Here is a 71,743-nt window from a genome sequence, read left to right as displayed (position 1 = left end):
ACCAAAGATTAATATAAGATAACTTGAGGAGAGACTTCTGAATATCAAATGAGACAGAAAGTCCATCTTGGTAGGATCTTAGTTGAGTCTTTAAGGAAATTAAGAATTATTCTAAGAGGTAGAGATAAGAAGGGAATGCTTTCTAGGCATGTAAGATGTTTGGTGTTAGTTGACACTTGGAAAGTGGGAATGTCAGATGTAAGACAGCTTATAGATTGGTTAGAAGAGTTCATGAAAGAGGACATAAGGTTATGTCTAGAAGAGTATGCTGGAGTCACACCAGACAGGGTTTTAAATGTCAGTTTGATAAATTCATATTTTGTTATAGAAGGAATAGGGAGATACTGAAAATTTTTTAGCAGATGGCTTACATGGTCAGACTTGAGCCTTAGGAATTTTAATTTGGCAGCTGTGCAGAGGATAGATTGTAGAGACTGGAAGCAGAACAACTAATTAAGACCCTATTGCAAAAGGATAGATGGGGCAAGCCAATGGAGGCCTGAACTAGGGTAGTAGCCATATAAATAGAGAAAAGAAGGAAAGATGCAAGAGATGTCTGGAGGTAAAATGGAAGGGACTTGGCAACTCATATAGAGGTGTGTTATAGAGAAAGAAGAGTCAAGAATGACTGAATTTGCAAATATGGATGACCTTTGACCACCTTTAGTGGCAAGTTTAGTGGAAAGGCCACTGGATTTGTAGTCAAGATTAAGATTCATGCCCTTGCTTTGCTACTAATTAAATAACTTTTCTAAAGTTACTTGAAATCTTTAGAATTTAGGTTATATCCAGTCCTTGCCTGTTCTAAATCCTATGACCAAATCAAGGAGTTGGGAATGTTTAGCCAAGAGAAGAGATTATTTGAGGAGGAGAGCATAACAGCTACATTCTTCCAGTTTTGAAGAATTATCATATGGGAGGAAGATTAAACTTGATTTGCTTGGCTCCAGAAAGCAGAACCAGAATAAGGAGTGGAAGTTAGAGAGGGGAAGATTTTTGCTAAATATGAAGCAAAATTTCCTAATAACTAGAGTTTCCTAAGATCTGCCTTGAGAAATCCTCATCAATTGTAGTCTTCAAGAGAAAGCTGGGTAATCCTTTTTTCTGGGATATTGTGGTGCTATTAAGTATAAAAGAAATGAGATGAAACATGTAGGTGACATAGTAAATAGAATACTGGACTCAGAATCAAGAACTGAGTTCAAATCCTGCTATGGGTATTTAACTAGCTATATGATCTTGGAAAAGTTACTTAGTCACTGTCAGCATCAGTTTCCTGAACAGGGATAATAATAACACTTACTTGAGGGCAGGGATTGTCTATCTTTTATATTTGGATCTCCAGTACAAGAGGTAGGAATGAGATTTGGAATGCATCTTTTGCTCCTTTCTTCTCAATTGACTGCCCTCCCTTCATTAATTCCTTTCTCTTTACTCAAGTGATCTTTTTCTTTGAAGGTTTTACTTATGTAGCTTTCCTTGTGATGACCAGGTTGATGGGATAAAAGCCATTTTTTGTTGTTGTTGTTGCTGTTGTTATGAATTGATAGCATCTAGCAGGAGACATTCCCCAACTCTACTTCAAAATCCCTTAGTTCCCAAAGAGATGGCATAGCAGCTGAGCTCAAGGGCCAAAAAGCTGCAAAGGTAACTTTGGGTTCTGGTATCTAAGGAAGGAAATGAAAACACTGTTTTTTTCCTGACTTTCCCTGAATCAGGGAAAGATGGCCACAACAGATTTGTGGTTTCCCTTTTCAAGGTCAGTTGAAGGTCACTATGTTTTCAGAGACTCAGAAAAATCTTGAAAGTCAGAGAGCCCCTTTTATGACATCCCGGACAAGAAGTTATTAATCCTCCAAAAAGACTACCAATTACTTTAAACTGTATTCAATTCTTTTGAATCTTTTGCATCAACTCCCTCCCATTTTGCACAGTCCTAACCAATAGAAGAACAAGTAAGTGGTGCTTTGGATAGAATGCCAAGTATGGAATCAGGAAAATTCATCTTTCTGCTTTAAATCCAGCCTTAGACACTTATTAGCTATGTGACCCTGGGCAAGCCACTTACCCTGTTTGCTTTAGTTTCCTTATGTGTAAATGAACTGAAGAAGGAAAGGTCAAATTCTTCCAATATCTTTGGGAAAAAAAAAAAATCCAAAAAACCCAAATGGGGTCACAAAGGTTTTTTTTTATTTTGTTTTGTTTTGTTTTTGCATATTGTCACCTTATTTATTTAACATATTAACAATACATGATATAAAATAAATCAAAAACTAGAATCAATTATGTGAGGAAAAATATCAAATAGTCTTAGACATATAGATGTACTCTGATGGCAGAAAGTGAAAGGGAATTAAGAAGCCTCTTGATAAGGTGAAAGAGGAGAGTGTAACAGCTTGCTTGAAGTTTAACATTAAAAATTGCTTCCTTATTATCGTCTTTTTTATTGAAGTAAGCTTATTTATTTCTAAATAAACATTGCTTTATGAATCATGTTAGGAGATAAAAATCAGGGGAAAATCATGGGAGAGATAAAAAGTCAGAAAAAAGAAATGAACAAGGCACATGTTGATTTACATTCAGTCTCCTTAGATCTTTTTCTGGATGCAGATGGCATTTTCTGTCCAAAGGCTATTGGGATTGCTTCCCCAGCAAAAGAAGTATGAGACTGTGTCTCTTGTGCCTTAGAAGCACAGCTGAACTTTAAAAAATGAGCAAAAAAAGCTACCATGGCAACAGGCAAGACCAAAACACAAACCAGAAGAGGACAGCAATGACAAAATGCCTATATGTGACGTCTCAGAGGGGGTTATAAATTGCTTAAGCTCAAAAGGTTCCCCTAGAAGACCTCAAAAAAGATTTTTAAAGTCAAGTAAGAAAAATAGAAGAAAAATGGGGGGGGGGAGGGAATGAGAGTTATGCAGGAGAATTATGAAAAAATATCAACAGCTTAAAAAAAGAAGCAAAAAAAGTGATTGAAGAAAACAACTCCTTAAAAAATAATTTGATGAAATGGGGGGGAAAAATATGGATAAAATAACTTCTTTAAAAGTAGAATTGCTCAAATGGAAAAGGAAGCAAAAAAGCTAACTGAAGAAAATAATTCATTAAAAATTATAAAAGGACAAGTGGAAACTAATGACTCAATGAGACATCAAGAAATAGTAAACCAAAATTTTAAAAAATTAAAAAAAAATAGAAGCAAATGTAAAATGCTTCAACTTACCTGGAAAATAAATCTAGGAGAGATAATTTAAGAATTATTGGACCACCTGAAAATCAAGATCAGAAAAAAAGCATGGATAACCTTTTTCAAGAAATCATCAAGGAAACTGCCCTGATATTCTCAAGTAGTCATTGAAAGAATCCACTGATTAACTCTTGAAAGAGACCCCAAAATGAAAACTCCAAAAAATACTGTAGTTAAATTCCAGAATTATCAGGTCAAGGAGAAAGTATTGCAAGCAGCCAAAAACATTTCAAATATCAAGGAGTCACAGTCAGGATTATTGAGAACTTAGCAGCTTCCACATTAAAAGATCAGAAGTCTGGAATGTGATGTTCCGGAAAGCAAAGGAAGTTGGATTACAGCCACGATTCAACTACCCAGCAAAACTGCATATAATCTCTCAGGGGAAAAGACAGACGTTCAATGAAATAAGGGACTCAATCATTTCTGAGGAAAAGAATAGAACTAAACAGAAAATTGATCTTCTAATACAAGACTCAGAAGAATCATAAAAAGGTAAACAGGAAAGGAAAAAAAAATTATTTAAAAGTTAAATTGTATATACATCTCTTAATGGAAAGAGGATACTTGTAACTCTTGAGAACTATATCTTTTTTTTTTTTTTTTTTTTTTTTTTTTTTTTGAGGCAATTGGAGGTTAGTGACTTGCCCAGGTTCACACAGCTAGGACATATTAAGTGTCTGAGGTCAAATTTGAAATCAGGTCCTCCTGACTTCAGGGCTGGTGCTCTACCCACTGTACCACCTAGCTGCCCCAAGGATTATACTGAAGATGAAAGGGGAGATAAAATGGAGTAAATTAGATCACATGAAAAGGCACAATTGCAGTAGAGGGAAAAAAAGAGGGGGATGAGCATTTTGTGAATCTTAATTTAGTAAAAATGGGGACATAATCTTCCACAAACATATATACAACATTGACAGAAAGAATGGGTGTGAATAAAACTGTCTCTTGTGCCTCAGAAGCACAGCTGAACTTTTAAAAATGAGCAAAAAAGCACACACATGCATGGTGGGGCAACTTGTACCTCTGACACAAGATCACTATTGTTTTCTAGTAATCTTGTGTCAATGTATAAAAATGTATCCCTGACAGCCATCACATCTATATTGTTCTCCAATAGGTATTGCATATATGGAACCCCACCATAGGGGTCCCCGCTAAGATGTTATCTCTTCCCCATTAGACAAAAAACTACCTGTCATTTTTTTTTAAGTTTATAGTCTAAACACTAAGTTTCAACTCCTCTATGAAGAAAGGTCTTCATATATCCAGAGAAGAAAATATACACAAATATATGTATATGTGTATGAATATATACAAATATAGTCCAGAGGTTGAGTTTTACTTTTTTACTGAAGGAAGGTCTACATATACCTAGCCGCTTTCTCTCCATAAGAGTCTTTACTGTAGGAGCTAAAGTCTTTTGAAACATTGATCACTAAGCTATTCAATCAGAACCCATAGACATTTAATCTGCCTTACTTCCTTCATATGGTGAGAATGAAGTACAGCACTCAAGCCTCCATCTGGTTTCTATTGAGGAAGTTCCTTCAAATAGTCAGTTCCTAATTTTTAATACTCATTTCCATCCCCTCCAGCCATTTTGGGTGCCACATTCCAACTCACTGTAAAGACCTATGTAGATCTGAAGCCTCTGAAATGCTTTTTGATCCTGTCATGCAAATGAGCACATACTAAAATTTAAGAGTTTATGAGAAACCTTAGAAACAGTCCTATGCCCTATCAATTAGACCATGTGACCTCAGAGTAAAATCTTCCACCTCAAACTCTTTATTTTAAGTCCTTGTCTTTCACAGGCAAACAAATCTATCAACCTTTGAGATTTCTTTGCATATTATCTTAAGAGATTTGCCCCACTTTAGTCTCTCTTTTCCCCTCTAAGTTCTATTCTTTCTATAGCTGCCAAAGACTTCTGAATGAATAGATCTAATTAAGTCATTCCCCATGTAAAAGCCTTCAGTTCTGCTCTATGCTGCACTATTGCAGCATATTGTAGTGGAAAGACTGCACCTGAAATTAAAGAGTCTGGTTTTTAATCCTGGCTGTATTTGTTAGACAATGGTTTGAGCTCCTTGGAGATCCCAGGGTTCCTCAACTTTGCTCTTCTAAATTATAAACTCCTTTCAGGGAAAAATCTGGATTGTTTATTGTTTTGTTTATTTATTTGTGTTAGTTCCTATGTAGCACATAGGTATATGTGCTCACTCTTCTACCTCATACTTAAATGGCAGTTTGAATCCTAAATAGAGCTATCACTCTCCCTCTCAGGGCTCAAGGAAGTAATTATGAAGGATTTGGGGATCTGTCTCATACTATTGCTCATGAGCCATCATCTACTCTGTTCCATTCAGTATCAATTTCCATTTAATGTATCCCCAATATAAATATAACTATTTGCTCTTTCCTCAATATCAATTAGTATTTATAAAGAGAAATTTACCAAGACATAAAAGGAACCTAAGTACCAGTTCATAAACTGGGAATTCATAACCACTTTAGTCTCTGTGGAGAATGGATTCAAACATAAATTGTTACAGTCATTCTTCCTACCAAGTTCTCATTGGGCAGCTTATTTTCTTGCTTGAAGGACAAGGTATTTCTGCTGCCAGGTCAACCTCCTGCAAGACTGAGTTAATCAGGTCATTCCTCAAAGCTGGTTCATTTGTTCTGTTATAACTACCATCAAACTAACATGGACTTCAGTTGTTGAGCCTGTATTAGCTTTTCCAATCTTTTGAAGCTCAAAATCAAAATCAGAATCATCTCCAATGTCACTCACCAAAGATTAGGAAATAATAAATATAACAAGTATTGGGAAAACAACAGAAACATACCTTCATGGTGTCTGGGTAAGTAGGAGTACCCAAGGATCTTCCTTTTCTAGAAGCTCATTGAAGCTCTTCTCTCTCCCTTCCACTTATGGAAATTTCAAATTTAAAGGAAATTTCATCCTTTCAAATTTTATATATGTTCTCTCAGTTCTGGCTCAGCAGCCGATTAAAAAGGATTTTCATCAACACCACACAAGCTAGCAGGAAACAGTCAGGAAACATACATATACTCTGAATCAGGGAGAGAAAGATCTTTCCCATACCCCTCCCCATCAACACATTTCCAGAAGCAAGCTCACCAAAAGTCCATGTGGATTGGCAATAGATAGAACATATGGCAGCAGTTAGGTGGTACAGTAGATAAATTGCTAATTCTGGAGTCAGGAAGACACCTGAGATCAAATATTACCTCAGAAATCACTACCACAGAACATATTGTATATCCTCAACAGACTGGGTCCTCATTAGCCTGTCTTCTCTACTACATCTGTATCTCCAATAATTTACATGTTTTATATCTGATTAGGTAATCTTGCATATAGTCTTTAATGAATGAATGGTTGTTTACTTGTTTAAAGAAGTTCTTCCTGGAATCAACCTGAATTCTTTTCTCTATTCTGGGCCCTCTTATTCCAGAAGGGGTCTTAACCTGGGATCCTTGAATTTGTTTTTAAGATAGTTTGATGATTGTGGTTTAATATAATTTGCTTCCTTTGTAATCTTATGCATTTAAAACATAATTCTGAAAAGGGGTCCATAAGCTTTATCAGACTGCCAGAGGGGTTCACGACACAAAAATGATTAAAAACCCTTGCTCATGTACTTGCAGTTTTTGGTGATCTCATCTGCTCCCATTAATTCAATGATCATAACAATTCAAATGATTCTCAAATATTTAGCCCTAACCTTCTTTGTGTACTCTAGTATCCTCTTGCCAATAGCCTGTTGAATATTTCCACACTGATGATCCATCAACATCAATGTGCTTCAAATAGAACTGTCTCCTCCAAACCTACCACTTGTCCAAATTTTCTTATATCTGTTGAGAGCACTACTATCCTTCTGGGGAGTTACCCACATTCTCAGTTTGAGTCATCTTTGACTTTCCCCTTTCTCTCACACTGATACATTGCTGACTCTTACCCATCCTCCCACCACATTTCTCCCATCTGTCCCCTCTCTTCATTCACAGTGCCACTACCCCTGTTCAAGCCCTCATCACCCTCTCTTTTGAACTGTTGAGGCAGCAACTTAACCACAATATTTGGTATGCCGTAAATTCTTTAAAAATGCTCATTGATGAATGGGTCTTACTGCTTGCAGCCGTCTTTCTCTCCAAACCAATCCTCCACACCAATATGAGAGGCATTGTGGAATATAACTGTCTTCAGAGTCAGGAAGTCCTGCTCCTGATGCACATTGGTTGTGTTAGCCTCCTGGACACGTCTCTTAACTACTCAGTTGCTCCAAGCAATTCAGCTTCTCAGTTGACCCAAGGAACTCTATGTTCCTCATAATAGTTAGCTATAAAAATACTATGTTATGATCCACATTCAGTCCCCACAGTCCTGTTTCTGGATGCAGATGGCTCTCTCCAACATGTCTGTTGGAACTGGTCTGAATCACCTTAATGTTGGAAAGAGACACATCTACCAGAATTGATCATCTCATAATCTTGTTGCTGTGTATAATTTTCTTGGTTCTATTCTTTTCACTCAGCATTAGTTCATGTAAGTCTCTCTGAAATCATCCTGCTGATCATTTCTTATAGAACAACAATATTCCATAACATTCATATGCCATAACTTAATTCAGCCTTTCTCCAAATGATGGGCATCCACTCAGTTTCTAGAGAGCTGCCACAAACATTTTGGCACATACAGGTCCCTTTTCCTCTTTTATGATCTCTTTAGGATACAAATCCAGTAGAGATACTGCTGAATCAAAGTGTGTGCATAATTTGCTAGTCCTTTGGGCATAGTTTCATATTGTTATCCAGAATGGTTGTAACAATTCACAACTCCCCCAACAATGTATTAGTGTCCCAGTTTTCCCACATCCCTTCCAACATTTATCATTTATCTTTCTTTTCCTGTTATTTTAGCCAATCTGAGAGGTATATGTAGTGGTACCTCAGAGTTGTTTTAAGTGTGTATACACATACATCATCATCCTCATCTTTTCTGATAGTGACCCACAATGTAACCAAAATAAAAGGTGTTTTATAAATGGATTATTGCCCTAGGCTTCATGGAATCATAGATTTAGCTCTAGTCCAACCTCCACATCATACAGATAAGAAAATTAAGGTGCAGGGAGGTTGTGCCTTGCCCAAAGTCAAACAAATAGTAAATATAAAAGGTAACATTTGAACCCAGCTCCTTTCACTCCAAAGTCAATTGCTTTTTCTGCTAGGCTTTTTAAACATTCAATCAATTAATAACCATTAATTAAGCACTTATTATGTGCTAAGCACTAAGCTCAAAGATAGGGGGTTCAAAAAAAGGGGCAAACGACAGTCCCTTTCTTCAATAAACAATATGCAAACAAATATCTATCCTATGACACAGGATAAATAGGAAGCAATTACAGGAAAGGCACTAGAATAAAGAGAGATTGAAAAAGGCTTCCTGTAAAAGGTGGGATTTTATTTGGGATTTAAAGGAAGCCAGATTGTTCAGTAGTCAGAGTAGAGCAGGAAGAATGTTCCAAAAATGGGGGCTGGGAGATGATGTGTCTTATTCGTTTCAAAGTCCCTAAAACAGGGCAGCTAGGTGGTGCAGTGGATAGAACACCAGACCTGAAGCCAGGAGGACCTGAATTCAAATTTGACCTCAGACATTTAACACTTGACCCTGGGCAAGTTACTTAACCCCAATTGCCTCAGCAATTAAAAAAATAAAGAAAGAAAGAAAAGAAAAGTCATGAATACATAAGAGAGTAAGGTATAAGGTATAAGACCCCAAAGGGAGCTAGGTTATGAAGAGCTCTGAATGCTAAACAGAACATTTTGTATTTGCTCAGTGGTTTAAGTTCTTAAGTTTTGAGATTCATGAAATTCTGAGAATTCTTATTATTTTTCTCTCATATAGGCAACTGGAGTTCCATGGAGATTTATTTCACCAGGAATCATTTGAGATGTCTGCCTTCAATCTCTGCACACAGCCCCCCAGCCTTTATTATATTCTTTAGGAACTCTGCTTTCTGTTTTGGTGATAGTGATAAAATTTAATTCCTCCCAATGGAACAAGGACCTTTCTAAAACAAGCAAGTTAAGATTATGGGAATGGAAAAAATTTGATTGTGCTTCCTGCACAATTTGCTACTCCTGTGCTATCTGCTAGTGATTTAGAAGAGGCAAATCAGAGAATCATTCCCAAATTCGACTCAGTGGTGGCTCATGTCACAGAACTGTCTGGCACCACAAGCAGAAGTGATGAAACACTTCAGCAAATTACAGCTGCACCCTCCCCCACCTCATCTACTAAATCCTCTCAATCATTTTCTCTACTCATTTGAACTTCTTGCTTGTGAAAGGGCTATAAAGATGGATTTTAAAGATTCCTCACTTTAAAGACTATTATTTCTCTTTTGGATGTCATACCAGTGGCTTTTCGGATGTGTTGGACACAATTGTGGGGACGCACACCCTCCGGATGGTTTAACAGGAAAACTGGGCCCTATTATAGCTTCGCCGGAAATAGGTAGCATTTTATAGTTAGTGGTGCATGAGGCCATCTTCTGGCTGGGAGCTGGAAACTGAGCGAAAAGTGAAGTATAGATTTAACCAATAATCCAGTTTTGTAGATCAAAGAGACCACTCCCTGGACATGGCCTCCTTTCTATCTTCCCTGCATTATCAAAGACAAGAGCTTATTAAAGATAGTGCTGCTTTTGAGTCACAGTTTAGGCATTTAAGAAAAGTCTATTTAACTGAACTGGTATTTTGTTTTGTCTTTGATCACAGAATACTAGGAACTCCCAGATCAGTTTGAAGTGGTTTCAATTTGGTTGCCTCTCCCTAAGGGAGGAGTAGGACAGATTGATGATAACTAATGTTTTTTGATAAAGGAGGCCCAGATAATTTTGTTAGGTTGCTTGTCCCCAGGTCCAGGATCCTCAGACACAAAATTCAATGAGTACTTTTTAATTGATAGTACTTTATACATAAGATAGATAAAAACTAGACAAAAACAAAAACAAAAACCCTGGAGAAGTCAGGAGTTTACATTCTTTCTCTTTATCTGCAAAATCAGATAAACTTTATTGGAGGGAACCTGGCTGAGATGGCAATGGACATAGGAAAGACAAAAAGCCCAAAGAGGTGTCAGTAGGTGAGGTAGTTTTTTTATTTTATTTTATTTTTATTCTTTTGTTTTGTTTTGTTTTGTAGAAGATAAATCAAAGAAAATAAATACTTGCCATAGACACTCTTCTGAATCATCCTTCTAGGGATCCTGGCCCTGCCTATTTCTTAGGTTATACAAGTCCTGGAGCATTTTCAAGTCCTCTCTGGAAGCTATTTGGAAAAACAATTTTGGAATAAAGTGATCAAAACTGAATGGTGGTTGAGAGGTGCAGAATGATTGTGATGTGTGTAAACATATACATATATATATATAGATGTCCCTTCCCAATGACCCAACCCTCTTCTTTAATAAGGAAGTTTATTAAATAAAAGGAAATAATATCATTGGACCTATGTATGTGTGTATGTATTATGTGTATGTTTGTGTATGTATATACATACATACATACATATGTGTATATGTATGTATGTATGTATGTATATACACACTCAATGCTTTAAAAAAGCATCAATAAAATATTTTTGTGTAGAGGAGACTTTTTATGGACTTTTATTCTTTTTTAATTAATTGTTTTATTTTTTTCTTTTTAACCATGTATATTAACTTTTTAAATACACATTTCTTCATGAATTATGTTGGGAGCGAAAAATCAGAACAAAAAGGAAAAAACACAAGAGGAAAAAAAAGTGAACATTGACTTTTATTCTGTGAAGGAAAGATCAAAACCCTCATATACTGCTTGTGCAGAACAATCAATCAAATATGAATTTGTTAAGCATTGTGCACTGAGTCAGACAATTTATATAGCAGGGATACAGACAAAAACAAAATAGGTCCCTGCCTTTAGTGAGGTTACATTCTACCATTGGAGGAGACATTTCTTTTTGATGTAGCTTATCTCAGGTCCAACTCTTTTTGACCCCATTTGGGTTTTTTTTTTGGCAAAGATCCTAGAATGGTTTGTCATTCCTTTTCCAGCTCATTTTACAGAAGAGGAAATAGATTTGCCCAGGATCACACAGCTAGTAAATGCCATAATGGGGGAGGTACCTGGATGGGGATGACCTAATGGGGGGAGGCACCTAGGATGACATAATGAGAGTTACTGGAGAGGCTCCTGATAGTCTAATGATCCCTGAAATGAATAAAAACCTTTATTCCATCAAACATTAAGAGGGAATGGTTATAACCTGAGGCAGAATAACTGAATAGGACAATTAGGGAAACTGGGTCTGGACATTTAAAAGAGAACTGTGGCACAACAAAAGGATCTACAAGCCTGCTGATCTCTTTTGTTTATCTTTTGTTTCCCAATGATGAGGTTAGTGTCAGTACATGGAGTAGAGGTTGGAGAAGCCCCTTCTGGTCAGCACAGGTCCTTCATGAAAGAATTCAAGAACCTGAAATATTAGACTGGTAAAAAAGGAAGTTTATTGGGCCTGCAAAGGTCAGCTTTGCTAGGAAACTGACTTCCTCAGTGGCAGAGAAATAATAAAAGGTTTTTCCCTGAGAAGAGAATGTCTTCACAGCAGGCAGGGGTCCTGATAGGCAGCTATATCAAAGGAGGAGGCATACTCCTGCTTTGGACATTCTGCAAAGATCAAGAGTTTAGAAATATACTTTATGGAAATCTGAGGCTCAGGTTTCAGGTTGAAAAGAAAGCTAATGCCCCCAGGCCTAGATACTTCAATATCAGGTCCAGATCTCCCAAATGAATAAAGGATTTTTCAGCCTGAATGGGGGATCTATGCCTCTTCTAGATGAATCTCCCTTCTTTTACAGATTAAAGGGAACACAGTTTCATACCCTGTTACCTCCTGGTCCCCTATCGACCCCACAGGAAAAAAACAAAAGCCAAAACTGAAAAACTATGACCATGGCCTTGGCCATAATTTCTTCAAGTATAGGGATGAGCAGGGATGTAGTGCCTTCTCTGTCACTGTCTACAGTTGCTGGACTTAATTGAAACTTTGGATGGATCTGTTTTCTTTATCCTCCTATTCTTGGATGATCATTTCCCACTAAGGCCAAGGAAGAGATATGGATCTTTGTCTCCTGCAGTTAACACAACTGAGGGAGGTTTTTCCCTTAATTTATAAAATAGAATGCAACACAATTTGGCAGTCCAAGAGTACTGTTTGGACCAAGGATGGTTTCAAGAAGAATGTGTGGAACTGCCCTAGATGGATAGGTTGATTAATTATTCTGAATTGCTTTTCTCCCCAACCTTTTAAAAATCTTGTTATAAAGGATTGTTCTCTAGGAAGGGGAGGATGCAGAGATACCGTGATAAATGAAAGTTATGTAAAAGTAAAATATGTAAAAATAAAATACGTAAATAAATTAAGTGAGGTAGTGCCTGGAACTTTGTTATTCCATGTTGTCTTGCTCTTTGTGATCCTGTGGACCACATTGTCCATGGGGTTTTCTTAACAAAGATACTAGAGTCCTTTGCCATTTCCTTGTCTTGTGAATTAAAGCAAAAAGCCCAGGCTCACACAACCCAGCTAGTAAGAATTTGAGATCACATTGGAAGTCAAGTCTCCATTTCCTTGTCTTGTGGATTAAAGCAAAAAGCCCAGGCTCACACAACCCAGCTAGTAGGAATTTGAGATCACATTGGAAGTCAAGTCTCCATTTCCTTGTCTTGTGGATTAAAGCAAAAAGCCCAGGCTCACATAACCCAGCTAGTAAGAATTTGAGATCACATTGGAATTCAAGTCTCCATTTCCTTGTCTTGTGGATTAAAGCAAAAAGCCCAGGCTCACATAACCCAGCTAGTAAGAATTTGAGATCACATTGGAAGTCAAGTCTTTGAATCCAGGTTTCGTGCTCTCTGGCTCTGAGGCACCTAGCTGACTCCAAATATTCCTTCCACATAGTAGGCATTGTGTTTATTTACTGTTACCTCCCTCACACTGCTATGAAATATCTGGGGTAGGATTGAAATCAGGTCTTTTGGACTTCCTTCGCAGATTCTAGGCTACCTCAGTGTCTCTTTAGAGTTGGAAGGATCCTCAGATATGATCTAGTCCACCCTCAATTCACAAATTTTGTTTCAGGCTAGATAATTTGCCCTGTGTCAGCACAACCTGCAGTTGGGGTTGAGAGGAAACCATCTGGTAGATTATGTAGCATTAGGGAAATTTAAGTTATTGGGCATGGAGGGAGGGGCACTACAATTCCTGGAGCAGGGACAAAGCCAGAGGGGGCATGAGAGTTGCTTGACGGAGACAGCCTGATGTATTAAAAAGATGAGATTTGGAGTCACAAAATCTTGGCACATTAGGGACATCACCATCCCCAAACTACTTCCCTCCCCTTCAGTTTTCTCAAGTGTAAAGTGAGGGGCTTGGACTAACAGCAGTTTTAACTTGGGGTCCTTTAAATTTATTTTTAAAAATATTGTCGATTGTGTCAATATAAACGATTTCCTTTATAATCTTATGTGTTTTATTTTGTGCATTCAGAAAAGAGGTCGACGGGTTGCACCAAGCAGGGGTCCAATATTCTCCCGGATCTCAGCGCTAAACCCCAGTATCCCAAGGGAGGCAGCTCCAAAGCTAGACTCTGTCCCAGGGCTTTAAGAAGACAAAGTCTGAATTCCTTGCGGTCCTTAGACCAGTCTGGAGTTCGGGCGTGGCCCCGGCTGGGAAGGGGACGGGGTCGGGTGGGAGGGGAAAAAGAGGAGGATGCTGAGTCAGCATCCATTGCAACGTGACCTGATAGTCATATGACTTAAGCTCAGCAGGAGGAGTTGCACACGCCGAGTCTCCGCCGTAGCAGGAGTCCAGGAGCTGGGACGAGTAAGTGCGGCGCGCGGCGCGTGCGGGGTCCGGGGGAGGCGCGGGCGTGCGCAGCCCGGCCGAGAGTGCGCGCTGCAGCCAGCCCCGGGCTCTGCGGCGGGGGCGCGGGCCATGAAGCCCCAGTCTCTGCCCGGGAGCGGTGGGGAGTCGCAGACCGGACTGAGCTTTTGAGGGTCTTCTTGCCCTCTCTCAGACCCCAGGGACGGAAACTCCTTAGAAGCTAATCTAGGGCCCCGGAGACTTGGGAAACTGAGACCCAAGAAGAACTGGGTGCTGGGCTTTACATTTATTTCATCCCCAGAGTGAAAGAGAAACTGGAGGGGCGATGGAGACCCCGGAAGGAAGCAGCCCTGTTCTCCTATGTGTGCACTTTTAGCGGTCCCTTTAGAGTCAGGTCTACAAGCACTTACTATGCGTCTGCCATGTTCCAGGTGGGATGCTAGGTGGAAAAGTGCAGAGTGTCCGGCCTGGAGTTCAGATTTAGTCTCAGGCCAGCAATGGGACCTTAGGCAGGCCCTTAAAGCCCGTTTGCCTCAGTTTCCTGTTCTGTAAAATGAGCCGGGGCAGGAAATGACAAGCCACTTCAGACTCTTTGCCTAGAAAACTCCAAATGAGCATCATGGAGGTTCGGACGGGACTTGTGCTAAGGGAGGGAGATTAAAAAAAGAAAAAGGCATTGCCCATTGTTCCCATTTATTTAGTCTGTTGGTTTCACAGAAATTGCTCTATATGACTCATGCATGTGATGGACAAATGTTATAACCTTTTGTACCTTGAGCCACATAGTCATCCCTTTGAGTTATTACAGAACCAGGCTTGAGTCTTAGGTCATCTTACCCAGTCTTCTCATTTAACAGGTAAAGGACAACCGAGAGGGAGTCTGCACCAGGTCACAAAGGTTTGTAAAGAACAGTTTTTGTTGGGGTCCAGTCCTGCCTTACTCTTTGACTCTATTTGGGATTTTCTTGGTCAAGATTCTAAAATAGTTGCCTTTTTCTTTCTCCAGGTCATCTTACAGATGAGGAAACAGGCAGTTTTAAGTGACTTGCCCAGTCACACAACTAATCTTTGAAGTCAGATTTGAATTCAGCTAGATGAATCTTATCTTATCTGAGCCAGATTTTAACTTCATTTGTTCCAACTCCAAATTCTAAACTCCACACCCCCTTCTCTAAAATCAGAACTGTGTTTCCAGCCCAATCCCTTGAAAATCTCTTACAAATGAGTTTGGAATAGGCTGCTGGATTTAGAAAGGAGACCAGAGTTTGAATGCCAGGGCCCTTGCCAATGTAGAGTAGAGGAAGTTAGAGTATATACTACCTACTTGAGGAGGTGACCTCAGTGAAATCATATTTCCTAGATAGGGACTTTTGAGAGTTAGAATCTTGGAATTTGTAAAGGCTTTTAGGGTACCCTACTTCCAGATGCATGCGTATTTTCCATAACAAACTGGACAAGATAAGGTCCATGAGGCCAAGAGCATTGTGCCCCAACATCGAAGCACAGACTAAGTATTAGTAATGCTTGTTGGTTAATTAACCTCTGCTTTGATATCTAGGAACTTACTACTTAAAGAAACAAGCTGTTGCAACTTTTAATTGTTGGAAAGTTTTTCCCCATGAAGGCATTTGTTGCTTCATTCATTGTAAGGATGAGTGGAAATGCTATTTATATTTGAGCCATTATTTTTTAGGATATTTTACCTTCAGTAGTTGTCTCTAGGGTCTTTCGTTCCCATTCTTGGCAAGTAATGAGGAATGGTGGGATGGGCCTGTTAGATGTGTGGGTGGCATCAGGATGAGAGAATTGTAGTAGATTATATATCAGCAGTTCAGAACTCCCTGGGACTTCCTTGCTGGTTTTCTAAGGGAGAAATGTTTGTTTCAGCTGTCTAATTTTTTTTTTCAATTTTTTTTTTTGGGGGGGAAATCCCCATACAGGACACCATGAAACTCATTATCCTAGAAAATTACCTTCAGGCCAGTGAATGGGCTGCTAAATACATTAGAAACCGAATCATCCAGTTTCATCCAGGACCTGATAGGTATTTCACCTTGGGGCTTCCTACAGGTAAGTCACAAGGTCCTTTTGAGAGCTGTGATGGGATAGTTTAAGGGGGTAGGATGAGATATATCTAGAAGTCCAGGGAGTTTTGTTCAGGCAGCAAAAAGGTTTGGGATTCCTTGTGCAGTGTGCCTTACTCTGTAGAAGTTCTTAAAACACTAAAGTTTATGGGGAGGACTGCAAGGAACTTTCAGAGCTCATTAAACTTTATCTGTGCCTCCAGACACGACATCCTAACTCATTCCAGAATAATAATTGTCTACATTTTGATTGAGCTTGTATAGTTATACTAACTTATAACTGAAAAGTTATAAGAAAGTTGCAAATTATAAGGGTTAGCTTCCCTTAGGAATATAAAAGCTCATGTTCAAAATGCATCCCTTTGTCCTCCTAGCCATGTGGTGCTTCTTTGTCCCCCACCAAATACTGCTCAAATTATGGTCCAGATTAAATAGTGAAATGCTATTTTATGGGCAAAGATATAAAAGTTTACTGGGGCGGAGCATGGTAGGGAAAACTTGGATTTTATCTAAGAGCTTCACTGTGCTTACAAAACAATTTTTAAAAAAAGTGAGTTACTTTAGGCAACCACTTTGTCAAGAAATAAGAGGGAAACATCTTATTGGAAATCAGACTAGGTTGGTACAGGATTAAAGTTTTATAGCTTCATTTTAGCTGCAACATCTTTACAACTAGATACATAACTAGCTGAATGATTGGGTAAGTTAGGCTCTGAGCTTTATCTGAAAAATGTGGATCATATTAGCACCTATCTCAAGGGTTGTGTGAGGGAGAACAAAATGGGCAAAGTGCTTGGCAAACCTTTCAAAATGGATTCTAAGAATATTGATTTACCAGACATAAGGTTTGTATGCTGAATTACTTTTACAGTGAGGATTGATACTCAGCCATTTTTACTCCCTTCCCTGGTTTCCCTCACCTCTATTTGTGAGACAAGAACTTTCCTTGATCTCAAGGACATCTCTCAGAAATCTCAGTGTTATTAGAGCTAATGGATAAAAGCTATAGAGTTTGAGCAGCTATTCTCTTAAGGAACAAGGGCAGTGGGAAGGTCTGGGTCTTACTGGGGATCACTTGAGCCCAAAATAACTATACAAAGCATTCTTTCCTTATGCCTAATATGTGACTGGACAGCTCTGTACTGTGGAAAATATAAGAGAAAGCAGACACTATCTGCCTACGAGGGGAAAGAGACTTGTGGGAGTTGGTGGGGAGGGGGACAGTATGCTACATAAAATTGTGTTAAATTGTGTAATACACAATCACATGAAAAACTAGAATTGAGCTGAATTTGAACTTCAACTAGAGATTGCCTAGTAGTGAAGACAAAGGTGTTGAGAATTTCCTCCAATCAGATTCTGGAAAAATAAAGAGGTATTTGGTTGGAAAGAGAAGAGTAGGGCTTCTGATTTGACCTAGGATGGATTTGTTCCCAAGAAAAGGTTTTTTCAAGTTGCTATTTTGGCTTCTGGACAATGCTAACAAACCCATAGACCTAGAAGGATCACTCACTGACTTACCTTTCTTCTAGGGAGCACCCCACTTGAGTGCTACAAAAAGCTGATTGAGTATTATAAGAATGGAGATCTCTCCTTCAAGTATGTGAAGACATTTAATATGGATGAGTATGTAGGTAAGTGATTTTTCAAGGGCCTAGGGTGGGAAGATGGTATCTGAGGCAATGATAGCTTTCTGATCTTAGTTTGAGGCTCCCAGGTAGAAAAGATCTTTTAATCATGTGAATGACAGAGATAATGGGGGCTCAAGGCCTAGGCATGCTAGGTAACGTGTCTGGCATAGTTGTCTGCAACTGAACTTTGTGCTCTCTTTTTCTGGAAATAGTATATAGTTAAGTAGTGGCAGCTTTCTGCTTCAGACACACAGGAGTATTTTTAGAGGAAGAATCTTTAACCTGAGGTCCATTAACTTGGTTTTAACAAATATTATGAAAACTGCATTGCAGTATAATTATTTTGCATTGTAATCCTATATGTTTTATCATAGGCATTTTAAAATGTTACCCTGAAAGAGTCCCAGAGCTTCCTGACACCTGGTGTCAGAGTAGATGTGGTCTGGCCAGGGCAGAGGATAGATTTGCCTAATCTTAGACCTTAAGTTTCTCTCAGTGGAGCCTAAGATCTCATTAGTTCATTTGGCTGCCGTTGAGCCAGCAGGCCACTAGAAGCCCCAGATCTTTCTCAGAAAAACCATATTTTCCCCATTATTTCTGGAGCATAGTATATACTAGTATAAAATAAAGTAAAAAAAGATATAGACTATATGTAATTCTGGACCCCACATTTTTGGACTTTGTTTCCCTATTTATTAACATCTATTCCTTTGATCTTTACCTTTACCCTACCTTAGCTATACACATCACTCATCATTCACAAGTGTTCTATACTTCCGCAATCCCAAACTCTGAAATTCCTTTATCCAACTATAACCTCTTGTCTTATTCCTCTTTTACAATCTCTGGTCGCTCCAACCCTTTTCTCTTGAAAAATTTGACCTTTTAATTAACTGGTCAACTTGAATCCCTTGTACTATTGTCTTATTCAGTGTCAAATATTCTACCAATCTAGTTATTTCACCTCCTTCTGGATTTGCCCCTTTTATCATTCCTTCTCCTTATTTTTCTTCAAATAGATTTTGGCATAACATCTTTTAGGCTGTACATTGTCTATATTTTCCTGTTCCACAAATGCAAATCTCAACTTTGGCAGAGTAAGAAGAAGGGTTTTGGCCAAGCTTGTTCTTTATAATTTCAAAACATTTAATAGTTGTTCTGTTGTATGGTTTTTTGGGTTTTTTTTTACATTGTAATCTTTGTGTGCATACTTTTCCTGGCTCCGTTAATTCACTTTCCCCTAACATTTCTTTTTAAGGCACCACCACTTATCTACCCAGGTGTACAACTTTAAAATAATTCTTCTCTTTTCTTCTCCCCTCAAAACCAATTAGTTGCCAAATCTTATCATTTCTATCTCTTTAAGCTTATTTGCATTCATGCTCTTCTCTCTGCTCACAACAAAGCCACCAAATTCAGGCTCTCAAATGATTCTTACCTGGACCACTGCAATCAATACCCTATTAACTAGTTTTCTAGCATGCAGTCTCCTTTCTCCAAAACATTCTTCACAAAGTGGTAATTACTAAAGGCAGCACAAATCTGACCATGTCATCTCCATGCTCAAGTAACTTCACTAGCTTTCAGTTCTCTCTAGAATATAATTTCTTCTAGTGCAGGAGTTCTCAAACTATGGCCCAAGGGCCAGATGCGGCTGGCTGAAGACGTTTATGCCCACCAGGTTAGGGTAAATGGGCTGAGGAGCTGAGAGTTTTTGTTTTTACTATAGTTGGGCCCTCCAACAGTCTGAGGGACAGTGAACTGGCACCCTATTTAAAAAGTTTGAGTACCACTGCTCTAGTGTTTAAAGCCCTTAACAGGCTGGCAGTAGTCTATATTTCCAGGCTGATTATATATTCATCATTTCTCCCTTTCACATACAATATGTTGCAGCCAAATTAAGTTGGTGGTCCACACACAACATCTTTGCCCAGCCTGTCCCTATAGCTAGATGCATTCCTTTTTCCTCTTGGAATCCTACCTCCCTTCAAGATTTAGCTCAAATTCCACTTAAAGCAGCTCTTCCAGATTTTCTTGTTAGTACTCTTCCCTAGGCTTCTCCTCACCCCCAATTTTGTATGTGTGTGTATGTGTTTATTTTGTTTGCATCTTCTATTAGCTTATCTGTGAATCTTAAGTACAAAGACTCTTTTGTAACAATATTCTGTCTTGTAATACCTGGCACATAATAGGCACTTATAAAATGCTTGATGATTGACCAATGGACATTGATAAACTTGAAGGCAAACCAGAGGGTAAAAAAAATATGTCATTCTATATGGTGGGCTGAAAGAATTTGGTTTAGTCTGCAGAAGACTTAGAAAAGCACATGATACCTCTCTTCAAATAGTTGGAAAAATGGGCTTCAATTTCATCTTCTTGGACCCAGAGGGCAGAGCTAGAAGCAGTGAGTGGAAGCTACAAAGCAGATTTTTAGCTCAACAAGGAACTTTCCAAAAATGGAATAAGTTGCCTCAATAGGTACTGGACTTCTATTCATTGGAGGACTTTTAGGCTGGATAATCACTTGTCAGGAAAGCTATAGAAGGTATTCTTTGTCAGCTACAGGTTGAGTCAGATGGAGTTTCTTCCAACTCAGTCCCCAGGTGCTAATTCCTTCTCTACCATAATTTACTGTGTGTACTCACCTAACCAATAGTAAGGGTTTAATAAGTACCTGTTGATTGATTGGTTTTATGAAGTGGACTTTAAATTACTTTTGGGGAAAGGCAGGAAAGTAACAATGATGCTGTGGTTCCTTAGGTCTCCCACATGACCACTCTGAAAGCTACCACTCCTTCATGTGGAACAACTTCTTCAAACACATTGATATTTGCCCTACAAACACCCATATTCTGGATGGAAATGCAGCTGATCTACAGGCAGAATGTGATGCTTTTGAAGAGAAGATCAAGGAAGCTGGAGGAATTGAGCTTTTTCTTGGAGGTGAGGTCAAACTTGATGGCTGTTCTGTTAGTATTCAAGAGGAGAAAGCATAATTCCTTCTACAATCTAGTTAGAAAAAAAGGCTGCTTTATGGCAGGTTCCCATTTCCTGGCATGGGTTATAACTCATTTCTTCTCTCATTCCCCTCCCTTTTCCAACATTAAAATTTTATCAATTCTTTTTTTGTCCTGGTTCCTCTTAGAAATAATGAAGTCCATTATAGTGGAAGGCCATATGGCATGGCAATAATGCCATGTGATATTGGGCAAATCATTTCTCTACAGGCCTGAGTTCCCTCATCCATAAAGTAAGGGAGATGGATTAGATGTTTAGGATTAGGCCCTCCTAGATAAAATACTCATTGGATTAATTCAATAAAATAATTCCTTGGCTACATTATTTTATGTTCAGATGGTTCTTTCTTTGAGGGCAAGATGGTGCCATGGGAAAAAGCAATGGATTTGGAGTCAGAAGAGGGAGTTTCAAATCCTGACTGCATCTCCATTATTGCTACATTGGACAAATCACTTGGCCTCTGGGCTTTAGCTTTCTTATCTTTATGAAATGAGTGTTATGGACTAGATTATCTATAGTCCTGTGTTCTAAAGTTATATAAATTCCTTAAGTTTATTCCCAGCTGTTTGCAGTAATAACAGAATGATAAAATGAAACAAATATAAAAATGAATAAGAAATCTGAGAGTAAGGTAGGAAGGACAGGGATGTTCTATCCTAGTTCTTGAACTCTGCATCTGAGCTCAGTATGGCAATTCTAATGTGCTCCAAGGTATCAGATCGGGGGCAGCTAGATGACATCGGTCCTGAAGTTAGGAGGATCCAGCCTCATATTTAACACTTCCTAGCTGTGTGAAGCTGGGCAAATCACTTAATCCCAAACAACAAATTAAAACAAAACAAAAAAGGTTATCAGTAATTTCTCCACCAAATAAATTTGGGGGCAGGGGACAAGAATAATTTTTCAACTACTAAGTTATGGAAGGATTAGGCAGGAAGTATTTACCATTTGGAGAAAAAAATTGAAAAAAAGTTTGTGGAGGGCAAGCATAATTTGTCTCCTGGATGTTTTATACCTCCAGAACTTAACAAGGAGTATGACACACAAATGGTCAGAACACATTGGCTAGGAGCAAAGGATGGCTTAGCTGAATTATTTTGTAACCTAAGTCAACTTTATGTATGCATGCACATAGCATATGTGTTTTCTTTTAATAACTGTATTTTTTCTCCAGTATTATGAACTTTGAGACTCACTTTTTAAAAAATGTAATCTGCAGTGGGCCATCCTTGACTCATTATGTCTGAAAATTTGCTGTGCTAAGCAGCGTTGTCACTTACATAACCAGGAGATACTGTATTTAGTAATAATTGTAGAGGTGTATATTTGTATCAGGATTTTAACTTTTTTGAAAAGTGATTAATCTCATCTTGATCTTTAAATTAGGTCTGTGAAATAGCTAGAGAAGGTATTCTTTCTACTTTGATGAAAAAAGCAGAAAGATGAAAGAACTTTGATGAAAGAAGCAGAGACAGACTGTTTGCCAAGGTCACCCACAAAATAGCTATGTTCCTTTGCTAGCTCTTTGGTCAGTGGGTCCTAGTATAAGTGATCTGGATAATTTAGGCTAATCTTCCCTATTGATAAATATTGTTCATATCTTCCTGTTGCCTCCTATTTCCTGTGCAGGTATTGGCCCTGATGGTCACATTGCCTTCAATGAGCCTGGCTCAAGTCTGGTGTCTAGAACTCGAGTGAAGACTCTGGCCATGGATACCATCCTAGCCAATTCCCGGTTTTTCGATGGAGATCTCTCAAAAGTCCCCAAGATGGCTTTAACTGTTGGTGTGGGTACAGTCATGGATGCCAGAGAGGTGAGATGACAGCTGGATTTCTTTGATGCATCCTCTGAGAGCTTTATCCATAGGGCAGGGCGGCTTCTTTTTTTTTTTTTTAAAGGCTTCAGTTAGGTGACTTGCCCAGGGTCACACAGCTAGGAAGTGTTAAGTGTCTGAGACCAGATTTGAACTCTGGTCCTCCTGAATTCAAGACTGGTGCTCTATCCACTGCGCTACCTAGCTGCCCCGGGCAGGGCTTCTTAAGAGTAAGATTACTCCTCCTTCCTCATCCAGATGTTGGACACATTTCTGGCAGACTCACAGGATACTGCCCTCTGTTTTGTAGTTTCTTCTCTGAATCAAGGGTGTATAATTACACCACATGGGATTTAACACTGGCACATGAGATAGAACATGCTCAGGGCCCATGATACTTGTTTTGTTTTTTTTTTTTTTAACTACATTTCAAGTCTGTACTGGGGGAAGTTTTATTTTCTTCCAGCAGACACCTGTGTCTTGTCCAGTGATTTGGAGGGACAAATGTGAATAAGGCTAATTGGATTGGATTCCAATTAATATAACCTTCCACATAGGTATGTTTAGTTTGTTTCAAGATAATTCTTGTATTTGCACTGACTTTAAAATTTCAGGGATGCTTTATTGTAATTCTTGATAGATCTTCAGCAGGAAGTGGCTTTAAACATTTTTTTTGATCTTCCAATTGAATAGTTTATATATATACACTATACAAAGGAATCTTCTCAACCTTTTGCAAAGGAGAGGATTCTTGCCTTCTCCCCTCTCCCACTGTTTTAAACTTTGGGTGGGCTCATTTATTTGACACAGATTTTTTTTTTTTTTTTTTTTTTTTTTTTTGCTGAGGCAATTAGGGTTAAATGTCTTGCCCTGGGTCACACAGTAGGAAGTGTTGTGTCTGAGACCATATTTGAATTTATGTCCTCCTGATTTCAGGGCTGGTGCTCTATCCATTTTGACACCTAGCTGCCCCATTGACACTGCATTTTTAACTGCCCCCCTCCAATGTAAAATGTTAATACCTTAAAAACCTTTCTTCTGCCTAGCATTGCAAAATGATGTCATAACTATGCCTTGATGAAAAGAAGCTTCACTAGGAAATTGGAAAACCTGATTTCTTTCCAAGTTTACACCATTACTAGGTGGCACAAAATCACTTCAACTACTGCTGTTTTGGTTTTTTTTTAAGACGTGCATAACATCTACTTAGAGCCATAATGTAAGAATATCTCAAGATAAAAGGTTTTTTTTTGGGGGGGGGGAGGTGGAAGGGCCCAAAGTTTTAGGGACTCTGAACTTAAAGTTGTTGAATTTTAAAAATTTTTTTTAAGTTAGAAGGATCTTTGGATTTCATTTATTCACTATAATTATTTATGTAAAAATAACAAAATTTAATGAAGGAAAGCAACTCCAAAAGCTCTAGTCTTCAAGTTGCCTCATCTCCTGATTTGGATGGTCAGTGTTGACTAGTACGTGTTGCCTGGAATTGAGAATACTTGGGTGTTATAGAGTTCTGAAGCAAGCACATGTTGCTTGCTTATTCAGTCCCCCCGTGGTCCCGTTCTCCCCCCCCCCCCCCCCAGTCCTCTTATATTTTTGAATCTCAGAATGCACTAGGAAAAAAAAAACACAGAAGAGCCATTGTGTTATCCCTTTCTTTGTAGTGGCCCTTAAAAGTTTCAGTTCTGATATTTGGGTCATGAAATTTGGTTACAAAATTGAAAATAAGGGATTTTATATACAAGAAAAGGCTATTGGGCTAACGTTTTTTGGTAAGCATTAAAGTATCCACTATCCCATTGTTGACGAGGTACTACCTTTTGGATTTTGTAACAGTATCAGTGGCATAAATATCAGTTTATTTCCTATTAACATTCTAGGATTTTATGAACTGAGCATTATTCCAATCCCTCTGCTTTATAGCTGGACAAATAGGCCCAAGAGAAATGGTTTAATAAGGTTATGATTCCCTCTCTGTCCATTTTTTAAATGCTACACTTGTTTTCCAAACTCTAGGTCATGATCCTAATTACGGGAGCCCACAAAGCATTTGCATTGCACAAGGCTATTGAGGAGGGGATAAGTCACATGTGGACTGTGTCTGCCTTCCAGCAGCACCCCCGTGCAGTGTTTGTGTGTGATGAAGATGCCACATTGGAGCTTAAAGTGAAAACTGTTAAGTATTTCCAAGGTGAGGATTGATAAGGAAATTAAAGAGGGAAATTACTTTCCAACTTTTGGCTGTTTCAATGTCCAGTTTGGCAGGTCTTATCCCTCACTAAGGGTTTGACTTTTACAAGCTCACAGGAGCTAACTGTTCAAGAAAGTGAAGATTTTTTTAAAAGAATGTATAGAATTATAAAGTTAAAACATCACAAATATGAACGAAAGGTATCCATCTAATTCTCTTGTAGTAAGGATTCTCAGTTTTCAGTTAGATTCAATGCCTGATGTTGCTAGATAAATACCCAAGTTAAGATAATAGACTAGGTGCCCTAGGACTTTTCACAAGATATAAAGGCACTGCAACTTCAGTTTAAACAAAGTGATTGTGGGAAAATCAGATTTATATGTACCTTGTACCAGAATCCTACTCAGGTGTTTGATCACGGTGTGCATCTAACCCTGGGTTCTTTGAAGGCTAGGCTAGTAGAGAGCTGGTGATATTAGTAGACTGCAAAGTCAGAGAAACCACCACCAGTGCAATCTAGCCTGCATAAAGAGACTAAATCCAGAAGGTGCGAATTCATAGTTGCATTATGTTGTCCACTTCTTCAGAACATCTCTGAGCAGAGATAGTCTTCAAGCAGTGTAATCTTCAAGATAGATGGGTATTTCTGTTCAGATATGGACTAGATCTAGAGTCCTTTTGATGCTGAGATTTTGTGATTTGAGTTTTTAAAGTTTGGGCAGTTCTTACCATCCTGAAAAGGATTCATTGACTTACTGTTTTAAAATATAACTTGGTAAATTATATATATAAGAAAGACATATAAGGGTAAATATACTGAAGCCTTTTGGGACAGAGTACATACAATTCCTACCTGAAAGGTTATTCTACAAGACAATGGAAAAAAACATTTGCTTCTGGGTATAAGCTTTGAAAATGACTATGTGAGGGGCAGCTAGGTGGTGCAGTGGATAGAGCACCAGCCCTGAAGTCAGGAGGCCCCAAGTTCAAATTGGTCTCAGACACTTAATGCTGCCTAGCTGTGTGACCTTGGGTTAAGTCACCCTAACTGCTGCAGAGGAAAAAAATTACTATGTGGTATGCCTCAACCTGAGCTAACCAAATTTTTTTTTTTTTTTTTTTTTTGTAGGACTGATGCGTGTTCATAACAAGCTAGTGGAACCACTGTACAGTATGAAAGAAACAGAGAAAAGCCAGTCTTCCAAGAAACCATACAGTGATTAATTTGACCTCAGAACCAGCTGTCAATCCTTCAAAAAGATATACTTTTCCTAAAGATCTGTTTCCTCAGAAGTATTTAATTGATCAAATACTACTTATATGCCCACTCCAAATAATATTTTATCTGGCTTTGATGAAAAAGAGTATAGATGAGTATGTACTCAGCTAAAAAGACTGAAGCTTACAAAAAAATGGGTTGTGTTGTACTGTAAAATTTGATTTTCTATGAAGTATGTTATTGCCTGTTTTGTTTCATTTCAACCTGCTAAATAAGGGACAGTTGGAGATAGAAATGCCCCTAATGTGAACATTTTTAAAAAGTTGTACCCACAGAGAAAGTATGAACACTGATTCTGTTTAGAAGTCATCTCTGGCAGCATATGAAAGAGTACACCTGGGGAAAGTAAACACTGGACTTAACAGGATTAGTGACAAGTATATAGGTGGGCAAGGGAGAAACAGCTTTTCTCCTCCTCTTCTTTTTCTTTTACAGCAAATCCCTTACTTCTTAATATTGGATTTAGTAGCAGAATGTGAATGTTGCACTGAGTGCAAGGCTACACATGTTAAAGTTTATCCACCCTTATTTAAAATGCCTATGCACTTTGCTGTCATGTAATAGTCATTCAGTGAACATTTATCATCACCCTCTCTCTCATGGACAATGTACTAGGCACTGAGAAAGATAAGAAGATATATCAAGTATATAGGCTCTTCCCTCTAGGACCTTTCTCCATTAGGGATAACTAAATATGTACTCCCCATATAATTTGCTGATGACAGGACATTTTATGCAGTTGTACCTCTTACAGATAGACAATGGTAATTACTACCATTGCTCATTCCACTATTAAGATGGCCATGTTCATTCCACTCATTCTTACTATCTAATCTTTTATGTGCCTCTGACAAGCTGCTGCTGGCTCCATTTTGGGGGGAAGAAGTTCTGTGAGTCTGATTTAGGTGCCTCTGACAGAACTTTTGAATACTGTGTTTTCTACTTGTATTTCAATGTTAAGCTTTTACGTGATTAGTAAAACTGTTTTAAGCTAATGGATAAACGGACTTGTTTACAATGTGATATTTTCTATTAAATTCAATATTTTCTAATGGAACATGAAGAGTAATGAAATTCCTCTTTAATCCTCCTATAAAAAAAACCACTGCATATTTAAGCAAAATGTTTTGCAACTGCTTTTTCATATAAACCTAGAGATTCTGGTGTATAAGGAAGAACCACTAAGAGTATATATCAATACCTGAGTTAGCTACACAGCCTTGGGCAATTATCTACTGGGCTTCTAAATCCTATGATCCTATGTTCATAATCATTTTAAAATTTATTTTAGTAAAGTGATCATCTTTTTGTTCTTCTGTGGCATAATGGTTAGAGCTGGCTTTAAAGCCTGCTCCTCCTGACTTAGTGGTTACATAAACCTGGCAGCATCTAAGACTTAAGTTGCAAGGGAAGTTTCCAATTAAATTACAAAGTTTAGTTTCTATTCCATGTATGTATATACACAACAGGGGGATAGGTAGAAAAGTTAGGAAGGAAATCAAATGGACTGTCAGATGATTGTATCAGTTATGCTCTGATCATCAATCATCATCCTGCTAAGTTTTGCCACCACAGAGACTCATGCCTTCTACTGGTGATACTTGTAAATAAGCACTCAAAAAACTTTTTTCACATCATTTGAGTTTAAATAAGTTTTTATTAGTTTCACAATGTGGCTTGGAGATCTTTGCTACCACTCAAATTTCAGGGTTGGACTTTAAGGGCTGGACTCTGTCCTCATGAACTTCAATCTTTCCAGGAAAAGGCAGCTTTGCTGTGTACAATTTTCCCTAAATGCTGTCTTTATGATACTAAAATAATGCAGTAATTCCAGAAAAATCTGTTGGAGCTTTGGAAAATACTGCTATCAGGAGCAAGAGGCTGAGGTTAAAACACGTTTATGTTGGACACACCTGGATTCTTAAAATGACTAGTTCCTTTTCATGGGATAAGAGTAAACGTGGGCCTCATAACCTGAAGCAGGCATTCTTTATTTCTCTTAATCTGGACAGAAACCCACTGTTTTAGGTGATTGAAGTAATTTTTGTCTACCTTTCATCTTGGCTTATTTAGGGAAAAAAGCTGCTTGAATGGAAGGGTGACCTTATCTTATATACTTCTATGACAAAAAAAAAATTATACCATGCGGATAACACCATATAAGCAGCCAATGGAAATCTCCTGAGAAAGTGGAGAGCCTTCTAAAATTTGCTTTTTTTAAATAAAGTATTTATCCATTTGTAGATAACACCATTTTTTTTTTTTTAAACAGAACTAGACTCAAACTTTTTTTTTAACCAAAATTAAGAGGGATGTTTTTTTCCAGCCACTGTGTTAGGCTTAATAAACAGCAATAATTCTGAAAAGGGTATCATTTCTGTCACAAATATTCAGAAGTTTTATTGGGATTCAGTTAAGCTGTGGTGAAGCATGTTGCTCAGGAGCCCAGGCTTTCACAAAACCAAACTATAAACATAAATAAAATCTCTTTTCTCTACTACCTACTTTCTAGATGAAGAATCTCTTTTTCAAAGCATTTCCCACCCATAAAAATCAGTATCTTATATTTTTCAGTCACTTAGAAATAAAACAAGTAGAAGCTAAAAGTTGAAGCCATGTTAAGACTAAGTTATAAATCATGCCAAAAATATTCTCTACTTCCAATGTCTATGGTCAAGGGTAAAGACTTTAAATCTTAGAACATTCTATTACATTTGGAAGTACTCTCTTACGTCACACGAAAAGAGAGCTTCCCTGCTTCTACTCATAATAATATATTTTATGCAGTGGCCTCAACTAATACAATAATTTGAAAAAATCAGATAATTCAACAGATTTAAGCACCCAATCTGAAGGGACCAATTGCTGCTTAAAAACCAGAACTTAATTCTTTTTTCACTCAGCAGCCACACTAATACACCAGATAATGTTTTCTGAATTCACATTTATTGCAACTTATTTTTAAAAAGCGAATTTAGTATATGTAAAAGGTACTGTTCTTGAAAACATTAAGTTGTTATCAAAACACAGGTCCTAGAAACTCCAATAATTAGTCCAAGGAAAAAACAGGATTATTCTATGATTTTATTTTGCCCTCTTCCTAAGTATTCAATTATTATATCCATTTACCTAGTGTGGACAAATTGCTTTAGGATTGAATTGGCAAGAACTTAGCTCATGATAGCTAATAAATGGCCAAATTACCTTTTCTTAACATGGGGTGCATAAACAAATCACCTAAAGGAAAGCTAACAATTCTATTGCCAATTAAAAGCTATATGGTCCAAAATGTAACCCTATAATCACAGTAAAACAAAAATGCTAATTTTATTTTTAATAAGTTACATGCAGTTGGAAAAGGACTAGCTTCACAAACAGTAAATATGAAGCTACTGTGGGCCTTCAGACAGAAAAATTTACTTGAAACTTTATAGTAACTATGCTACCACATCACTCCTACCAAGCTACAGGAGGAAAAAACCAGTTGCTTTCTAAAAGTTTGCAAAAACTGAATAGCAAGGCAATGTATTTCAAACTAAAAACTCTAAATCACTGCAGAAAGTATGGTTTTCAAAAGCAGAATTGGAACTATCACCTTGATTACCAACTAGAGGGAATAGCAGTCTAAACAGTCACAGGCAGCAAATAACTAAAAATATTTTTATTCACCTTGGAAGTCTATTTTCCCCATATCTGTTTTTCCCACCCTCCCCTTAGGTTTAACTAAAAGAAACCTCTCCCTCTGCCTCACTGATTTCATTCATAATATGCTTTGCTCAGGATAATATTAAGATCAGTTTGCATAAATCATTAACCCAACTAAAAAGGTGTGTGTGAGAGATGGGCTAGGAGGGAAATAGGTGAGTGAGGAAAGTCACTGTTTAATTTTACTGCAAATAAAAATGGAGTAAAATATAAACCATAATTTTAAAAGTGAAGGAATTCACTCATGTTCTTCTGATTCCATAACAATTCACTGAACTCTACATTTGGCCCAAATATGTTGGATCAATAAATAAGAAAATAGGTTTTATATGATCCACAAATACTTGTGATACCAGAAAAAAAAAATGTTATTTCAGATAAACTGGGAAAATGTCCAAATGCTCTTTTCATTTTAAAATCCAGAAGCACAAGAGGCCACTGGAAGATCTGATCAACTGAAAATTTAGAACTTTATCACTTTTCAACTATATCAACTTAATAGGAACTAAGACTCCTACTTCTGGAACTGATATGGCAGGTATGTGACCTGGAAATAGAGGGTAAGGGCACATTTTAAGCTATGCTTTAACAGTATCCCCTAGAGTATAAAGAGTAGTACTGAGTGGCTCCAATGGGAAATAACCCCAAGGAATGTGCTTTTGATTTGATGCCCTAAAGAGCAAGATGCCTTAGAGATAAGAAAAAGGCCTTTAAAATAGTATCATTTTGATCCCTCTCCCTTTGAGCCTAGGTAACAAAGAAAACATTTATAGTTCAGAACCTGGGGTACATTATGATATTGAACACTTTTTCTAGTTTTTGCTAATGTTTTCCAAAACCTTTGGCTTATAATTGTTCACATTACACAACACTGGAAAATTATACACGTGCCTTAATCAGCAGAAAATGAAAATAAAACCATGTTCTTCCACATTTCCTATATGGGAAGAATGAATGGTTCTCTAAACCTCCTGCAGGGTTACACACTGTACTTGACAAAAGAATAGGGCAAACCATTCCACTTCTATAGCTTTGAGCAATAAAGTAGTTTAACTAATCTTCAATCTCATCTTCCCAAATGTCACCATCAATATCCACAGCTTGAAATAACCTGGAAGACCATAAAATAAAATGCATTTTTATGCACTGGGAAAAAATGAAATATAACTCCTTTTCCTTTTTTCAAAAGCATCTTTGACCCCTCTTTCTGATAACTCCATTGCAGAACTTTATTTCTAACTTTTTAAACAATTATTACAGAAGGATGAACTTACTTAGTTCCAAGTATTTGCTATGCAACTTGTTCTGAAAGGGTTTGCTGGAGTACTGTTAAGTGGCAGCAAGATGTAGTGCATTGTAAAAGCATTCATCACGGAGTCTGCAGACCAGGGTTCAAGTCTAGTCCCTTGATACTAAGTTGTGTGGTCTAGGACAAGTATATTAATTTATATAACCTTTGGTTTCTTTATCTTAAAAAATGAGTCAAAATACTTGCTCTATCTTCTTCCTTAGAATAGTTGTGAGGAAAGTGTTTTATAAACCTAAATAGCAGTGCAGAAATTTGAACATGTACTTTCCTCAAGAATCCAAATTTAGCAATCCAGGATCAAGAATGATCTTAACTGTGTGCACCTTTATAAGTATGTTCATGTTTTAAGGGTTTGTATGATATATGGAATAATTCCTTGGCTCCATTAGGCAGCTGAAGTGTATCAACACTTTAAGCTAACCTCAACTCTTTCCTTTTAGCTTTCATTTCTTATATTACAAACTTGATTATTGCTTTCTGCTCAAATTATTTTTAAAATGTAGTGTGGAACTCTTCTTTTCTACATGTTTTCAAAAGGCACACAGTAGATATTCTTAAATTGATTAGTGTACTGAAGTACAATAGAAGAACCTCATTATAAAAGAATTTGTCATTACAAAGATTTAGACAGATATCCCAAGTCAAATAATATCTACTCTGAAACATAATTACACAAAAATCCATATATAGCACAACTTATAAAAATCCTGAAACATAATTACATAAAAAGCCTTATAGCACAACCTATAAAGATAGGAGTTACTTCTGCCCCCCAGCATTAAAAAGCTCTACTGTAGCAAATTAAAAAGAAAGAAAGAAAGAAAGAAAGAAAGAAAGAAAGAAAGAAAGAAAGAAAGAAAGAAAGAAAGAAAGAAAGAAAGAAAGAAAGAAAGAAAGAAAGAAAGAAAGAAAGAAAGAAAGAAAGAAAGAGAGAGAGAGAGAAAGAGAGAGAAGAGAGAAAGAGAGAAAGAGAGAAAGAGGAAGGAAGGAAGGAAGGAAGGAAGGAAGGAAGGAAGGAAGGAAGGAAGGAAGGAAGGAAGGAAGGAAGGAAGGAAGGAAGGAAGGAAGGAAGGAAGGAAGGAAGGTGGGAAAGGAGGGAAGGGAGGGAAGGAAGGTGAGAAAGGAGGGAAGGGAGGGAAGGAAGGTGGGAAAGGAGGGAAAGGAGGGAAGGGAGGGAAGGGAGGGAGGGAAGGGAAGAAGGAAACAAACCCCAGCAGTCTCCAAAATAAGCTGCTTCCTAACCAAAAAGATATGGTCCAGGTTACTGTATTTAACTATTCTAAGAAGTACTGGAAATTACTGCTTGCCTTAGGGCATTCCTGTGTAATACATACCGGTTAAAGCATGGGGAAGATGGATCATTGAAATGTCTATAAGGGTTTGCTCTAGACAGACAACCCATGCAAATCCAGCAGAAATATTGCATACAGCCAGTACATGTCATCTTGTTACACCCATCTAATTTCTACTGAGAGAGAAAGAAAAGGTAGAAATAACAATACTATAAAATCGAAGAGGAATACAACACATACAGACTGCATGATATCTAACCAGTTTTACTAAGATGTTTGATCAGTCTTACTCCTCACACTGAAGTTACAAATGACAATTAATTTCACTTCACTATAATGCCAGTTGTTTTGTGAACTTATAAAAGCAAAGCAAATTTTCAACAAGTGCTCATATACTTGTTATAGCAAAAACTTTTTGTTGATGGCCAATATAAATCAAGGAAACTCTGGCTTTTAGAACTGAAAAAATAAAGGGACAAGACAATACATACTTAAAAGAAGAATTTTAAGTTCTAATGAATTTAAATCTCATTAAATAATAAAAAGCCTTCCAACTCCAATATATGGCTCTGTGCATGTCAATAACAATTGAATCTAATTTTTTTCACAGGGATTTTAATTTAGGCAACCAACACTGTAAGCTAATATGGGGGCAAGGGGAAGTGGAAGCAGAATTCATAGTACAGACAACATATTAGTTATTTATATTTGGCTTCAAAATGCATTTTGATTCTCCCCAGCAGGTTTACCCTTTCTATTTAAGCTGTTTGGGTTTATATGAAAATCCATTATTATTTCCCAAGTATATACTTGAAAGATATAAGGATAAGGTATCCCAGGAGAAATATGGTGGCAGAAGGCCAGATTATGGTAAAAATAGGCCTAGAATAATATATAGACCTATCAAGGACCACAGCCACAGTGTGACCACCTCTGAAGCCAGTTCACCTTTATGTGGTGAATATGATCTTATCAGCTGAGGTCTACAGTGAAAAATGTGAAGTGCCATATAAACATAAGACACGATAATACTATTCAATAGTGAAATTTGCATCTTCTAGGTTTAATAAATGCCAAAAAGTTTTATGAACTTGACTAATCTTAAATTTGTGAACTTGAACAAGACTGAGACAGATGGACCAGTTAAATGAGGACTTGTCTGTGTCATTCTCTCCATTTGTCCCCACAGACTCACCTCTATATGGGTACCACAGCAAGGGCAGCTCTTTGAGTTCTTTTCTAGCCACTCTTTACTTTCCATTTCTTCTAGTGCTTTCTGAATCACCCTTTTACCATACCTCTGTTCCAAAAATCGTTTATTGGCTTCATCTGCTTCAAGATACTCATTTCTCAAGTCAATTAGCTTTTCTAGAAAATGAAAAGGAAAATAATGTTTTATATAAAGACAATTGATTTCTTCAGTCACCCTATGAGATCATGATCAAATGTGTATGTGTGTGTGTGTGTGTGTGTGTGTGTGTGTGTGTGTATACACACACACACAATTTTTGCTTAAAGACATGTTATCAATTCAACCTTGCCAACCCTAGGGCCTAAACTAAAGGAAATAAAATCTATTATGGAACCATGTATCACTAAGTCTAATCTTTCACTTTCAAGTTTAACCAGGCTATCTATCACAAAGCTTATCTCCATTTTCCATTAACTACTTTTTTACTTTTTTCTTATAATCACTCAATAGAAAGCATTTATTGAACACATTCTAGATACCAAGCTGTATGTCACATACCATTTGCTGGAGAAGAAAAGAGTATCTATGCCAAAAAAAAAATCCAAAAGGGTCACAAAAAATTGAACATAACTGAAATGATTGGAAAACAAGAACACATATACTAGGCCACTGTGCTAAGAGCTGAAGATAGAAAATTGATAAATAGACCCTGCTTTTAAGCTCACATCTATTAATGGGTAGACAACTACACACAAACAAGATACATACTAGATAAATTGGAGATAAGACAAAACACTAATTAGGAGGGAAGAGGAAAGGATTCCTGTAGGAAGATGGGATCTTAGCTAGAACTTCAAGTCAGGGAAGCCAGGAAATGGATATGAAGAAAAAGAGAATTCTAAGCTTAGGAGACATCCAAGTGAAAATGCATGAAGTCAGAATCTAGGAGTGGTTTTATACAGGAAAAACAAAAATGCCAGTATCACTAGACTGCTAAATATAAAGGTATGTGTATCTCCTGATCAGTTTTAGGAAGATCAATTTGACAGCTGAGAGGAGAATAAAAAGACCAACCAGATTATCGAAATGGTCCAGGCATTGAGAAGAAAAATACAGGAGAACTGGGTGTGAATATATTACATAAATAAAAATAGCTGTTATATTTGCTTGAATTGATAGGATCCAGCAACTTATGATTATGAGGAATCAGGGATGATACAGAAGTTGTGAGCCTGGATAACTAGGAGGATGATAGTAACTGCATTAAGTTAGGAAGAGAGGAGGACTTGAGGAAAAAAATGAGGTCAGTTTTGGACAAGCTGAATTTAAGATGTCTATAAGACATCTGAGATGTTAAAACAGTTGAAGATGTGAAATTGAAAGTCTGAAAGAGCTAAGAGTTGGATAAACAGATCTGATAATCATAGACAAGGAGATAAATACTTAATTGGTGAAATCACCAAGTGAAATAGCAATAGAGACAAAAGAGGGCTCAGGAGAGATTCTTGGGAGACAATGGAGGTTAATAACTGGGATCTGAAGATCCAGGAAAGGAAACGAGTTATAAGACAGGAAGAAAAGGAACCAGGCAAAAGCAGTGTCAGGAAAACCTAAAAAAATGAGAATAAGAGGATGACTGATCATGTCAAAAACTGTAGAAAAATCTAGTACAAGGTTGGAGAAAAGGCCATTCATTAGATATGATTAGTTGGGGCAGATACAGGTGATACGGAGGATATAGCAGAGGCCCTGGAGTCAGGAAGTCCTGAGTTTAAAGTCACTTAACCCTGATGGTCTCCCTGCTACAAAAAACTAGAAATTAAGTGACAGTAAAGGAAGCAAAAGCAGTGATTATGGAATACTTCAAGTTTAGCCATACAAAGTAGGAAAACCAGAATGCCTCACAGGGATAGACAAAAAAAGGATTTTTTGAGACATGGTATGTAAACATTTGTAAAATAGCCAATAGACAAGGAGAGAATGAAGATGAGAGAATACGGATGATAGAAAAAGTAATCTGTTGAGATAGAATAGACTTACTGGTTTATATACAAGTTTGTCTAGGCAAGGAGAAATGCCACATCTGTGTATGAAATTGGAATAAAGTAGAAAATATGAAAATAGCCTCAATTTTCTTAGTGAAATATGAGTAAGATTATCAGTTTAGTAGGCAAGAAGAGGAGGAGTAGTCATGGTAGGTTTGAGAATAAATTTTTTAAAATTTGGAAAAGCTATATGGTGAGTGAAATAGGTGATTAGCAATGAAGATCCAGGTGAGACTGTATAACATGATTTATAGTAGACCCAGCCAGCAGTTTGATGACTTTTCTCCAGTTCTATTCAGCAGTACATTAGTAGAAGAGAAGGCAGCGGATGGTGCAAATGCTCCAAGGTTGAGTCTTGGCAGAGGAGGATCACCAATATTTTTCTCCCCCAAATTTTCCCCCGTACCTCAATTGAGTTCCTTATTACTGTCAAGGACATCACCATCCTCCCAGTTCCCCAGACTCATAACTTGGGAATAATCTTCAACTTCTTTCAACCCCCGTATCCAATATGTTGTCAAGACCTGTCAAATCATCTTTGCAACATTTCTCAGATATGAGATCTCATATTGAGATACTCTCTTAACATGGCCACAACTCTTGTGCAGGCCCATATAACCTCATGCCTAGACTACTTCAATAGCTTGCTGGTAGGTCTGCCAGTCTCACTGTCTCGGGTCTATTTCTCCCCATCCTAATACAGCATTTAGTCACCAAAACAATTTTCCTAAAGTGCAGATCGAACCCTATATCACTTTCCCCCTCAAAACTTCAGGGACTTTTACTTTTCTAGGATAAAATACAAAATTCATGATTTTTACCCTGCCCTTCCCACCTCCCCTCAACCCTTGCCTGTCTGGCCTCCTTAAAGACTGACAAATACACTTGGATCCAGTGAGAAAGGCCTCTTGTCTGTTCCATGAATAAGATACTCCATCTCTTGGCTCCAGGCATTCTCTCTGGGTGTTCTTCGTGCCTAGAATGTTTTCTTTTCTCATCTCCCCAACAAAATCCCATTTTCTTCTACACAAAGCCTTTCCCAACCCCTCAATTCTAGTATCTTCTTTCTTTGAATTATTTCCTATTTATCATGTATATAGCTTGTTTGTACATATTAGTTTACTTGTTGCCTCACTCATTACACTGTGAGCTTAAGACCAGGAATTGTCTTTTGCCTTCTTTTGTATTCTCAGCATTTTGTATAGTATCTGGCACAAAGCAGGTGCTGAATAAATGCTTATTGACTGACTGACTGGATAGAATTAAAGGTGTAAGGGAATTAAGAGAAGATAGTGTAGAATTTTCACCATGAGGTCAAGAAGGGGGGTGCTGGGCAAGTTACCTAACCGTTTGCCACAGTCAGGTTGCTCAATGGATAGAGCACTGGTCTTCGAGTTAGAAAGACGCAGTTCAAAACTGGCCTTAGACACTTACCAGCTATGTGATCCTGGGCAAATCACTTAACCTCTATTAATCTTAATCTCTGTTGGTTTAATCCATTGGAGAAGGACATGGCAAATCATGTCAGTATCTTTGCAAAGAAAACCCCATGGATGGTATGGTCTATGCAGTCACGAAGAGTCAGACATGATTGAACAACTGAACAACAACAAGGTGGAAAAGGGAGGAGAATATTGCCAGTACAGGGCTAATACCCTGGGGAAAGGTCTGAGGGATTGGACATTTGCAGTGAGAACAAAATGCATATAACATAAAGAACACTAACAGAAGATTAATAAATACAAAAATATATGAAGTAGTCAAATATATAGTAGTTTTGTAGGGTTAGTGTGTGTGGGAATCAAGAAAGACTTTATGTAAAAGATGTCAGGGTGGGAGGCTATTAAGGTTCTCTGGTACCAATCTATTTCCACTATACCACTTTGCCTCCCCAGTTTTGATTCCCCATGCCACTCAAATAGAGCTCACAAGGAACTCAAATGACCTTAAATTTAAAAATACAAACTTATTCAGCAATCCTGCTTATTTAATCTTTCAATAGCTTCAGTCTTCTGTAATCTGTTTGCTTGACAATATTGCCTTAATTCTTTCTTCAATTTTTCAAGCTACTATTTAGAATACCCTTTTTTCTTAATGCAATGGGTTTTGCTTAACCACATTATGCATTTTCATTCACTCTAATGCTAGTGAAATTACTTATCTAACAGTTTTACCCTGTGAGCTCCCTGCCTCTAATAAATAGAAACATTTTCCTTTTTCTTTGACATTTCTACTTTAGCATGATAATATCAATAGGATACACCTGTAATCTCAAAATAAAGATAATCAACAAATTAATATTAGCATTGGATTTTTAGGCTTCTTCTCAATTTTATTAATATCCTAAAACTCCCTGTATCCAGTTTCCATCTCTACCTCAGTATAGCAAGTTGAAAGAATTAAAACGAGCTTTAGCTTCCACCTCTAGGGGAAAAAATGAGACACACATAAGTAAAAAATAACAATGATACTTGAGTTAATTTTCTAACTTTGTTGATTTTTCAGGGAAAATAGGAATAAAAAATTTCAACTCACCTGATTTTTAAGTTTAAGATTAGGGAACACAAAATCTATTTAATACAATCTAACCCTCCCACTCCCTTTCAGTGATCATGTCCAATTTGGCCTCTACAGAGATGATGTTAACTACATCTGCTTTTCCCTTCCCAGATGACATCACCAAAATTTTGCTCTGGTAAATTTTTTTATGGTCTAATGTAGTGTGTTCTTCTCCATGTCTTCTGGAAATCATAGTGAAAATAATTATCACATTGGAATGCTTATCTGACCACAAGAACTTCCCCTTCAGATTTGAACATATTTTATTTGTTAATCTAACTGTTGAAGAGTAAGATATGTGACTATTATTTTTAGAAAACTTGCCATGGCCTAGATGAAATGAAGTTTAAATTCTCCATCCTTGCTCTAGATTATGCTGTATTAATAAGCAGAAAATAGTTTTCTAGAAGTCAACTTAAATTAACAGTTCTTTCTTTTACCACCCCCCCCAAAAGCTATAAGAACCTTTTTCAATTCCATTTCCAAATTAATACAATTACCTGCAGTTACTTTACATGGAGAAACTCCATGATAAGTCATTTTACAAAGTGTACAGAAGGCATAATTGCAACTAGAACAGATGCCCATGGTACATCCTGGTTCTTGCATGACAGGAGTTTGACAGCATGGCCTGGGACAATACACTACATCTGCCATCAAGTCCAAAGTAGACTGTAGAAGAAGGCGGTCATAACGTGCAAATAACTCTTCTTCCACCAGTTCTTTGACCTATAAGGAAAAGGGGGAGGGGGGAAACATTTGATTGATGCTACACACTAATTTTGACACTGACTCTGGATCATCAGGAAATCCTTAGTATTCTGGTCCAGAATTCATGAGTCTGCTGCTCAGAGATGTGTTAAACCCTCTGTCACTTTCAGATCAAAACACTGAATTCATGTTCAGAAGGCAAAAAAGACAAAGCATTGTTTCTTTGGGTTTCTTAAACCCATCACTCCTAGAAGACCATCACGTGATAATAATAATCCCAGGACCAGACTTGGAGTTACTAAAGTTTACACAGTAACTCATATTTCATTGTTAAGCTGATTACAAGTCCACTCTAGGCAGCTTTTGGCTTCATTTTAAATAAAATTATTTCACATTATTACTTCAGATGTATAAAATGAATAAACATATGGTCTTTAAGTAATAAATGATCCTGATGACTATAAGGGAGCCTCTTGCTATACTTGCTCCCAGTCAGGAAAAAGAGGCTCCCCAAAAGATAATCAGTTACCTGGCCAGGAGTAGCAACAGAGGAGCACTTTGGTTCTGGACAGTTGAGACAGTGCACCTGACCATCCCTGATCTGGATTTCAAAGTAGTCCTTCAAACAGGCTTTACAGTAGACATGCCTGCATTCCAGGAAGTACATACACTCGCTGCCCAACTTCTCACAAAAGCAGATATTGCACAGGTACATCTTACTGTTAAAGCACTTTTTCTGCTGAGCTTGATCAAAGTCTAAGATTTCCCGTATCAGGCTGGACAAAGACTCCACATCCTGCACAGCTCTCTCATCCACAAATTCTTCCTGGTCTACTGTAGTGCCAGCTGCCCCCCCAAAATCTAGTTCTGAGTTAGGAGGAGCCAGAGATGTCCTGCTCTGTACATTCCCCTGGGGGCCCATTTTGAGCTCGTAGGGAGAGGCAATGTTCAGGTATGCTAAGGTTTCTTCTTTGAGAAACTGCATCCAGGCAAACAGGACCACACAGCCACGATGTTCTTCCCACAGGTTGTCTAAGTGCTTGCACAAAGCAGTTAGCTACGACAAAAAGTAACATCACTGAATATCAGAAATAAAAATGTTATTTAAAAAAAAACACACCAAAATTGACTTAAAATGCTTTCATTTTTAAGTTTTTACTTTAAGTCTTTAAATGATATCATTTTCTTTAACTGTGACATGCTGCAAAATGATCTGAAAGTTTCATCATCAGTTCATCCTCTGAAGAGTAAGAGTAAGCCCTTTGTATCTAAATGTAACACAAAATTAAAGCTTAGAGACTCAAAGTAACCTAGAACAAAAAAATTAGTGAACATACCAAAAGTACAGATTTACCATAATAAAAATCATTTAACATGTTACATGTTCTAAAAAAAAACCTAGGATCTAGTTCTAGAGTACTTCAGATTTTTTTGATTGCCCTAGATTTTTTGTGTGTCCTGAAATTGAAAGTTGGCAAATTCTCTGCACAATTAAAAAATTCATCTGCATTAGGATTAGAAGTGAAACAATAAAAATATGACCAGATTTATAATTAAAATAATATAATGAACTGTAACAGAAATCACAAGTGCATTTAAAAATTTACAACTTCATTATATGTATTTATAACAAAACAAAGTTTTAGATTAATGTTGTAGGTACAAAAATAAGTCAGTGCAGTTTGAATGTTACACAAAATGCTTATATTTCCAAAGTCAAGGAAGCAAGTCAAAATTATTTGATTTTTTTTTCTTAAAAAACTGGGTCTGTTTAAACTGAAAGGCAAATATTAAGCATCCCCATTCTACCCCACAAAAAATAATATGTATAATAAAGTTACAATAATAGTTTTTTAAGATAAACTTAAAAAAAAAAAGACAAACAAAATCTTGATTAAATTACTACAACTGAAGAAGCATGGCATAGTTCCATGTCACCTTTCCTATAGTATCTGATATTGAACACACATCCTTAATATTTGCTTATGGTGCCTCCATGGTAACATGGAACTATGTCACCTTTCCTATAGTATCTGATATTGAACACACATCCTTAATATTTGCTTATGACAAATTCAGTGTTAAAAAGAGAAATCTTTCATTTAGGTATGATGTTTCTTATAAGAAAAACCTATGTTGTGTCAGGTGCTTAATTTCTATATACTGGAAATGTCACACTTATTAATTATCAGAAGGCTAACTGCTTTTTGAACCACATAAAAATTAAATGACTATGTCTTTAACTATGTTTTTGTTGCTGTTGTTCAGTCTTTTCAGTCATGTCTGACTCTGTGCTCCCATTTGAAATTTTTGTAGCAAAGATACTCGAGTAGTATGCCATTTCCTTCTCTAGTTCATTTTACAAATAAGGAGCTGAGGGCAAATAGGGTTAAGTGACTTGACCAAGGTCATACTGCTAGAAGTGTCTGAGGCTAGATTTGAATTTAAGTCTTCCTGACTTCAAACTCAGTACTCTCTGCACATACCACCTACCTGCCCTATCTTTTTATCTAACCTTCTTCCATTTCCCTTCTTTTTGCTTTTTTTTCCCTTAACAATTATGAAAAGGCAATTGATTTATCCATAGATTTGAGGAGAAAAGAGGCCCCATCTAATTCCCTATCACTACCATCTTGGACTAAATAAGTAGACCCAACTGTTAATTCTTTTCTTGGATATATAGTTTTAAGAAGTCAAAGATAGATATATATATATATATATATATATATATATATATAGAGAGAGAGAGAGAGAGAGAGAGAGAGAGAGAGAGAGAGAGAGAGAGAGAGAGAGAGAGAGAGAAAGAACTTTTAAGAGTATTATGAAATTAGGAGCTGAAATAAGCCTGCTGTCATAATTACCTTAAGATATAAACCATTATAAAAGTATCAAGTGAATTATTTTCTATGGCTTATGTTATAAAACCAAAACCTCTTATAAACCCCTATTTTTTTGTCTCTCTCCCTTTTTTCTATTTCCTGTATCTCTATTAATTTTTAACACTATACTGATTAAAAATAATTATCTTAAACTATACAATTTAAAATATTATAAAGCATATATTGAGCTTTTTGTAGATACAACACAAAAAAAATCTACTGAATTAATTCTATTCCAATTATGACATGCTGTTACCAAGTTGCCAAGGCAGTGTAGACTCAAGTAGGACACTATTTTCTATTATCTGACTTCACTAAAGCTCTCTGCTACTAGTTCAGATAGTACCATTTTTTAATTTAAAAAATATAATAACCTTTTTATAAATTCTGAGGTGGCCTATTTTAATCTTGAAGCAGTTTCTTCATTTTCTATAAGCATTGTCATATTTAATGATATTCTAAAAAGCAGAGTTGGAGGAAGTGAAAACTATGTGACCAATAATAAAAAATGGGCAGGCTACTTATTCTTTGCATTCAATTACAGCTGATAGCTTATCTCTTAATACACCTTCAACCTATCAATCTTCAAAAGGATTTTGACAAAGCTTGTTGCCGCTAAACTAAAATTTATGCCTGAATGTTTTATATTATGCCAAAAGTCCTTTTTCTTCACCAAAACCAGAATGAAGCTGTGGTAGAAAAAAATAAACAAATTGTAGAGGAAATGTAGGCACTTAATATGAGGTGTTTGATCTTAAAACATACACTTGAGATATTTAAATATAGTACAGAACCCAATATTATTGCTTTTATGAATTCAGATATAGAGTCCAATAAATTAAGGAATGGTTATTCCTATAGAGTTAAAAAAAAAAAAGAAAAGAAAAAAAAAAATGAAGATACTTTTTATGTTTAGTTAAGAAATTTGCTTCTGACAGGAAACTCAATTTTTAGTCCTTTGCAACTAAATGAGTTTTCTTTTGAAAAGGAAAAATAAAAAAACAAAAAACATTTAGCTGAGAAGGAAGTACAAAGAAAGAAGCAGGCACTAAGTCCAAAGGGAAAAAAAAAGGAAGGGTACTGACTTTGGAGAAAGCAGATTTTTTTTTTCAATTTTAATATGAGTAAAATTAGAAAATTGCAAGATGATAAAAAGATAAACAAATATACTCAGTTTCAAATTTTTTTCTACTGCAATCTATGATGGGATCCACATTACAATAAAAAAATTTAAACATTTTAACTACCTCCTAAAAAACAAAACTTTCAATTTTAGAATAACAGAATAATTACAGAGTAACAGAATATTTGAGTTGGAAAAAATTCTTGGAAATTATAGGATTATCACAATATAAACCTCTCATTCTACAAATAAAGAAACTGAATCCTAGGGAGGTTAAATGACTTGCCTAAAATCATATTACTATAATTAGCAGAGCTATGATTAAAAGTTCTTCTCCTGAAGGTCTCCTGATTCCTAGTCCAGTATATCAATTAATTTCTTATTAATAGCAGGATTTATAAAGGATAAAAAAAACCATCCTACTCCTTATTGTAGTGATTTTCTGTTATGCCATATCAAGGTGAACATCAGTTAAAGAAAATATTCAAATTCTTGAAAATGGATAATAAAAAGTAAGTTTCAAACCTAACCTGAGTTGGTGAAAGCCATTTGCCACTGAGGGTGAATGCTGGAGGGGAGGTTGATGGATAATCTGGTGGAAGTTCAAAATTCAGCACAAGTGGAGGCAGAAAGCAAATTGTATATTCAAAGCCACCATTCTGGAGACACTCCGTTGGATTGCCTGAACCAAAAACAGGGAATTCAAGGATCAGTCAATATTTGAGTGCCTGCTATGTGCAAAACACTGCACTGATGGGTGGAAGGGAAAAGAAAAGGAGGTCAGTAATGGTGGTAGAGAAAGAAAATTGATTTCCCCCCCCAAAAGAGAAATCTCTCAGTCTCCTATTGTCTAAATCTTTATCCATGCTTCTTTAATTTTTAGTTTTCCTTTCGGGGGAGAAAAAAAAAATCAAACAAAAATCAAAGGACAATGACCTATTTAGTAAAAATATAATTTACTCTAAATACACTGTTAGATGGGATTACCAACTTTAGTGAGTCATCAAATTATATACACTATTTTAACAGGAGGAAATTATAAAGAAAAAGTCCAGAGAAAAGGGAAACATTTATCCTTACCACACAGTTGTATGAAGCACTGAGATTAACTGGGGCTAGGTGTCATGGTCCATTTAGATTAACATGCCAACACACTTTTCTTCCACTTGAAGGCTATCTTGCTCATGCAGGCCAGCATTTCCACAATCATAGTTTTACTTGTATTATTACTTCCTTTTCACCAACTTTTCTCTTAATTGTAATAACTTTTGGGGGAAATCTTTCTGAGATGTTTGTGACATCCTATTGCTACTTTGTTTTTTGTTTGTAAGTAAGTTACTGAGTATGACAGCAAACATAATGGTAGTTAGGAAGAATTTTGGAAACTTATTTGGTGAGAAGCAGAAACTATCTGGAAATCCTACTTGGTATTAAAAGAAATAGCAACTAAAAATCTACTCATCTCTTTTATTTAGTTTATCAAAAAGACATGCAGAAAGTAGTAAACCACTCTCCTAATAAAGCCCAACATCTCAAACTATAATGATGGCATAAATATCTCTGTCAAGAAAACCAGAAAATGCTGCATTTAGAAAAATCTCTTTAAAAATGAACAAGACTTATGACTCACCGCTCACAAATATTTTGAAATTCTGGGGCAAATCCAAACAGATTCTGGTTTCTCCACCTTGAACAGACTCTGCTTTTTTAAATTCATCTTCATCATAAATACTTGCCAAGGCCAGCAATTCATCCTCCTGGGCTTCTCGGTCTTCTGACGACATTTAATTTTCTGTGGAGTTACAGATATTCATTTAAATCTGACAGTAAACAATAAGATTGAAGGGAGTGCCAAAAAACAAAACACTAAAACGTATATAATTGCAAAACAATTAACAGTGTCATTCTTAAGTTTGGAAACAAATATGTATAAGATTCAATACAGTATTTTCCTGTCTCTGAAAAAAAAAAAAAAGCTATATTAAAATTGTTTCTTGTTAGCAGCTTTAATTTGGTGTATTGAGGATTTATTTTAGAATAATCAATTAAAATATATGTTCTAATGCTTTTATATTAGGTAGTATGTTTTTTACTATTCTGTATCATTGTATAAAATAGTGCCTATCACTAGAACTTAAATCATTGATTTTTACATAAAAATAAATGGACAAAAATTCATTTTTAAAAAGTCACCAAGGAATTTATAAAGGAAAAATAAGATGCAATGTTGCTATTACTAAAGTAACAATGATAAGAAAAAAAAATAAATTTTTAATAAACCTATTATATAGACAGTCTTTGACTTAGATACACCCCCTAATAAATACTGTGCTAAGAATAACTGTCTCACTACTGTAATCACAAGAATTCCTTTTCACATTCCTATTCCTTTCTCCAGAACTGGTAAGAACCAAAGGAAGAAGATTAAAGATTCAATCCCATATTCTTATGCCCTAGAGGACTTGTTTCTTGTGCTTTTTAAAAAATTTAAATTATGAACTTATCAAACAAGTACATTTCAGTATACAAAGAACAAAAAAAAGAGGAAGATGGTTAAGTCATACATGAAATGGTAAACTTGCATGTATGTAGTTTTTAAAAGTATACATTTAACATGGTGGTAAGGAAGCTGCCATTTGTGTGTACCCTTGTAAATTTGTTTTCCTGTGCACATTAAAAATTTTTTATTGATGCTATTTTTTATGGTACATTTCTATCACTATTCACTTACAACCCTCCCGGGGAAGCTCTCTCTTATAATAGTCAAGCAAAACTACATTGAGGTTCTTTGTCATGAAAAGCTCTTTAGAACTACATTGAGGTTCTTGTCATGAAAAGCTCTTTAGAACTAAGTCTGCATATTACACCAAAATTGCAGACAAACTCGCTTCATTCTTTTAGGTGCCCAAAGATTCACCATTATTGATAATGTGTAACACTATCTTTCCCTATTGGGACTTCTAGTAGGAGAAAAAAGGATTACATTATCAAAAAAAAAAAAAAAAAAAAAAAAAGCCATTTTCCTATTGCTGCTAGCAGCAAAAACTCTTAGAAAATCTCAAAGGCACAGTTCATTTGCTTCTGACAAGAGTGGGGAAAAATGATTTAAGATACCTGGTACTGTGGAAGAGAAATACAGTTGAGAAACAGGTTAACTAGCAGCGGAAAGTGAAATAGACCAATTCCTGAGGCCCTCAGAAAAAAATAAAATGGAAGATACCTGGAGCCTGATCAGACTGAAAAGTGTTGCAGGACTGTGAATATAACTCGTTAACTATCACTTCCTTTATCTATGGCCCCTAACTCTAGACAAGCAATTTAAAAAATGGGAAGATGGCAAGAATACCCATTCTCATAGTTCAGCAAGTTGCAAGACTAGACGAATACTGTTGTAAGATACATTTTCCCAATGAATAATTGTTGCTTATGGTGTTTGGTTTTATATTATCAGTAATATAAAAGTAAACGACGAATATTATTGGCTAAATGGATTGGAGGAGGGCAGGCAGAGATTGCCTGGATTGTAACTTTACAACATGATTTTTTGTGGAGAAAATGAATGTTTCAAATACCCGAGTATAAATTTTTAGGACTTAAAAATTAGAAATTTGCTATAGCTATAGGTTGTTAGTTGCACAGTATATAACACTGGGCCTGGAATCAGAAATAATGGGGTTCAAATCCAGCCTCAGATATTCATTAGCCCTGTGATCCTGGGGCAAGGAATTTAAAACTTATTTTGCCTCAGTTTTTCAGAAGAAAATGGCAAACAACTTCATTATCTTTGCCATGAAAATGCCAAATGGGGTTACAAAGAGTCAAACATGACAAACAAATGAACAAAATATGTAATGAAAACTTAAGAATACTGTTGTAATTACTGGTTCATCTCCTTTTGAAAAAAAATCTTGATATACAAAACTCCAGTTTGATAAAATGGAAAAATTCAAAGTGATAATTCATATAACAAAAAGTTTCACCTCAAGGTTTCCCTCAACAACTAATAATTTGACACAGTCTGAGTTAGCCATCAGGATTAGTTTGTCTACTCCCATCACTTAACAAACAGGAAAACAAAAGCCCCAAAAGGGCAATTTATACAAAATTATATAGCTAGTTTGTGACAAAGCTGGCAGCAGAATCCAAGTCTTTAGGTAACTAAACTATCTGGTGGTCTCTTAACTCACCACATTCTCTTAAGTCAAATGATTAAGTCACTCTATATAGCTTTTTAGAATACCTAATGCATAAAACACAAGTGTGTGTATGTTCCTATCCTAGTCTAACATTTTGTAATATTGTTCACAAAATATCAAAAATTATTTGCATGACAAGATTATTTCTTATTGAAATGTTAATTCTCAAGCTACATGTCCTACCTAGTATTAAGCAGCAGGTTTCAAAATATTTGCTTTAAATAACCTTTAAATAACACCTGTAGGAAAAAGATGTCTAATATTGTAATTGGCACACTCAGTCCAATGAACTTGAGAATTCCACGAATTTCTTCATTTTCTGGCAAAAATTGTCAAAAAGCAGCTGCTAAAATTGGAAACTAAGGTTGGCATTGTGGAACTCATACTAAGTATTCTGCTAAAATTGTCATTTGTAGAAAACAAGTAATTTTAGTAGTGGGTATTAGGGTTCTCTCAAAACAAATTCTAAATACTTATTATCTTTACTTTAAATGAAACACTACACATAAGCCCAAACCGAACTACCAACTTCTAATTTGGTGGTGAAACTTGCTTACCTGCAGTAATGAAAAACTTACCCAGCTTTCTGAGGTTTTGAAAATCATGACTTGAGGAAAGGGACTGAAAAACTTTCTAGATAATAAATACCTCAAAGTGAAACTCTAAAGCACTCACCTTGTCCTTAATCATCACAAATTTCAGATGCACTTTTGTTTTCCTCTCTCATTTTTTTTTCTTTTGCTACTCTTCCCTGCATAGGCAAGTGATATCTATGACATGTATTGCTTCAGAATGATTGAAATGAAAGCTACAAAGTTTTAAGTGTGTCTGTCTTCACACACACACACACACACACACACACACACACACACACATACACACACATCACTACTACTCATATTCCAAAGATTCTCCCAATTCTTAATTTCACAATGCCTTTCTTGTGTCCCAATATAAATTATGTTAACAATTTGTCATGGAACTTTATGGAACTCAGATTTTGATTGTGAACTCTGGCAACTTTCTTATTTCTTGTAAAAAAAAAAAGTATAGCAGAAATCGTAAGTTAACTCTGACAATTCAGTTGCTTGACATGTTGAATTCTGTACAAAGAAAAACTTTGCTAAACAAATTAGAGATAAAAATAATCGTTTTCCCAAATATACTAATTATGAACAATTCATCTATTCACTAAGGTTTTACTGGTCCTCTATTTAAAAACACTTTGTTAGCAATTATTTTAAAACATTATGTATGTTATACATAAAGTAAACAGTGTTCTTATGAGTAAACCGTGAGTATGTTTACATATAGCTATACCTAGTTATAATTCTTTAAAACCAACATGAAAGCCTGAGTTTACTACAAAAAAGTAAACAGTTTATTCTAAATTGATTTCTAAATAGCAAAATCATCCAATTTATAAAAATCAGATAAAACATATATCAGAAAAAAAACTATTGCATTAAGTAATTTACATTACTTACTGTTACTGTTAACAGTAAAAAAAAAATTCTCCATTTATTTTCAAATACCCCACAATTCACAGAAGTGTCTTATTTCCAATTTGTTCATGTTTTCCTTAAGATCATAGGATGCTGCTTCCATGTGAATTCCACAATTATCCAAAGACCTTTTTCAAATTACCCTCTATAAATGTTCAACTCAGCCAGAATAATCTCACCAACTCTGGACAAATTCCACATTAGTGAAAGTTTCTGTATTATTGATTTGGCACTTAAATGTTGCTTAATACTGGAGAATTTTTTCTTTGTTATTTTCTTAGACTGTGAATTTAGAAGACAGAGAACCTAATTTCATTGACTTTGTAATCCTACAGTGTCATGTACAATAAACACTTATTATTGATGACTGAGACAATTTCATTCCTGTTATTACTAATAAAACTCTTTGATAATTTACCTTTGCCTTAGTTATTGGAGACAAAATCTGACATTTTAAGAATGTAATATGAATCGATGAAAGGAGGTTGTTGAAGTGCTTTGAGTTCCTATAAGAAAAGTATGTGTGAATTTACAACTTCCCTACTAGTATAACAATGCCTTAATGTTAAAGCATTTCAGAGGTTCTAAGATTTAACAATAAAATAAATCAGGTATTTATGATCAATTTTGGATATATTTTTAAAAAGGTTTTCAACTTTTTTCAACTAGTAGTGCAGATTTGCAGATAAAATGCTGCAAAGGGGGAAGTCCTGAATTTTGGGGGGGAATTGCCAGATTCGGTTTAGGTAAGTTAGTCACCTGAACCCTTCTGAATTTTAATTTCTTCTTTTGCAATAAAGGGTTCCTCACCTAATTTAGGCAGTTAATGTTAGAATGTGTACTAAGAATATGTTTTGAATTTTTTGGAGAAAATTGACAAAAAAGTCTAACAGTGTTTTGTTTAAATTCTTAATCCATTTTCCTTACAAATTTAATTGTTATGTGAGAAGTGAAACACTTTGTTAGCAATTAATTTTAAGGCCATCAACTACCATCTCAAAATTTTAATCTAACATATTATTTAAAATAAGCTAAGCAGTCAGTGGACAGACATATCTAAAATAACAATTATCTCAGTTGGTTATATAATTAAGGGTTGATAATATGAGGAAAGAATTATTCTTGGTCTTTATCTCATTAAGAATTTACAAAGTATTGCCCCACTAAAAACATAACCTAAGCTGCCTGTCCTCCTTTGAAGCAAAAACAAAACACAATTTACCATTCAGGTTTCCAGATATACCCACCTTAAAGAGAAAATACCACTACCCTCCTAACTTTCTGCTATTTTCAATGAAGTTGAACAATACCAAGTGCCAACTTGCTCAGATTAGTATTTGGGGGTGGAAGGAGGCAGACAATCATGGTTAAGTGACTTGCCCTATGTCACACTATTAGTAAATGTCAGTGTCTGAGGCCACATTTGCACTAAGGTGCTCCTAACTGCAAGGTTGGTGCTCTATCCACTGTATCACTAGCTACCTCAGCCCAGATCATTCGTGTAATTAACATTCTTGTAATTAACAAGAATTAAGATAAAAATATTCTCTATTCCAATGGACTTAAAGAATTAAGCAGGCATCTTCAAACTCCTCTCCTAGGCAAATAACCTGCCAACAGGTTAAAATTCTATCAGTTGTTTAAGGTTTTGTTGTAATGGACTAAATTTTAAAGCAAAAAATACAGGCCTACAGGATCCACACCTGCTGGAGGAAGCTCATTCTAAAACCACCAGATTTACCTTTAACACAATAGAAATACAATATCAAATGGGGCCAAGATATAGTCATAGGATAAAGGAATTGGATGGAAGCCAAGAGCAATTAGATTCAGATCTGGGGTCTGCTATGAGACCTGGATCCAGTCACTTCACTCCTCTTTCTGTTTCTTCGAAATGGGGGCCAAATGATCTCTAAAGCATCTTCCAGCGTCTATGAATCTAGGAAATGCTGGTACCAATCAAAGTCTCAAGTGACGGATTAAGAGTTGTATTCTGAACAGTCTGTATTTAAGGCTATTTTCCTCACAAAGCAACGGCAGGAAAAAAATTCTTCATTAATTCTAAACCCTAAAAAAGGCGACTTATTCTCTTTAGAGCCAGCTACCAAATGAGGAAAGTAATTTATTCCTAATTTTTTTTTCCTCTCCCGGCCTCCATTCCTAAATAACGGTAATAGTCAACACCACCTCAAGGTTTGCAGTATTGCCTCATTTAACCTCACAACTCTAAACAGGGAGTGCTATTATCCTCCTTGTATAGATTAAGAAACTGACAAAGGCAGAGGTCAGGTTACTTGCCCAGGGTCACACAGCTACTAAGTGTCTGAACTCAAGCCTTCCTGACTCCAAGTCCGGCGTTCCATCCACTGCACTACCTAACTTTACTGGACTAGTACTGGCCCCCCCTCCTTTCAGAAAAAGGGACTAGTCTGCAAAGGGGGAATGGGGAGAGGCTAGGGCCCGTTAGCCGAGCTCTTTCCTACGGGGGCGGCTAGGTCGCCTCCCGATTCGGGTAACTGAGGTGGGCGGCTTTAAGATGTTTCAGGGGAGTTAAAAACCCGCACTTACAACCCTCCCCCGCACCCTCAGTCGGCAGCCCCTCCAACCGCCCGGCCCCGCCTTGTTTCTAGTCTCCCCTCATCTCCAGAACAGGCGCCTGGAGGCCGGCGCCCTCACCTTCCGGTGGCACCCCGAGCTCGGCCCCTAAGGTTCCGCCCCGCTCTCCCCTCCCCCCTTCACCCAGTCGGTCCACACGCGCTGCTAGCGCCTCAGCACGGGGCGAGTGAAGGGCGGCTGCCGCGAGGGTAGCTACGGCCTCGAGAGCCGTCTTCGCTGCAGCCACTCAACTGGGCCCCCACCCCCCCAGAGGGAGGTCGGCGAGGAGGTCGGCGGCGACTTCCGCTCCCTGCCTTCCAGCTCACCTGGCCCGGCAGGCAGCTTCCTCTAACCACAGAACCACCGAACCGAATGGGATGGGATGGGATAGGATGGGGCGGGGCGGCTAAGGGTGGGGTGAGGAGGGCGGAGCCGACGGCCAGAGGGAGGACGCCGCACAGCCTTCGAGGCTCCGGGAGCTGCGCCCCCTGCAGGGTGGAGGTGGTCAGAGCCAGAACGGCCGGTGGAGAGGAAGCAGGAAAGGAGGAGGAGGAGGAGAAAGAAAAGGAGGAGGTGGAGGAGATGGAGGAGGAGGAGGAGGAGAAAGAAAAGAAGGAGCTGGAGGAGGAGGAGGAGGAGGAGGAGGAGGAGGAGGAAGAGGAGGAGGAGGAGGGGGAGGAGGAGGAAGAGGAGGAGGAGGAGGAGGAGGAGAGAGAAAAGGAGGAGGTGGAGGAGGAGGAGGAGGAGAGAGAAAAGGAGGAGGTGGAGGAGGAGGAAGAGGAGAGAGAAAAGGAGGAGGTGGAGGAGGAGGAAGAGGAGAGAGAAAAGGAGGAGGTGGAGGAGGAGGAAGAGGGGAGAGAAAAGGAGGAGGAGGAGGAGGAAGAGGAGAGAGAAAAGGAGGAGGTGGAGGAGATGGAGGAGGAGGAGGAGATGATGGAGGAGGAGGAGGAGAGAGAAAAGGAGGAGGTGGAGGAGGAGGAAGAGGAGAGAGAAAAGGAGGAGGTGGAGGAGGAGGAAGAGGAGAGAGAAAAGGAGGAGGTGGAGGAGGAGGAAGAGGAGAGAGAAAAGGAGGAGGTGGAGGAGGAGGAAGAGGAGAGAGAAAAGGAGGAGGAGGAGGAAGAGGAGAGAGAAAAGGAGGAGGTGGAGGAGGAGGAAGAGGAGAGAGAAAAGGAGGAGGTGGAGGAGATGGAGGAGGAGGAGGAGATGATGGAGGAGGAGGAGGAGAGAGAAAAGGAGGAGGTGGAGGAGGAGGAAGAGGAGAGAGGAAAGGAGGAGGTGGAGGAGGAGGAAGAGGAGAGAGAAAAGGAGGAGGTGGAGGAGGAGGAAGAGGAGAGAGAAAAGGAAAGGAGGGAGAGATGGAGGAGGAGGAAGAGGAGGAGAGAGAAAAGGAGGAGGTGGAGGAGGAGGAAGAGGAGAGAGGAAAGGAGGAGGTGGAGGAGGAGGAAGAGGAGAGAGAAAAGGAGGAGGTGGAGGAGGTGGAGGAGGAGGAAGAGGAGAGAGAAAAGGAGGAGGTGGAGGAGGAGGTGGAGGAGAGGAGAGAGAGAAGAAGGGGGTGGAGGAGGAGGAGGAGGTGGAAGAGGTGGAGGAGGAGGAAGAGGAGAAAGAAGAGAAGGAGGTGGAGGAGGAGGAAGAGGAGAAAGAAAAGGAGGTGGAGGAGGTGGAGGTTGAGGTGCAGGAGGAAGAACTAGAGATGGGAGCCAAAGGCACCTCAAATCCTGACTGGGGGATTTAGAACTGGGTGATGAGTGGGCGTGTCCTAGGTAATTATCTAAGCACACAACCTCTCCATTTTATGGAGCTGAAGCTTGCCCAAAGTCACCCTGGAGAATAAAAACTCTCATTTATTTATTCATAGGCAGACTCTAGGACTATTTCTGCTGATTTACGTGTGCTCCAGGAAGTGTTCTAACTCTCTACAGTTTATTTGCTCTCGCCTCATTTGCTCTGAGATCCTGAAGAACTTAAGAGATCATCCCATATTTGCAAATTAGGAAATGGAAGTCCGAGGCCTCTCTGATTGTGGCCTCTTCCTGATACTCATTAGCTGAGCAAACCAGCCTACGACAGAAACTTCACCTTTCCCCAGTTCAGGGAGCTGGATCTCCCCAGACTGTAGATCATCCCTTCTTAACCTGTGCACTTAAACAGTGACTCCTCTCTGCATCCTCCTCCTCTCTCCTCTCTCCTCTCCAAGTCTTGGTCAAAACCTTGTAAACTAGGTTGAGTAACTATGAGCTGCACTGAGATCAGAAGCATAAAGCACTAAAAAAATTCCCAGTACAATGTTTTGATATTAAAAACAGGGCATAATTCGAGTAGAGAAACTCTGTTGAAGGCAAATAAGATCCTTTCCAAAATTCTATGATTTTTTTTTTTTTTTTTTAATGTTAGGAGCTCAACAAAATAATTGTTATTTGACCTGAGACCACTGTGGTTCCTTCCTAATGGAATTAGCCGTGTTTCAGAGCCCAGATCTCTTTTCTATCCAGGATTTCCATGTTTCTGTACTTGGGGGAAGGGAAAGTTCACTAGATATTTTTCTCCTTGACCAGTGGAGTAGCATTTTCCATTTATCTCTTTACAATTTTCTTTTCTGCACTGAGTGGGCATAATAACAACTGATATTTAGCGCTTTGAGCAAAGCAAATAATGAAAACTATAACAAGATTGTTTAAATACATGTGCCCATTTTGTAGATGAAAAAATTAAGGCTCAGAGGGATTAAGTGACTGATTCCATAGTCGCACATTATTAAGTATCAGAAAGAGTATTCAGGCCCAAAGATTCCTAACTCCAAGTCCATTACTATCTGCTTGATTGAAACTCAGGTCATAAAAGAAAAATTAATTTAAGACTCTCAGGGTTACTCGATAGCAGCCATAGTGAAGCAGTATTCTAAGCAGTACAACTTCATATATGTCTGCCCTGAGAGTCTGCAATTTTCTTATTGTAAAATATAGTAGGAGGGAATGAAAGTTGGAGCTCAGAATTCTTATTCCAGCCAGGCAGGGTTATATCCATGAACTAATGAGTGACTGAGACAGTATACATTATAGATTAGATTATAGATTGATATCATAAAAGTGTCACATTGGGCAGTACATAAAATAAGTACAAAAGGAGTTAGAATTAATAATATAGGCCTGAGGGGAAGAGCTGGTCTGACTAAATTCGAAGTTTCCAAGTGTTTGTCTAAGCATCAGTCTTTTGACAAAGCAAACAATTACCCCTCCCCAATTTGTACTTTATAAACCTGAATTTTCATAGATAAGATTTGAATAAAGCCTTGTCTGCAGTTGAAAATATAGTTCCATAATGGAAACAAAAACCTAGGAAATCAGTCCAGAAGAATGAAATTCATCTGACCAAATTCACTTATGTCATTTGCACTAATAATCAGTGTAGACAAAAACGAGAGAAAAATCCTTGCCTCACCCTACCTCAGAATAGAAACCAAATGAAATGTTCAGCCAGATGCTTTAAGTAAATAATTCAGCTTAAAGGAAAGTGTCTGGGCCCCATGAAAGAGCTCATACCTTCTCCATCACAGGCCAGTAGAGCTTTATTATTACACAGCAATTCTTGTGTCATTGGTATGCTTCCTTGTACCCTTCATTACCAAATGCATGTATGTGAGATTACATGATCCAGTATGAGTCTATAGGATAACCTATAAGGAGTTATCTAAGACAGGCATAGTCACAGGTTTAATTGTGACATCATGTGATGTCATAGCCAGTAAATGAAGATAATTGAAAATGATAACCCTAGAAGTTGGAATTTTGTTGTCAGGGGTGTTGGTTAGTATTGATAAGCATTGAAAGTGAAAATGTTCTGTGCAAAAATGTTTGTGGCAGCCCTTTTCATAGTGGCTAGAAACTGGAAACCGAATGGATGCCCATCAATTGGAGAATGGCTGAATAAATTATGGCATATGAATGTCATGGAATATTATTGTAATATAAGAAATGATCAGTGGGATGATTTCAGAAAGGCCTGGACAGACTTACATGAGTGAAATAAGCAGGACCAGGAGATCATTATACAGCAACAAGACTATAAGATGATCAATTCTGATGGACCTGGCCCTCTTCAACAATGAGTTGATTCAAACCAGTTCCAATTGTCCAGTAATGAAGAGAGCCATCTAACCCAGAGAGAGGACTATGGGAACTAAGTGTAGACCACAACATAGCATTTTCACTCTTTCTGTTATTGTTTGCTTTCATTTTTGTTTTCCTTCTCAGGCTTTTTTCTTTGTAGATCTGATTTTTCTTGTGCAGCAAGATAACTATATAAATATGTATACATATATTGGATTTAACATATTTAACATGTATTGGACTACTTCCCATCTAGGGGAGGGAGTAGGGGGAAGGAGGGGAAAATTTGAAACAAAAGGTTTTGCAAGGATCAATGTTGAAAAAAATTACCCATGCATATGTTTTGTAAATAAAAAAGATATAATAATTTTTTTTTAAAGTGACCATGTTCTTACTTAGATTTTAAATTGAGAGTGGGCTTAAGGACGTTTCTATGGTTCAACTAAATTTAGGATGGAATTTAGGAAAGTGTTTTGAGTCAAGCCAGAATCTGATAACCTTAAGAGTTATGAGATGTCAGGTGTTCTGAGTCTAAAGGCAATATGCTTCCTACTATGCAATGCTGCCTTTTCATGACTTGTTCCTTGATGATATTGTGACAGTTGCACATCTAAGATACAAGTTTCCAATTCTACCTTTTGAATTATTAGGTTAGTAGCACTCAAATAAATGTGTGGCTCTTGAGATGGTTCAAGTCACTTAAGCACTCAGAATATCAATTTCTTCATCTGTGACTATTTGGAAATGTTGAGTGGATAGCACTTTTTAAAAATCTCAAAATACTAAAGGAATGTGAATGATCTCTGGTGTTTACGTGGCACCATGTAGTTTGAGGATATCAAACTAAGCCTTCATAAAAAGGCTTTTTAAAAAGGACATTAAAAAGAAGAAAAGGAAAAGGAGATTACAATGATGAGACCACATCAGATTACTGTAAAATGATCTCAACTGTTCCCTAAAGTCAAGGTCCATCTTTACAATACCAACATCCTTCTGGTGTTTATTTATTTATTTATTTATTCCTGAGGCTGGGGTTAAGTGACTTGCCCAGGGTCACACAGGAAGTGTCTGAGACCAAATTTGAACTCAGGTCCTCCTGAATTCAGGGCTGGTGCTCTATCCACTGCGCCACCTAGCTGCCTCATCTTCTGGTGTTTATGAAAGGACTTTGAGTCATAGAACATCAGAATCTTCAAAAAATTAAAAATCAGTTATTGTGTAAGCTTATTGAGATACGGACAAACTTTTTTCATGCATACCTTTTAGAGCTAATTAGTGTATGATGTGTAAATTGGGCTGTAAGATATATGTACACACATATATACATACATAGATACATACCCATGTATGTGTGTATACACACTTGTAAGTCTTCTTTGAACTCTAGAAACAGACTACATTGAGAAATCCTTGTTTCACTCTGCTGGTGATGGAGAAAGACAATCGTCCAGTGTTCAGAATCTGGGCCATCATTTCATCATGAAATTGATGTACAACACTGATGTATCAAAGGCTTGGTCCGTTCTGCAAATATTGTGTCCAGACCTTGGGTTTACTCCTGGTATTTCTCCTGGAGTTGTCAAGCAGCAAATATATCAATTGTTCCTTTGCCCATTCTGAAGTTGTAGATGACTTTCTTCCAGGTATAGATCAACAAGAATACTATTTTATGAGGAACTCACAGAGGTGAGTGCTCAGGTGGTGGTCAGAAAAAAGCAATACAATACTCTCAAGGTCTCTTAAGTTTAGAATTGATTGCATGATATGGGAGATATTGATATAGGACCATCAAGCATGGTGTGCCCTCATCAGAGAAGATGCTGTGCTCTATGAGCAAAGCAGAATTGAAGTAGCCCAGAAGAAATATGAGTTGCACAAAGTTAGTAAATCCACCCCAAGTGTTCATAAGGATTATTTGTGCCTAACCTGTGGCACAGCATTCTGAGCTCATATTGTTCTAATCAGCCACGGTTCTAATCAGCCAGCATAACTGGACTCCAATATAATGATGTCCTTTTGATCCTCCTTGAGAAAGAAAGACAACATCCAAATGATCTCACACTAAGAAATGAAGTCTTAGAAGTAAAATATAGGAATTCTCCCTTCATGTTGAACCCCCAAACCAGAGACCAGTTTTGGGATGATACATGAGTACAGGGAGTAACTACATCACTTCAGGAGAAGTTTCTCAAGGATAGCTGCTGGAAAAGAAACTTCAGACCATTTTTATGTCTAAAAGAAGGACTTCTTTAATGTCATTATAAGGCTCATTTGAAGCACTGGATCTAGGGGGGGAAATTGAGAGTATTGAAAAAGTATACAAAGATCTTGATAATGGAAATTAAAGGGAATATCTAAATCTCTCAACAGTCCCAAGGATGAATTATTGGTCCTAAAGTTGTATATCAAGAATTAGTGAAAGCAACTATGTATGCCTTTTCTCTCTTGATTATAATTTTTCCATTATTGATGAGTATTTCCCACCTCATTTTCAGATGACTTTTAGATTCATAAGAGACCAGACAGAGAGAATGATAGAAATCTTTCTGCTAAAATTCTTTTGAGGGAATGTTCATTTTCTATCCACTCTTCATTGCTTTCCAAATTCTTGGATATTAACTGTTTTCAACTTAGTCACAACTGAACATTAATTAGGTCTCAGTTAAAAGAGACCTACTTAATTGACTTGTCCTTTAAAAACAGGCAACATTGCAGGTCTAGGATCTTCCCCAGAGTTCTCTCTCTCTGCTTGGTTTGAAGCAGAGAAACCTTCATTGCCTCAGCTACTTAAAGGAAGTTTTGGGGAAAAAAAAAAAAAAGGAACCAAAAAGCAAGCAAGTGATGTGGAGCACAAGAGGGTTTTATTACACAAGAGAAAGGCAAAGGTGTAAAATGAGATACCTCAGAGAGGGTAACACAGAGGACAGGGACAAGGAAAAGATACAACCAGGGAAAATGCCTCAGATGTAATATTCTTTCTCCACAGTAAACAGAAGAAACTGGGTGGTGGTGATGGGAGAAAATAATGAATACAACTATTTTTTGAACTAGCTTCATCAAATATATCTTTTCTTTCACTTCTAATCAATATGAAAGATAACTGAGGCCCTCTTCCCTTCAACAACAGAATCACTCAAAAACAACTCCATTTTGATAGTAAAGGTTATGAATATTGGGGGAGGAGGAGGAGGAAGGAAGGGAGCAGATCTCATCTAAATTCAGCTAATTGACTTTCTATCTCTGATGACATAAGCAGGGAGATGGACTGGCCTGGAGAAAGTACCTATTGTATGAGTTTGAGGCATTGAAGTTTCTAGAAAAGGGCAAGAAATTTAAACATTCTCAGAAGAAGAAGGAATATTTCTAGAATAGAGGTAACCTCTTTAAGAGACATTAAAAACATTTCTCCCCACCCACCCCCTCAGATTATTTTGGCATATCAGTCACATCAAGACCACTCCAAGTGGACCTAAGAAAGGTAGTTTCGTGCTATTTTTAGGAATGTTGTAATCATTGACTTATGTAATCTGTACAAAAATAAGAGCATGGTGGAATATAATCTAAACTTCAGCTTCATACATATGTATATGTCTCTCTGTGTATATATATCATGCTTCAAAGATCTATTATGTTATAAGAATGGTTAGTCAACCTTTCTACTAAGCCATAATTGGTTTTCATTAGTTAGGGGAACCAACCTGGGGATGAGTCTCTGAATCTAGCTAGTCTGTTCTTAACTAACAGACAATAAGTCTCCTGCTGTACCCATAGGAGAAACCTTTGAAGGCTGATGAGACCCTATATTGCTTGCATATTGTAGATCCCATTTTTCTTGTGCAGCAAGAAATATGTATTCATATATTGGATTAAACATATAATTTAACATATTTAACATGTATTGGACTACCTGCCACCTAGGGGAGGGGGTGGGGGGAAGGAGGGGAAGATTAGCTGCAATGACAAAGCATCAGAGTAGGTAAGATTTTAATAGCAGATATAATGCATATAATAATAGCAGATAATAATGATAACTAATTTTTATTTTATTTTTATTTTTTAATTTTATTATTATAAATTTTTTGACAGTATATATGCATGAGTAATTTTTTTTATAACAGTATCCCTTGTATTCATTTTTCCAAATTTTCCCCTCCCTCCTTCTACTCCCTCCCCTAGATGATTGGCAATCCCATACATTTTACATGTGATAACTAATTTTTAGAGCTTTAGAGTTTGCAAAGTACTTCCTCAAAACCAAGCTATTATAATTTTTTATCTATGTAATTTGATTAAAAAGTCAAAGGAATATTTCAACATAATAAAAACTTCAAAGGATTATGCTGAGCTACACATATAAGACGACAGCATTTGATACCCAGGTGAAACGTTCTAGAACATTTTGGCATATTCTTAGAATGTAAGTGGAATTAGGGTGGAGACAAGTGTGATGTAGGGTACAAGTGTGATACAAGAAACTATCCCAGTGATGAAGTTTTTCTTGTATGTCCTGAGATAGTCTCTTTTCACCTTGCTGCATCAAGTGCAAGATTAAAGTATTTTTCAATATTATTTGCCTTCTGAGGGTCCATGTTACTTTTTGTCCCAAAGAGCATGCATGGCATGGGATTTAAACTTAGCTTTTCTCTCTAAGAAAAGTTGACCCAAAAGGTGGGGAAGAAGATACTGACTAGGAAAGAATAAGTTAAAAAAAAAAAAAAAGCTAGCCTGATTGAGGAATTTCACAGATGGCTTAATTTAAAAACAATGCAATTATAAAGGCACTTGAAGATGATATATAACAAGTTTAATCAACACAGTCAACTCAGGCAGACATGATATACATAGCAGTCAGGTTTATCTTTGTGTTTCCTGATATATTTTTCAAATTTGCTTTGCAAAAAAAAAAATTACTTTGCAATAAAGCCTTAAAATAAGCTTATAATAGGAACCTATTCTGAAAATATATAAATATAAAAATTAAAGATCTAACCTCTGACCTCTCTCCTGACTTCCAACTGTCTCCAACTGTCCAATAGACATCTTAGATAAACTGAATTTCAATAGATATCTTAAAACTTGGTTAAAAATGAATTCATCTTCCCCCTCCCCCAATTCCTCCCTCCTTTCTTCCTAACTTTCCTATTACTGTTGAGGACATCACCATTCTTTCAATCACCCAGCTTCACAATTTAGATGTTACCTTAGGCTTCTCACTCTTACCCTCTATAACCAACATTCTAGTCAAGTCTGTCACTTCTACCTTTTTACTCCCTTATATACTCTCCCTTCTCTTCTCTGATACCACCCTGGTACTGGCTCTCATTCTTCTCACAAGGACTATTGCAATAGCCTGCTAAATAGTTTTCCTGTCTCAAATCTCTCTGCAGACAAGACACTCAGCTATTGATTTGATCTTCCTAAAGAAGAGGGCTGATCATGTCATACTCTTATTCAAAAATAAGCTCCCCTTCTCTGTAGCTTCCCATCACTTGGAAGACTAAATATAAAATTCTCTATTTGGAATTTAAAGTCTTTCATAGCTTAGCCCTTCCCTATCTTTCCAGTCTCCCCTGCTACACTAACACTTTTGACAAGAAGTCTTTCGTGATATTATTGCTCTATCAAAAACAATTAGCAGGATGAGTTCAGAGAGGCCTGAAGAAACTTACATGAACTGATGCTAAGTGAAATGAGCAGAACCAGGAGATCATTGTACATGATGTACATTGTACATGCCATTGTGCATGGCAACAGCAAGATTATATACAATGATCCATTTTGATGGACATGGCTCTTTTCAACAATGAGATGATTCAGACCAGTTCCAATGATCTTGTGATGAAGAGAGACATCTGCATCCAGAGGGAGGACTGTGGAGACTGAGTGTGGATCACAACATAGCATTTTCACTTTTGTTGTTGCTTGCTTGAATTTTTTTTCTTATTTTTTTTTCTTTTTGATCTGATTTTTCTTGTGCAGCAAGATAATTGTATAAATATGATAAGCCCATATTGGATTTAACATATTTTTACCATGTTTAACATTTATTGGATTACGTGCTATCTAGAGAAGGGGGTAAGGGGAAGGGGGGAATTGGGAACATAAGATTTTTCAAGGGTCAATGTTGAAAAATTATCCTAGCATATGTTTTGAAAATAAAAAACTTCAATAATAAAAAGTCTTTCTTGATCACCCTTAATTTTAGTGCCTTCCTTCTATTGATTATCCTGTATGTAACTTGTTTGTACAGTCAATACTTGGTTTAACTTTCCCAACATAAGGCATTTCTGTGTTTTTAATTAACTTCATTTTCACTTTCCTGTTGGCAACTTATGCAAATCAGTGGCTATGTTCCCATATTCTGAGACCCTTAAGGATCTCAAACAGAGCATGAAAAAGACATCGAAGATAGATTATTTCAAGCTGGTGGGTCTTTCACGATGGACATGAAGGACAGAATGTTAGAAGTGATATCTAGACCTCACCAGTCTCAGCTTCTTCCTACAGTAGCTACTAAAGCTACTAAAGTAATTTCCCCTTTGGATTTCCAGAGTAGCCAAAGCAGAGAGCTTCGTAGCAATATAATATACAGCACAATGCTGCCATCCTTCCATCTACCACAGTGGTAGATAAGATTCAGGTTAAAAAAAAGTTTTAGTTTTGAGAATTTTGTTTGCTGTACAATATTTATGGTGAAGGTAGTTACATGATACCATGTAGAAAGTAAGGAAGATTCATCTTTCTGAATTCAAATCTAACCTTAGATACTTATTAGCTCTGTGACTTTACAAGTTATTTAATTGTTTGCCTCAGTTTTCTCATCTGATAAATGGGCTAGAAAAAGCATGTCAAAGCCCTCCACTATCATTGCCAAGAAACCCCCCTAAATAAGAGTCCCAAAAAGTAGATGACTGAACAATATCAGATGAAATTTGTGATATTTATGTTACTATAGATTTCATGCATTATAAAAGTGAATATTATCTGAAATCATTGTTTTATAAGATTTGTTTTTATTGAGATATTAGCACAAAAGGTCACAAGATTCTAGGGGATTAACTAGTAAGAACAAGTTTTGCATGTTACTCATTTAATTTGTGTTATACAGTTTATGGGTCACTTCATAGTTACTGTGTTGGAAACAGTGCATATTATCAGAATGTTTTGTTATAAAGAATTATATGCAAAAAGTTTATTTTTAGCAATCTCTAGTAAAAAATTAAGTTTTTGATGGTCACAGGAACTAACTCCCTATTTCCCATAGATTCAACATATTAACATTTTATTTTATTTTATTTTATTTTTACTTTCTCATGATTTTCTAGGAACTATTATCCCTGATAAAGTTGAGGATTATCTGTAATTGCATGTTGTCTTCCCCATTAGACAGTGAGTTTCTTGAAAGCAAAAGTTAGCCTTTCTTTGAATCCCCAACACTTAACCTGGTACCTGGCACATAGTAGGTGTTTAATAAGTGCTTATTGTCTGCCTGACTTAGATTATATTTTTTTATATAGCTTTTATTTACCAGATATATGCATGGGTAATTTTATAACATTGATAATTGCCAAACCTTTTGTTCTAATTTTTCCCCTTATTCCCCCACCCCCACCCCGCAGATGGCAGGTTGACCAAAACATGTTAAATATGTTAAAGTATAAATTAAATACAATACATGTATATATGTCCAAACAGTTGTTTTGCTGTACAAAAAGAATCAGACTTTGAAATAGTGTACAATTAGCCTGTGAAGGAAATCAAAAATGCAGGCAGACAAAAATAGAGGGATTGGGAATTGTATGTAGTGGTTCATAGTCATCTCCCAGAGTTCTTTCCCTGGGTGTAGCTGGTTCAGTTCATTACTGCTCTATTGGAACTGATTTGGTTCATCTCATTGTTGAAAATGGCCACGTCCATCAGAATTGATCATCATACAGTATTGTTGTTGAAGTATATAATGATCTCTTGGTCCTGCTCATTTCACTCAGCATCAGTTCATGTAAGTCTCTCCAGGCCTTTCTGAAATCATCCTGTTGGTCATTTCTTACAGAACAATAATATTCCATAATATTCATATACCACAATTTATTCAGCCATTCTCCAATTGATGGGCATCCACTTAGTTTCCAGTTTCTGGCCACTACAGAGGGCTGCCACAAACATGACAGATTATATGTTAAGCAAATTCAAGGTTATTTAAATTTTATTTTCCCATTTTGACAGGTGAAATTACCTGCATATATATCCAAATGCTTCATCACATTCTATAAACAGAAGAGCTATCAAAAATATGAAGTGTAGAATAATGGAAATCTAACATACATATCTCTTCTATAATTTATAAAGTTAAAATGAGAGAAAATGATATATGACCATCTTGTGTTTGAGGTTTAATACATTATTCATTATATGAGGAAAATTTGTAAGGAAGTAAGATATGTTTTTAGTGTAGAATAATGAAAAAAACAACACATATGTATCAAATAACAAATTTAATGAGAGGTGTAAAAGATCTGAGTAGAAATACAGACTGTAAAACTAACATGCTTATCTCTTCTATAGTTTATAAAGTTAAAATGAAAGAAAATGATATATGACCATCTTGTATTTGAGATTTAATACATTATTCATATTATGAGGAAAATTTGTAAGGAAGTAAGATATATTTTTCCCACTGACACCAGCAACAGTAAATAATATCTCTAGATAATATGTAGTGAAAAACTGCTCATATAAAAGCATATGATTTTAAAGTAATTAGGTTGATTAAAAAATAAGCACACTGGAACCTCTACATACAAATGAATACTATTTCCTTCAAAGCAGTTCCCTGGGAAGACTTTTTGATTATTAAAAACAATTCTGGCTTTACTTGAAATATTTCTGGAACTCAACTTTATCTTGAGTCCTCTAAACCTTTGGCCACCAGATGGCAATTGGGCAACATTGTGGGAGTGTCATAAAAGCTTGTGGTCAGCAGATGGCAGTGAATACTCAGCACTATCTGCTCTCCAGCTCCAAGGAAGCAGGAATATATGGCAGGCAGTTTTTTTGTTTCTTTCAATTAAAGTGATTCATATTTCTAAAACCAAGAATTGGAACACATGGTATGACATAACATCTTCCTTTTGAAAAGACTCACAAAATATATATTGTCTTTTCTTAGAATCAGGAATTTTTTTTTTTTTTAATCCAAGATGTATAATCATTGTGCCAAAAATGGATAGGGAGATAGCATGGGCATCAATCTGTATTTTCTTGGATTGAAGAAAAGAAAAATGGGTTTACCCTAAGCAAGAAAGCAAAGCAAAAGGAAAAAGGAGCAAGATCATCTTTACTATGTGTATATGATACATGGAATTTAGAAATTTAGAGGTTTATTACCATGTTAGTCAAACCCCCAGGACACTTGAAATCCCAGTTTGAGAAGTCATGAAAAATAAGCTTATCTCAAAGGAACAGTGCAAAGTTATACATAATCTTTACCTTCCATCCAACCTCCTCCTCAACACAACCTTTTAATTTGCTTAGAGGTAGCTAATGATCCAGTAGATAGAGTTCTAGGACCAAAATCAAGAATCTGAGTTCAAATCAAGCTTCAGACATTTATTGGCTGTGTGACTCTGGGCAAATAATTTTTCCCCCTTTTTTTTCTAAGGCTGGGGTTAAGTGACTTGCCCAGGGTCACACAGCTGGGAAGTGTTAAGTGTGAGACCAAATTTGAACTCAGGTCCTCCTGAATTCAGGGCTGGTGCTCTATCCACTGCGCCACCTAGCTGCCCTCTGGGCAAATAATTTAACTTCAGTTTCCTCAACTGTCAGAAATGGGGATGATGATAATAATAGAACCTGCCTTCTAAGATCTTAGTATAGTACCTGGCACTTGGGTGACATATAAATGCTTATTCCCTTCCTTCCCTTCCTTCAAGGGTGGGAGGAAGGTCAAGGGGTAGGTGTACCTACACAAAAGTCAATGAAAAATATTTGTGGGAGTTAGTGCTGGTGGGGACTAGAAATGAATGGAAGAATTGATCATACATAAGATTAAAGAGACAGACAATGAGGAAGGAAAGGAAGGAGAAAAGAGGTTAGATAAAAATAGCATGAGAAAAGATGAGGGAATCTTCCAGACGAGAATAAAAAACAGATGGGATGAACAATGAAACTATGTGATTAGGAGTTAAGTGAAGGGTAATAAAGGAAGAAAGGAGTTAAATAAAGAGTGTGGTAGTTAGTGCCATGACATAGAGTCATGTCAGTGGGTTTTATAAAGCAAGGGTTCATTGTGCTACAGTGGGGAATAGGTGAGAGACTGTGGTTCTTTGGGGACAGCAGGAAGAGCAGCTATGAGCACAGTGACATGCAGATGGGAACAGCTGGAGAGAAAGCTGCATGGACTAGGAAAGGATAACTCCATGTAGCCCTTTTCTCTAGGGAAAGGGATTGATTTCTGGCAGTAGCAGAGCAGTCACTGGGCCATGTGGACAGCACCTTCCCGTTGGAGGATCTCCGGAGCTGATGCTGGATTCTCAGGCTCAGCCTTCATGGGAAATGCTATTTCTCTAGCTGACATTTCAACTCACAGGCCTCCCTTTCCTGTAGGTGGGGTTTCCATAGGAAAAAGCAGCCTCTCTGTTTCCTTGCTCTTGCAACTGTTTGGAGTCTGAATCCCCTACATCCCACTTCACTTGGTAAATTCCCTTTTTGAGCTGGACTTTCCCCATCCTTTCACAAGTACAAAAGTGAAGCTTTCTTTGACTCCCTCCAAACCTGGGGTTCACAGCTCTCTTCAAATGAAGATGGACTTCTCTGGAAATCTTGCTATTTCTTTCAACATTTGAATATGGGACCCGATCATGCCAGCAAGTTTGGTGGCAAGAGGACAAGGCCAAACACACCCTCCAGGAAACACCTGAGGACTTTTCCAGCCTCTAAGGGCCTTTATCCCCTTCCAAATCCCATCTGAGAGGGTGGTAAGCATGGCATTCTTTTTACAGCTTCAGTTCTTTGGTTTGTACTGGATCTTTTTTCTTTCATCAGATAGTCAGGAGATAGCTACTCTCACTGTAAAATACCAAATTTCAGAAGAAGTGCCGTATGGAACAGTGATAGGAAAACTGTCTAAAGAACTGGGCTGGGAGGAGAGAAGCAAGCAGGAAGGGGCTTTCCAGATCTTGCAGCCACTTCAGGTGCTTCCCATTCAGGTTGACTCTAAAGATGGTTTACTCAGCACTGGGAGGAGGTTAGACAGAGAACAGCTTTGCAAACAGAAAGATCCTTGTCTGATATCCTTTGATGTGCTGGCCACTGCGGGCTTAGCTTTGATCCATGTGGAGATCCAGGTGCTGGACATCAATGATCACCACCCCCGTTTCCCCAAAGCAGAGCAGGAGCTGGAGATCTCTGAAAGTGCCTCTCTCCGGACCAGGATTCCCTTGGACAGAGCCTGGGATCTTGACACTGGCTCTAATACTTTGTATTCCTATTCACTTTCTCCCAGTGAACACTTTGCTCTGGAGGTGATCCTGGGGCCTGATGAAAGTAAACATGCAGAGCTTGTGGTGGTTAAGGAGCTGGATCGGGAGCTGCATGCATCCTTTGACTTGATATTAACAGCCTTTGACAACGGAGAGCCCCCCAAGTCAGGCACCAGCTTAGTTAGGGTCAGCGTTTTGGATTCCAACGACAACAGTCCTATGTTTGCAGAGAGCTCCTTGGCTTTAGAAGTGGGGGAAGACACTGTCCCTGGGACCCTTCTCATAAATCTCACAGCTACTGACCCGGACGAAGGACCAAATGGGGAGGTTGAGTTTTCCCTCAGTAAGCATGTGCCACCAAATGTGCAAGACACCTTTAGTATCAACGCCAAGACAGGCCAGATCGTTCTGCGTCAGCCCCTGGACTATGAAAAAACCCCTGCTTATGAGATAGATGTGCAGGCCAGGGACTTGGGTCCCAACCCCATTCCAGCTCACTGCAAAGTCCTCATCAAGATTCTAGATGTCAATGACAACTCCCCAAGCATACATATTACATGGGCCTCTCAACCATCTGTGATATCCGAAGCTCTTCCCAAGGACAGCTTCATTGCCCTGGTGATAGCAAGTGACCTGGATTCTGGGGACAATGGCCTGGTTCATTGCTCGCTCAGCCAAGGACAGGGACATTTTCAACTGAAAAGAACCAATGGTAACACTTATATGCTCTTGACTAGTGCCATTCTGGATAGGGAGAGGTGGCCTGAATATAACTTGACATTATTAGCCCAAGACCACGGGGAGCAACCTTTATCAGCCAAGAAACAGATCACCATTCAGATCAGTGACATCAATGACAACGCCCCCGTGTTTGAGCTGAGCAAGTACAACATCTCCATTTGGGAGAATAATCTACCTTCTTCCCATCTCATCACTGTTAAGGCTCATGATGCTGATCTGGACCTAAATGGAAAAGTCACTTACCACATTCAGGAGTCTCCTTTTTCCCATCTGGTAGCTATAGACTCTGACACAGGGGAGATCTCAGCAGCTACTACCCTGGACTATGAACAAATGGCCAGTTTTCAATTCCTGGTAATAGCAGAAGACAAAGGTCAACCTCAGCTTGTTTCTAGTGCCTCTGTGAGGGTCTGTCTCCTTGATACTAATGACAATCCTCCCATTGTGGTGCAGCCTGTCCTTAATGGGGGAGCAGCCTCTATTTCTGTGTTTGTGAACTCTTCCACTGGTCACTTAATAGTCTCTTCTGAGGCCCCTGACCCTTTTAGAGCCTCCAGCTCTGGTACAGTATCTTCGGGAGCCTCCAGGTCACAGCTATTTCTCCTAATGACCATTGTAGCCATTGATGCGGATTCTGGGGACAATGGAAATCTTCTCTATGCCATTCAGGGTGGAAATGAGGCTCACCTCTTCTTCCTTGACCCTCACTTGGGGCAGTTATACATCAATGTCACCAACGCCAGCAGCCTCATTGGCAGTGAATGGGAACTGATGGTGGTTGTCACTGACCAAGGGAGTCCCCCCTTGGAGACCAGGGCTCTGCTGAGAGTCACTTTCACCAACAGCCTGGATCACCTGAAGAACCTGGCGCAGGAATCGAGCCCCTTGAGCATCTCAGTAGTGACAGTGATTTGCTTGGCTGTGTTGCTGGCCATCTTCCTGTTGATTCTTGTCCTAATTGTGTCCATCTGCAGAACTGATCGGAAAGATAACAGAGCTTATAACTGCAGAGAAGCAGAGTCAACCTACCGACACCAGCCCAAGAGACCCCAGAAACAAATCCAGAAAGCTGATATTCACCTAGTGCCAGTGCTCAGGGGCCAGGTAGAAGAGCTTAGTGAGGCTGGGCTGCCCCACAAGGATGCAGGAAAGGAAAAGGTCCCAGAAACAGACTGGGATTCTCCACTGCAGGCTCCTTATCTAACCCCAACATTGTACAGGACACTTCGGAATCAGAGGAACCAGGGAACTTCCCCTGAGGACAGAGAGGTACTACAAGACACTTATAATCTCCTTTTCCACCATCCCAGGCAGAGAAATGCCTCTCGAGAAAATCTGTGTCTTCCAGACCCCCAGCCAACAACGTGTGCACCTCATCCAAAGGCCTCAAAGAATATGGGGAGTCCCCAAATGAAACCATCCCAAGAGCAGAGGAGTGATCTGCCTGTGCCAGCCCTTCCAGCCTCCTCTACAACTCTTAGGAGGCAACGAAATCTGAATGCCAAAGCTGACCCAGATGAGGAACATCACCCCCACCAGATCCTGCGCAGCCTGGTTCGACTGTCTGTGGCTGCCTTCACAGAACGCAACCCCATGGAAGAGCTCACCATCGACTCCCCTCCAGTTCAGGTATTGTCAACACAAGCACCCTCTTAGAGGAAAAACAAATTTATTCCATGTAAAAGGGTATGGTTATAGATTTTGTCTCAGTTGTCTTGGTGTCTTAAGGATTCTCTTTAGTAAAACTGCTATCTAATTCAAATGGTGCAAAGCTGGATGTGTGGCTTGGCCCAATATGGATAGGGTTGTATTTCAGATATTAGAGCCCTAAAATTGATCTGGTGATTTAAATTGTAATTATTTCCAAACAATTATGAAATCAAAAGAAAATTTAAAAACTAGGAAAAGAAGATTAATAATATGGACTTGAAACTGAGGGGCTTGTTTTTGTTTTGTTGCTTTGGTTTTTGATGAGGGCAGGGAGAAATCAGGAGCCAGAAAAAGAGAATTCAGCTAGTGGGTGTCCTGGAAAGACTTCTGGATTCAGAGTCAAAGACCTGGGTCCTTGGCTCTTTTCATGATTTTTAGCAAGTTACTTAACCTTTCTGACCCTCAGTTTCCTCATTTGTAAAGTGAAAGGATTAGTTAGACTGTAAAATTACGATATTGAATCATGTTCATGGCACATAATTCCCAATCCCATTCAGATTTAATTTGATCCTCACAACTCTCTTGGGAATTAATGGGGCAGATAGACTTGCCATCATTTAAGTTACCCAGAGTGATGCTCACCCAATGTCATTCAGCTAGTCAATAGCAAATCTAGGATTTCCTAATCCAAGGCTTTTTCCTCTATACCACATTACATTCACAAAATGGATCAGATATATTCCTGTGGTGCCAAGTAGACCAGGCAAACTTCCTGGCCTCCAAGGACAGAGCTATTTCCTCAACCTTCCCCCAAGAACTTGCCAAAAACTCAGACTCACAGACTACCAGGCAAATAGCCAGTCTCCCTTTTGGGAAGTTTTAACACGGGCCCCAGACATCAAAATGGCCCTCCAGAGCCACTCAAAGACAAGGGCAGACTTTGTCTTGGGAATGTTATTTAATGAGGAGGCTGGGAAGAAGGGAGGAGGTATTATTAAAGGGACATTTTACTATGTAATGGCTTGTCATTCTGCTGTTTTCTTATCTGTCATACAAGTAGATAAGACAAGGGGAGGAAATGGCTTGCTGCAGATAGCACTTTTAGAATAGACAGCTTTTTTCTCCAGCTGCAGCTGATGAATAAGCCTGGCTCTTTGGGGCTGGGGTCGGGTGTGCTCCAGGAAATGGGACACTGACCTACTGACCCGTACTTCTTTAAAACCTCACAGTCACAGTCAAATTCCAGCCTACAGGCTTCTCTTTTCCCCTTTCAAGTTGTTTGACTTCCAAATCACATTTGACATTGGGAATTCTCAGACCTCTCTTCCTTTGGGCTCAAGGAGCTGAGTTCAGAGGAAAGACAACCAGACATCCTAGAGAATCTCCCTTAAGGCTGATTATAAACATTAGGAAAACTTTTTTTGTATCTGTATAGAATTTTTAAAAAATAGAGCTTATTTATCTTCATCCCAGTGAGGGAGATAAGGCAAGAATCAAAAGTGCTATTTTACAGATGAGGAACACAACCCAAAAGCTGAGGGAAGTTATATCCTTTGCCTAACATCAAATAACAAGGGGATGACAGAGATGAGGGGGGAATCCCCGGTGTCCTGGGGCCCAGTCTGCACCATGACCTCATGTTTCTTTTGATCAGATAGGTGCTTTAATGTTGCTGAAAACAAACAACTCATTTTTGCCAAAATAATATTAGGCTTGTTTTCTCTTACTCCCCCCCCTCCCTTTTTTTTTATTGCTGTTGCTTTATTATTTTGTTTCATCGGTGTACATGTGTGTATGACACTTAGCCTATCTGAACTCCCTCATCTGTTCTTAAGACAGCAATTAACTAAAAAACATTTGCAAAGGAACCTCGTGTGGCAACTTACTATTGCCTGATTAAAATTTTTTAAAGGTTTGCTTACAAGAAATTTCTTTCCTTTATCAAACACACCACCTCCATTTTCTTAATTTGTGAAGGCGATTACTTCCGGTCGTCTTGCAAGGGGCTGTGTGTGTGTGTGAAAGATGGATAAAGAAAAGGCAGGATAAGATGCTTTCTCAGCTCCTTTCTCCTTCAGCTTATAGTTTTCCTGGGTAAAGTAAGGGAGCTTGGGGAATCTGCCTGCCTAGGTCTCTGTCACTTCTGCATTGTCCCCCTGTCCTAATCACACAAACATCTGAAGCTGGAGGAAACACTATAAAAAGAAAGCACAGTATTGAAGGAAACATCCGGCAAGGAAGTGTGTTTGGTAGGAATTGTGTAGAGTCAACAGATTTTTCCTGTCTTACAGCAAATATCCCAGCTGCTGTCCTTGCTGCACCAGGGCCAATTTCAACCCAAACCAAACCACAGAGGAAACAAATACTCGGCCAAGCCTGGTAGTGTCAGGTAAGCAACACGTAATCTTCAGCTCTACTCA

At 37.8% G+C, this 71,743-nt stretch overlaps 3 protein-coding genes across 11 annotated transcripts in view; 2 read left to right on the top strand and 1 right to left on the bottom strand.

The window, feature by feature from the left end:
* Window positions 1–14,136: 14,136 nt before the first annotated feature.
* Window positions 14,137–27,298, top strand: GNPDA1 (glucosamine-6-phosphate deaminase 1). 4 transcript variants are annotated; one of them, XM_074291686.1, is made up of 8 exons: window positions 14,137–14,221; window positions 15,079–15,119; window positions 16,162–16,291; window positions 17,838–17,939; window positions 20,700–20,882; window positions 22,587–22,771; window positions 24,788–24,962; window positions 26,092–27,298. In XM_074291686.1, exons 3-8 carry the CDS (start codon window positions 16,168–16,170, stop codon window positions 26,184–26,186), a joined length of 864 nt encoding a protein of 287 aa, XP_074147787.1. In that variant the 5' UTR covers window positions 14,137–14,221; window positions 15,079–15,119; window positions 16,162–16,167; the 3' UTR covers window positions 26,187–27,298. The 4 variants fall into 4 exon arrangements, with proteins under 4 accessions (XP_074147787.1, XP_074147790.1, XP_074147788.1 ...); XM_074291687.1 differs by having other exon boundaries at window positions 14,148–14,221; window positions 15,076–15,119; XM_074291688.1 differs by lacking the exon at window positions 14,137–14,221 and adding an exon at window positions 14,264–14,652.
* A 1,867-nt stretch (window positions 27,299–29,165) lies between these two features.
* RNF14 (ring finger protein 14) lies at window positions 29,166–55,013 on the bottom strand. 6 transcript variants are annotated; one of them, XM_074291684.1, is made up of 10 exons: window positions 50,005–50,247; window positions 49,176–49,263; window positions 47,928–48,003; window positions 44,687–44,848; window positions 43,587–43,738; window positions 39,584–40,111; window positions 38,844–39,072; window positions 33,743–33,915; window positions 32,590–32,720; window positions 29,166–31,057 (listed from the first exon to the last, which is right to left on the bottom strand). In XM_074291684.1, the coding sequence occupies exons 4-10, from the start codon at window positions 44,838–44,840 to the stop codon at window positions 31,000–31,002; spliced, it is 1,425 nt and encodes a 474-aa protein (XP_074147785.1). In that variant the 5' UTR covers window positions 44,841–44,848; window positions 47,928–48,003; window positions 49,176–49,263; window positions 50,005–50,247; the 3' UTR covers window positions 29,166–30,999. The 6 variants fall into 6 exon arrangements, with proteins under 6 accessions (XP_074147785.1, XP_074147782.1, XP_074147783.1 ...); XM_074291681.1 differs by lacking the exons at window positions 47,928–48,003; window positions 50,005–50,247 and adding an exon at window positions 51,434–51,597; XM_074291682.1 differs by lacking the exons at window positions 47,928–48,003; window positions 50,005–50,247 and adding an exon at window positions 51,341–51,448.
* Window positions 55,014–66,055: 11,042 nt separating this feature from the next.
* PCDH12 (protocadherin 12) overlaps window positions 66,056–71,743 on the top strand; it is a 14,065-nt gene continuing 8,377 nt past the window's right edge. Inside the window, exons 1-2 of the mRNA XM_074291675.1 lie at window positions 66,056–69,302; window positions 71,615–71,712. Coding sequence (XP_074147776.1) covers window positions 66,435–69,302; window positions 71,615–71,712 — 2,966 coding nt within the window. The 5' untranslated portion in view covers window positions 66,056–66,434. The remainder of the gene's footprint in view (window positions 69,303–71,614; window positions 71,713–71,743) is intronic.

The sequence above is a fragment of the Sminthopsis crassicaudata genome, chromosome 2, assembly GCF_048593235.1.
Source record: "Sminthopsis crassicaudata isolate SCR6 chromosome 2, ASM4859323v1, whole genome shotgun sequence".
Classification (NCBI taxonomy): Eukaryota; Metazoa; Chordata; class Mammalia; order Dasyuromorphia; family Dasyuridae; genus Sminthopsis; species Sminthopsis crassicaudata.
This window is presented reverse-complemented; position numbering and strand designations above follow the sequence as displayed.

Bases quoted from the DNA above. Each gene is read 5' to 3' on its own strand.
- GNPDA1 (XM_074291686.1), top strand. From the start codon at position 16,168: ATGAAACTCATTATCCTAGAAAATTACCTTCAGGCCAGTGAATGGGCT. The intron at 16,292-17,837 runs GTAAGTCACAAG...CCTTTCTTCTAG, and splicing joins CACCTTGGGGCTTCCTACAG to GGAGCACCCCACTTGAGTGC. The intron at 17,940-20,699 runs GTAAGTGATTTT...GTGGTTCCTTAG, and splicing joins TAATATGGATGAGTATGTAG to GTCTCCCACATGACCACTCT.
- RNF14 (XM_074291679.1), bottom strand. From the start codon at position 44,840: ATGTCGTCAGAAGACCGAGAAGCCCAGGAGGATGAATTGCTGGCCTTG. The intron at 39,073-39,583 runs GTAACTGATTAT...TTTTCCTTATAG, and splicing joins CTGTTGCTACTCCTGGCCAG to GTCAAAGAACTGGTGGAAGA. The intron at 31,058-32,589 runs GTATGTATTACA...ATGGTCTTCCAG, and splicing joins TCTTCCCCATGCTTTAACCG to GTTATTTCAAGCTGTGGATA.